The sequence below is a fragment of the Erythranthe guttata genome, chromosome 14 (assembly GCF_056151865.1).
Source record: "Erythranthe guttata isolate IM_541 chromosome 14, IM_541, whole genome shotgun sequence".
Lineage (NCBI taxonomy): Eukaryota > Viridiplantae > Streptophyta > Magnoliopsida > Lamiales > Phrymaceae > Erythranthe > Erythranthe guttata.
In genome coordinates this window covers 17,970,089-18,042,177 of record NC_142546.1, presented here as the reverse complement: position 1 = coordinate 18,042,177, position 72,089 = coordinate 17,970,089, and the positions used below count along the sequence as shown (strand labels likewise).

Here is a 72,089-nt window from a genome sequence, read left to right as displayed (position 1 = left end):
TGGCACATCTTCTTCTTCACTAAGTACTCAACACACACACACACAGACACACATATATATACACATATATATTGAAAACTGTTGGAAGTTAGTTGGAGTTTTGAATAAAAAGAAGTTCATAATTCCCATCAAAAAAATTAGCATGGGTGACAAGAAATCAAAATACGAAGAGATGGAAGGAGAAAGCATGAAGAAGAAGACGATGAAAGGAATTGTGGTTCTAATGAAGAAGAATTTGCTAGAAGTGAACGATATTGCAGCATCCATTGTGGATAGTGTAGACGAAATCCTGGGAAGGAAGGTGGCCCTCCAGCTCATCACCACTGCTTCCCTCGATCACGATTCTGGTATGTATGCGCGTGCGTGTCTTCGCTTATTATTGGCTGAAAGTTCATTAGTCAAAATCCCGATTAGAATCCCGAAATCCTATGATTTTACGATTTTACTACCATCTACATTCAAATCTTTTAGTCTATTTTTTTCCCTAATTTTTCATCTAAATCACTTGACCTTGTGTTTGACCTAGGTCACTGAACAAAAAATTTGATTTACTTCATGGTTACACCCACCCTTTTACCTATTATTATAGAAGAAAGCAAACAGAGCCTTAAAATCTACGATTAATCAACCACCAAAAACACATGTTCTGTTTATATTGTGCATACTTTATTTATGTCACGAAAATACGAAATGTTTCATATATGTTAAGAGATACAGAATATGGCATGCTATATAAATTACAAGAAATGTAAAATCCTACAATTTTACGATTACGATTTTACAGCCCCTTTTTTGATTCAACTTAAAATCCTGATCAAAGGACATCTCAACCGTTGGATTAGTACGGTCTCGTGTATCGAAACTGATGATTCAACGGCTAAGATATCATGATTACCATTTTATACCCAAATCAATAATAATACAAGATAATAATAGACTCCAGTTTGTTTTTGCAGAAGAAAATTTGAAGGGAAAACCCGGGAAGATAGCGTACCTGGAAGACTGGATTACCAAAATCGGCCCTTTGACAGCAGGGGATGCAACATACACCGTCACGTTCGAGTGGACAAAGGAGATGGGGATTCCAGGGGCATTTACGGTAACAAATTTTCACCACAGTGAGTTCTACCTCAAGACACTCACTCTCGAAGATATACCTGGGCATGGCCGAGTACATTTCGTCTGCAACTCTTGGGTTTATCCTGCTCAATATTACAAGACCGACCGTGTGTTTTTTGCTAATCAGGTAATGTTTCAGTGCCTTGGTAAATTTTCATGAGAAACAAAAAACCGAGACCAACACAAGAAGATAAAAGTGTACATATAATACTAACATAACAGATTCAAGGACGGCTCGAAAAGTTGTTTAGAAAACAGCTTCAAATTTTATAGTGATGAATAATTAAACATGTGATAAAAGACAGTTTCGTGCCTGCTACTTTTTAGTGGTCGATGAAATGCCGTTTATTAAGAAATATAATGACTTCATTGCACAGACATATCTTCCCAACCAAACACCTGCACGGCTACGTCGTTACAGAGAGGAAGAATTGCAGAACCTGAGAGGAAACGGAACTGGAAAGCTTGAGGAATGGGATAGGGTTTACGACTATGATATCTACAATGATTTAGGGGATCCAGATAAAAGTCCAAAGCACGTACGGTCTATTCTAGGCGGTTCGACTGAATATCCATACCCTCGTAGAGGAAGAACAGGTCGACCTCTGGCTTCATCAGGTAACAAACAGGATTCTTACCGACAAACTTATTACATGATTTTTAAGGTTTTATACAAACCAGAAGAATCTCATTATAAACATTTGGCAGATCCTAATAGCGAAAGCAGGATACCGCTGTATCAGAGCTTGAGTATATATGTTCCAAGGGATGAAAGGTTTAGTCACCTGAAGATGTCGGATTTTGTGGCGTATGCTCTAAAGTCGATATTTCAGTTCCTTGCACCTGAGTTTGAGGCTCTCTTCGACAAAACTCCCGAAGAATTTGACTCACTTGAGGACGTGCTGCAGCTCTATGAAGGCGGAATCAAGGTACCGAACGGATCTTTACTGGAAAAAATTAGCGAACACATCCCCTTCGAAACGATTAAGGAGTTGATTCGATCTGATGGAGAAAAATCCTTTAAATTTCCACTGCCACAGGTTATTAAAGGTAATGTTAGACAAATTGTTGCGTTGAATTCATACAAAATGATATGTATATTATGAGAGTAGAATGAAGAGATATATATGTGCTTCTTCGGCTTTAACCTTGTTACCCGTTTGATGCAGCAGAGGATAAAACTGCTTGGAGAAGTGATGAAGAATTTGGTAGAGAAATGCTGGCTGGACTCAATCCTGTTGTTATACGTCGCCTCCAGGTAAATAACGCTTTCTACTATGAATATATGTTTTCCAGCAATACGAATTCAAAATTTCTGAAGCACAAATATCACTTGTTCTCTACTACAGGAGTTTCCCCCAGCAAGCACGTTAGATCCCGAGCTATATGGAAAGCAATCCAGCACAATCTCTGAAGAACATATAGTAAACAGCCTAGACGGCTTCACCATACCCGAGGTAAAAATAAATATATCTTCTTAAATTTTTCGGAACTGTGTAGTCAGTATATAGCTTAACTTAAGTAATTATGGTGATGAATACAGGCGATTGAGAAAAATAAGCTGTTCATATTAGACCACCACGATAACCTGATGCCCTACCTGAGAAGGATAAACACTACAGCAGCAAAGACTTACGCAACAAGAACGGTTCTCTTCTTGAAAAGCGATGGAACTCTGAAGCCATTGGCAATTGAGCTGAGCTTGCCGCATCCAAACGGGGATAAATTCGGAGCAGTAAGTTCAGTGTACACTCCAGCTGAAGATGGGATTGAAGGCACCGTTTGGCAGTTGGCCAAGGCTTATGTTGCAGTGAATGATTCTGGCTATCATCAGCTCATATGTCACTGGTAATAAAAGCTGTAAAAACAGAGCAGCAAATGTCTTTAGGCACAGAATGTAAGCTATTCTTCTTTCTGAAGTTGGTAAAAAAATTCGTCGTGTCTTGTTTGGATTGCAGGTTGTACACTCATGCAGCAATTGAGCCATTCATTATTGCCACCAATCGGCAGCTGAGCGTACTTCACCCGATTCATAAGCTTTTGCAGCCTCATTTCCGAGATACGATGAATGTAAACGCAATGGCTAGGCAAACCCTCATAAATGCTGGAGGGTTTCTTGAAATTACTGTTTTTCCAGGAAAATATGCCTTGGAAATGTCGTCTAGCATTTACAAAAACTGGGCTTTCCCAGATCAGGGACTCCCTGCAGATCTCGTTAAGAGGTACATAGGTCTACCACTTTACTCCTCGATTTTGTTTCGGAAAAATTGGTTAAAAAATAAAAAAATAAACACCAGATATGAGTTCCATTTAAATAGCTTTCTCAGAAGTAATGGACATCAGATCTTACTAACTGAAAATGACAACGTCTACCTTGTTTTAGAGGGGTAGCAATTGAAGACTCGAGCTCCCCACACGGAGTTCGCCTACTAATTGAGGACTACCCCTTTGCTGTTGATGGACTCGAGATCTGGACAGCGATCAAAACATGGGTTGAGGACTACTGCAGCATTTACTACAAGACAGATGACATGGTCCAGAAAGACACCGAGCTTCAGTCATGGTGGAAAGAAGTACGAGAAAAGGGACATGGAGACATGAAAGACGAACCATGGTGGCCAAAGATGCAGACAAGGAAAGAACTGATAGACTCGTGCACAATCATCGTATGGGTGGCATCTGCCCTTCATGCAGCAGTGAATTTCGGACAGTACCCTTACGGAGGCTATCTGCCAAACCGACCATCTACGAGCCGACATTTCATTCCAGACAAGGGCACACCTGAGTACGACGAACTAAAAACGGATCCCGAAAAGGCTTTCTTGAAGACCATCACTTCCCAACTGCAGAGCGTGCTCGGCATTTCCCTGATTGAAATACTGTCGAGGCATTCTGCCGATGAGGTTTATCTTGGACAGCGAGATTCTCCTGAGTGGACAACCGATACAGAAGCAATTAAAGCATTTGAAATGTTTGGCGAAAGGCTAGTACAAATAGAAAACAGAATCATCGAGATGAACAAGGATGGGAGATGGAAGAACAGGTCAGGGCCAGTCAAGATGCCTTACACATTGCTCTGCCCCAGCAGTGATATTGGACTTACTGGCAGAGGAATTCCCAACAGCATTTCGATGTAGAGAAAATTACTACTATTTAGTTTCCTTATTTTTCTACTTGATCTTATAAGGATTTGTCAATAAAATTATAGTCGTATTGCAATAAATGTTCCAAAGCAGCAAGCCAGCAAGTATATGATACAAGATGATATGTATTTGGGCTATGTAATAATAGTTGCACTAGTAGACTAGCGTCATTTTCAATAAGCATGCTTTGTAGAAATTGTCTTCATTTTCATGTTAAAAGATTCAGCATTCTTGTCTTTTAATTTGTAACAGAATATCATATTTTTTGGTAGCTACATTTTCCTCTACAATTTTCACTTTATTTCAGCTCTGAGCATACATTAAGCCAATACTAAGCTACTGAGATTATTCTGCCATTAATCATCCATAAATGAAGCCAAAACTTTCATACGGAAGGGTTGCGAAGATACAACAAAATTGGCAATAAACATGGTTACCATGAGCGGATATATGAAGAAACCGATCCATGAGGAGGTCTAAATAGAAGAAGAAAGAGAAATTTTACAAGTAAGGTCCATCAGAAAAATTTTATGGCAAAATCAAGAAATTTGCAACGGGTTACTCTTTCAATGTTTTCAGAAAGACCAACAAATTTTGGTGCAAGAAAAAGATCTCACGGTGAGAAAACATGGTAGTTTCGGTCAAAAGTCAAAACCAGAAACGCTGTTGCAAATTCAATCTTCACAATTATAATGAGAGCTGATAAATCAAAACAAACATGGGATATCTTTTGAACAGAACAGAGTTTGAATAAAGAAGTTAAGTGTTATTAAACTTTGGATTTCTATTGAACAAAATTGATTGATGTGCATTTTGGTAAAAAGTAAATTTGAATCATCACCGAGTGCTAAACATATAGAAGACAACTATTTAGAAGTGGAAGATTCGGTAAACGGACCTCGAAAAGGTAGAAATATAAATAAGTCAACAAAAGTGTACACAATGCAGAAAACAAGCTTAGTAAGAACCTATATGTCAAAATTGCAACAGGTTGGTCATATTAAAAATGAGTGTTTTGAAGTAGTCAAGTAGATGACTATGATAGACAAGCTAACTGATAGAGGGAGCATGAATTGGTATGGTAGTCAAATTGCAACGGAACAAAATAATGATATTATATATGGTGGTTTACTAACCACTATATATAATAGGGCAAGTATTTTGTACCAACACAATTAATAGGGCAAATTACGGCCATCCCCCTGAGGTAAGCTCAAATTAGGAAAAAAAACCCTCTTGTTTCGATAATTACAACTACCTCCTCAACTATGTATTGTCTTACGAAAAAACCCCTCATATTTAGTAGGTAAATTTGACATCGTAAGGATGGACGTGTAAGACAATACATAGTTGAGGGGTGGTTGTAATTACCCAAACATGAGGGTTTTTTCGTAATTTGAGCTTACCTCAGGGGTGGCCGTAATTTGCCCTAATTAATATAATAGAAAAAACTGTGGTGGCTTCACTGCAGATTTTGATGCACATTTATACTTAGGCCACAAAAATAAAAAGGCAAAAATATTTGGAGTATAGGATCCTTACCAGGACTCAATCAACTCCATTTCCTAAGGTCACAAGATTGATTTGTCCACCATTAATGTGCTTTCAGGCAGTGGAGTAGTACTGCTCCCTGCAAATTATACTCTATCCTCTCATCTTTCAACTGCAATGACACCAAGTATGTTTTATGTCTTCAAATATCAGGTGACTTATATAGCTCTTTGATCTGTTTGTCGAGGTGATTCAATATGCTAAAAATGCTTCTCCTATCTGGGTGAGAATAATCTCCAGCTACAAATATGTTTTTACTACTTCCCACTTCGATCCAACTACAACCAGCTGGCTTTTTCAGGTCTCTCGTCTTCATCAACCTCCGCATCTCCAATACACCATCCCACTTAGCATCTGCAGCATATAGATTCGACAAAACTACGTAGTTTCCAATGTCGTTCGTTTGTATTTTCAAAAGGTGATCGGCCACAACACGACCCATATCCACATCGTGGTGAGTCTTGCAAGCACCGAGAAGTGAACCCCATATATTAGCATTAGCTGCGATAGGCATTCGATTTAGAAAAGAAAACGCTTCTTTAATTCGGCCTCCTCGACCAAGGAGATCTACCAGACAAGCATACTGCTCCATGCTCGGTTTCATATGATGCACTTGTTCTATTGAATTAAAAATCACCAATCCTTCATTAATAAGACCAGCATGGCGGCAAGCAGATAAAACGGCAGTTATTACAACATGGTCTGGTTCGATACCACACTCGAGCATATGGTCGAAGACCCTAATAGCTTCTTCGCCCATTCCATGCATAGCAAACCCTCCAACCATAGCAGTGAACACAACAAGATCTTTCTTTGGAGTTGATTTGTAGAGCTTGTGTGCACTTTTTACGCTTCCACATTTTGAATACACGTCTAAAAGAGCTGCCTTTAAATGAGCATCCTCAAAACAAGCCCGAACAATATATCCATGACACTGTTTCAGCAAATGAATCGAAGCCATTTGACCACAAACAGGAAGGACACTCATTATAGTCATGGCGTCAGGCCTGATTCCATTGTACTGCAGCTCGTGAAACAAATTGATAGCTTCGTTAGGACATTCGTTTTGAGCGTAGCCTCGTACCATGAGATTCCAAGTAGTGAGATCCCTCTCAGACATTTTCTCGAATATAATATGTGCTTCGTCGTGTGAACCGTGGCTCAAATATCCCGAAATCATTGAATTGCATGTCACTACGTTCCTCTTTCCGGATAAGTTGTCGAACAATTTCGATGCATAATCCATATTTCCACATTTGGCATATGCATCAAGCAATGCGTTTCCAAGAGTCAGTTCGCTATCTCTAAGTAAAACGCTGGATCTCAATGAAAACCCATGAGTTTCTTTAACATTTTTTATTCTTGAAAAGCTCGCACAGAACTGCACCACGGTTAACATAGTAACCGCATCAGGTTTTATTCCATCCATAAACATCCAATATAACAGGTCAGCAAACTGAGTTTCGAGTTGATTTACTCCAAAAGCATCGAGCATGGTATTCCACGATATCAAATCCTTTCGAGGAATAAGCAAAAATAAACTGAAAGCTGACTCTGCGCAGCAACATTTTGCATACAAGTTAATCAACGCATTCCCAATTGATATATCCTCGTGTAGTGTTCGACGCCGCAAAACATACCCATGTATTTCCTTTCCCAATTGCAGATTAAATAACTGTACACAAACAGGAAGAATGCTAATCACAGTGACGGAATCCAGCCGAATCATCTTCATATTAACCAACTCACGAAAAGCGTCCAACGCTTTCAACCATTGACCATTTGAAGCACACCCAGCTATAAATGAGTTCCACGAAACCAAGTCTCTAAATTTCATCCTTCCAAACAAAGATTGCGCTTCTCTTCTTCGGCCAATCCTCAGATAAAAGCTTAAAAGAGCGTTAATTACAACAGTTTCATGTTCCAACTCAGCACGTCGCAAAACATAACAATGCATCTCCTTTCCCAGTATATCACCGACAGCATTAGGCAAAGCAGCACACAAAGGCAATATATTTGTGAAGGTGGCGTAATTAGGCATTACCGGACCTTTAATCATCTCATAAAAGAGCCGAAACGCATCATCCACGAGGTTATTCTCGGCTAAACCTGCAATAGCTGCATTATACGAAACAACATCTTTGTCAGCAATTCCATCGAACACAACAGATGCATCTAAAACAAGTCCGGATTTTGCATACATTGACACTAATGCGTTTCCTACCAGTGTCTGCGATTCCATTCCAGACTTTATTACATATCCATGCATACTCTTTTTAGCAACCTCAGCACCAGAGCGCGTGCAGACAGGAATAACAATAGCAATAGTCACAGGGCTCGGTTTATTATCCCGATCAGAGTGCCGCATCGTATTAAACAACCCCATCACCTTATGATCATGAAACCTCGAACCAGCAAAACCCGACAAGAGAATGTTCCAAGTAACAGTATCGCGAACAGTAATTTCATCGAACAGTTTGTGGGCGTCTTCAAGAAGTTTGCATTTGGCGTACATATTCAGCAAACCCTTCGAAACGAACGAGCACGAACTATGCCCTTGTTTAATAACAAGACTATGCAAAGATTTGCCCAAGGTGGTATCTGATGTTGCGCCACATGATTTAAGAACATCGGCGAAAACCTGATAGCTGGATTTATAACCTGTCAGATAATGCGTCCTTTGAAGTAAGAGAGAGAGTGCTTCGTTCATTGTAAGAGTCCAATTTAGTGTTGGCCTGAGAAAATGTCAGCACATACGCCGGTTAAATCCTCTGTAGCGGCGGCGGAGCCATTCAGCTTTTTTTCCGGGCTACCGCCAAGTTATTTGATTAAGAAATCAGTAGCCAGCAACTCTACTTTTAGCAAGGAACGCCTCGAATTACTTGTTAATTATGGTTCCATATTTACGAACATCGTTCACTAAAGGGTGTCAACGAGCTGAGCTCGCCGTGTGGAGTTTTTGTCGATTCATCGAGTTCACAAGCTGACTCAAAATCATTTAGTACCTCTAGTTCACTCTCTACCCTCTATTTATTTCACTAGAATAAAAGCTTCTCAAGCCAAAAAAATCTTACATTATCCAAAACCTTGTGTTATACAAGTGATTTACAAACAAAAATGAGTGCAACGGATGAGGATCGAGATACACATTATAATGAAGTAAACATTATTTATTTCGTTGTAAAATTTCAAAAAGATGTCTTACAACAAAAACGGACGCTCGAAGTGTACTTTCACACCAGATTTGAACACCCGGAATATGATCCACGCACAATTTCGGCGTGCGCAGTCCATTCGATGCTCAATTTGGGCGTGTGCGTTGCTTTTGGATGCGCAGTTTGGTTTTTTTTTTATATATATAACTTTGTTTTGTTTCATTACTTTTCAAGAGCAACAAAATTCTTTACATTTGTTGATCATAGTAGGTATTTTGTAGTAACGCAATTATTCAACTCGAGAGATGAGTTGATAAATTTGGCGAGAGCGACCGTTAAGAGTCTTGGTGTTGAAGTTGGTGAAGAAAATAGTCCTAAGAATGGACTATATCGGACTTGTGAACTGTTTGTGCCGAAGCAAATAACTGCAACAAACAAAAATATGGAAAGTATGAGATGTCACAGTACAAAAAATATCATTGTGTTTTTCAGTTAGTGGGAGCCGAACACTACGGGGATAGATGAAAACTTAGAACATTATACAAGAAACATAATCATGATTCAGTATATATGTGGGGAAATGGGTCGAGTAAAATGACACATGAAGAGGTGGCCATAACTCATATGTTGTCAAAAAGTTATGTGTCGCCGAAAAAGATTTTAGCACACTTGAAAGAGCAGAACTTGGCAAAGGATGTGCATTTGAAACAAATATACAATGAAAGGCGAAAATTAAAAAAAAAAAAAAAAAAAAAAAAAAAAACAGGCTAAGGGTGGGCATGCAATTCTGCAACATTTGGTTGGTTGGCTTGCTTGAGGAACATAACTATTAGGTAAATAACATTAAACTACCTGAAATTTTTAAGTTTTTTGCGGATCACCCCTGAACAATTTTTTTTTTTTTTTGCACGAGTTCACATGTATTTAGTTAATTTTGTCACTTGACCCTTTTGGGCCCGTTTTCAGGTTAAAATGACCGGTTCTGAACACACACGCGTTGCAAGTGCAAAAGCCAAGGCTATTGTTTTCTTTTCCATTCCTAAAATATCAAGCCCTAGTAGTCGTTTACATTCAAACATTCCCCCTTCAAACATTATAATTCATCAACCCCCTTTTCTCGTTTTCCAGGTTTAGGATTCATCTTCAATTTTGTGATACAGAAGATCTTCACACTTAATAATGACTTGGAAAGTGAGAGAGGGTAACAGTGCCGCTGATTTTGGAATAAATGTTGTAGATTACGGTATGTTCTGCTATTTTATGTCTTACTTTTTTCTTGAGTTTTAAAAATATTTGTCTGATGTATCAAATGCGATGGCAGTTGAGTGTTTTTATGTCAAATGTTATTTTATTACTTTGTTGTATTCAATAGTATTTATGGTGTAAAGACAAGACCACAATTCAGTGTTTTTTTTTTGCCTAGATTCCACTACACGTTGACCACATTTTTGTCTCCTACATGTTCTTTGTTGTATTTTTTATGTTTTGTCCTCATTGCTATATTACAATTTTTTTCTTCTTAAAATGTATTTTATGCTTTGACAAGCCCAAATTGTGAGAATTCCACAATAATGACGTTTCATTCTAGAAAAACTACGGATTTGGGTGGGCCGTGCTATGCTCGTGAAATATAACCTACTTTGACAATTGTTGTATAGATGAGATGTCAATGACTGAGATAACTGAAATGGCTAGGGAGATACATTTGGATGATTGGATTTCTCTCATGATAGAAGTGGACTGCATGACTATAGTATTATGTATTTAATGCAAAATGATAATGATCCCTTAGATTTGGTGAATTACCTTCATGAACAAAGGGTTGCTGCAATTTGTGTGAAGCATTATTAACACGTAGAACAGTCTGATCAAAGTCAGAGTGAAACAGTAGGGGAATTTGAATATGAAGATGATTTTCCAGAAGTAGATGACCTGTTGGTGATGTTGATGAATCAATAGGTAATGTTGATGAACCACACTTTGGTGATGAGATTTATATCTCTATTGATGTGCCTATCAATGATAATTTTCATGATGATAGAACAATTGATGAATTATTAGAGGATCTGATAGATTGTGATGACAATGGGGTAGTGATGGGAAATCAGTAGGGGATGATTCAGTGCATTCTAATTTTTTGGTTGATAGTGAATTTTTTGAGTATGAAATTTCTTTCAGTATCATGAAAATGTTTATTATGGGGTGCTATAAGGTCAGACAATGAAAGTGAAAATCCTAAAGGATCTAAGAGATTGAATAAAGAGGTAGAGACTCGGGTTGTGGATATCCCCAAGAAAGATCAATTCACGCACCACAATTACCCAATGTTCAATCCAAACATAGACATGAGAATCCACAGTTTTAGCTTGGCATTTGCTTCCCCGGTGCACCTTCTTTTAGGAAAGTTGTAAGGCAGCATGGAAGAGTCAATGGCAGGAATATAAAACTGAAGTTGAATGGAAAATATAAGGTCCAAGCAGTCTGCAAGCATGAAACTTGTCTATGATTTGTTTTTACTTCTCAAATGAGAAGTGAGGAAACCTTTCCAATCATGACAATCAATGAAGTTCATGAATGTCTAAGAAAAGAAAGGGTTGGTTGTGTAAAGTCTGGGTGGGGGGAGGGGGGGGGTTGGGGGTTTATTGTTGTGTGCAGGTGAGATAGATGCAAATAATGACATGATTCCATTTGCTTATGTTGTTGTTGAAAAAGAAAGGAGAGATACTTGGTGGTTTATGAAGCTCTTGAAAGAGAACCTGCAAATTGAGAACTATGGAGAGTGGACAATCATGAGTGACAAGCAAAAGGGGCTTATTGATGCAATACAGGTTTTATGTAATGCATTTGTATAGTAATTTTAATCTAGTACATGGGTTTAGCATTAAATAACATTTTGTGGCAAGCTGGAAGAACTACAAGGGTTGCGAATTTTAACATAATCATGAGAGATTTGAGTGGAAAGGATAAAGTTGTCTTTCAATGGCTTGCAGAAAGACTAGCTGCACATTGGTCTAGATGCTTTTTTAGAACAAATGCAAAGTGTGATACACTCTTGAATAACATGTGTAAAAGTTTCAATTCAATGATTATGAGGCCTAGAAATATGGGAATCGTTGATATGCTTGAGGTTGTCAGAAAGATTTTGATGAAGAGGATACATGTGAAGAGGGATGAAATGGAAAAGTTTAACGAAAACATATGTCATAATATTCAGAAGCAAATAGAAGAGTGGAAGAAGAAGTTAATTGATTCCATTATTTTTTTTAAGCTAGCTTGATTGATAACTTTTGAGAGTTGGTTGGATTTGGTTATTTTGTCCACTCATGCATTTTGTTATGTGCAGTGAATGATCATTTTACTTCCTGCATTGTATTTGTTGACACTCTTACACACTTTGATTAACAATAGCAAGTATTGATCGACGAAAATTCATTACTTACATCATTATGTAAGTCACTGCATAGATTCGTTATAACAACAAAATTCAATGAATTAACATAAGACATTACAGATTCTGCAACATACATAGATTGAGCAAATGTCTAAAAATGAAATCATGAAACGACCAACTAATTACATTTTTTCCCTTCAAACAACCACAATGACCCTAGTACAATTTTAAAGATCTAGATAACAATATAAATCAATAACAGTGCAATTATCAAGGCCATCCACAACCACTTTTCCCTTGATCCCTTTTTCCTTAACAGTTCTCTAATCTCTTCTTCAACACCTTTTCATTTGTGTTAATTTTTTGAAGTAAGTCAGAATTATTTGACAAGATTTTTCACACATTGGGGGATCAACCCACGCGAGTAATTACAACCTCCAATTTCCTAATAACAAATAACATTTTGGCAAGTGCAGGACTTTCTGCCCTGTTCTCTCTCTCTCTCTCTCTCTCTCTCTCTCTCTCTCTCTCCCCTGCAAAATTCAACATAAAAATGAATCAAATTAACTGAAAAGGTTTCATAAAAGAGGGAAGCAAAAAGTCAAAAAAGGAAAAATGGAGAGTTCTCAACCCAAATTATTTAGCATCAGAATCGTTTCAATCGACTATTACATGGCGCCTCTTGTTCATGACCTTGACATTTCTTACATTACTTTCCATGGTATTTTCAATCAAATTGTTTGGAATAATTATGGACATTTGATTTTTTATTTCTTTCGGATTTTCATTTGAAAGCCCTGTGTTTTTAATACCTTCCTCCAAGTATAGGATGATCATCTCGTGCGATAGTTGTGAAACACCCTCAGAGGAGAGAAGTGGCAAATAAGTCTTTTCCCAAACTGGAAGTCGACAACACCAAAGCATTGTAATATGTTGCTATGACCCTCCCAAATCCGTAATAGTCATCCATTTATTTAATGGTGCTGCTAGATTTTGCCAATGAGCAAATCTTGCCATCACTTGATATATGTAACTCCCACCACCATAGTAGTCTTTGAAAAAACTCCTCATTATTTCAAAAAAAAATTATAAACATCCATTCTAACCTCATACAAATTATCATCGTCGCCCTTGACTTCACATGCAACAAATATGTTGCCACAGTTACTATCACCTAACACGTTCGTCCACGTCACGACATCCGGTACAAGTGCAAAATGTAGATTCCGGATAAACTTAGGCTGGACAATTCGTTCAGGTTCGAGTGCACTCACAGTAGATGAACGGCCTCGACTAAGATATATGCTAGATGAATTGGAAGGTGTTCCACGTCCTCCATGGCCTCTACTGCCTCGAACTCGACCTTGTTCTTCAGATGTGAAATTATGCTAAATCATCAGTATCATCCACATACTCTTCTTCGTTTGCACCTTCACGTGGCTCCATACTTAAGTGTTTCTAATGTTTGTCGATGCATTGAAGTGGAATGGGAATGCACTTCATATTAATCTCGTGGATGTCATGTGCACACGGTAATCCGCGAGTTGTTTGGAGATTGCAACTGCAAGGCACTTTAACTTGAGCGGACAACTCACGTGATTTGTCCACCTCAATTTTGATCAACTCAAGGGCGTGCATCGACACAAAACCTAAATGTTCACTGTAAAGTCCTATCTTGAAGCCGTGTTGGTATGTATTTCTGCTAATCTCAAAGGAAGCCTTGATTTTAGTTTGTTGTAACATCAAGACGTTGTCAATATGGTTGAACAAAGTAACGAAGTTCCCCAATGAATTCATCATATTTTTCTTAATCTTTGAATGTGCACCCTCCACCCTATCATATATTACAAGATGTATATATTATTAGTTATTATATAATAAAAACGTGTATGTCAAGTCATATAATAAAAATATTACTTGTTAGAAGTGTATTTTCCGAGGTGCATACATTTGTCTATCCATGCCGATACAATCCTCTGTTTGTACGGGTTCAACCACAAGTCAGCTATGTAAGATAGAGCCTTCGAAAAATCAACGAAGTTTCGTTTCATTAAATCCCATTCCACATAAAACAACTCCTTCGATTCTTGCACAACAAGATTTTCCCAACTTGTCTCAAACCACTTCCATTTTTCTTTCTCCTTTTTGAATATTTTTTTACATTTAGCAAGAATATTCTTGCTAACATGCCACCTACATAGCAAATGATGAATGGTTGGATACACAAGAGCTATAGCTTTCATCAAAGCCAAACCTCGGTCATTGACGATACAATTAGGACTATGACTTCCTCCCATCTTCTCCACCAAGGTCCTCAATGCCCATTCGTAGTTGTCTGCCTTCTCACATTGCAAATATGCAAAGGCAATGGAGAATGTTTTGTTCGTAGAAGTAACGCCCACCATCTCAAGTAATGGGAATCCGTATCGGTTAGTTTTGTACGTGCAATCCATAAGTAACACGTAGGGAAAGCTACGCTAAGGCCAAGCAAGTAGGGGTTGCTCCAAAACAAATCAGTGACTTCACCATCTTCGTTCGATCTATGATCCTCAAGGTAATTATGTTCGGACAATTTCGTCATCAAAAGTTGCATTTGAAATCTACCGGCTTTCTCTATCGCATGAAGCCTATGACGAGCATTGTAAATTGTCTTTATTTCAGCTACATTTGTCTCATTCCTCTTCTTCAATGTTGTAAGTATTGCATTTGGTTGCACCAACGCATTTGACATTTCTTCTACAATTTTCATCTCTTCGCTTGTTAGTCTTGCCGCATATGCGTGGCCCTCCAAATTTGGAAAACATGGGTGATTATGAACGCCAAAAAGAACTTCGAGCTCCCATCCAACATTTTCATCATCCATGCCTAGGGGTGAAAGTCGGATGGATCGGATCGGAATAAGCCTTTTCGGAAAATTTCCAAAAAAAATTCGGAAGTACAAAATCAATTCCAATTCCAATTCCAAAATTTTTGGAATCTAAAAACTCATTCTAATTCCAAAAGTCCCGCAATTTCGGAAAAAAATCGGAAATCGCACGAGCTTAAAAATTTCAAAACTTAGCGGATGTTTTTTTAAATGTTCATAATTTTCCAAAAATAAGAACATCCACGTCGATAAAAGTAAAACTAATAACTACTAAATTTCAGTTCAAAAAATAAATAAACATAAACACAACATAATATCTAATAAAACTTCTGACAACAATTCATTATGTCAAAATCCTAAAACAAAACTTAAAGGTGTATTTTTCGGAAAAATAAGTATTATATAATATTTATTATTTATAGGTGTATTTTTCGGAAAAAACATCGGAATTTTTCGGAATCAAATCGGATCGGAAATCGGAAATTCCAAATTTATTTTATATAATTCCAATTCCAATCCAATAAAATCGGAAAAATTCGGAAATCGGAATTTCGGAAGTCGGAATGAATAAAGTTGTTCCAAAATCGGAACTTTTCGGATCGAAACCGGCGGAAATTGGAATTTCCGTTCCAACTTGCGCCCCTATCCATGCCCAATTTAGTGCCTTTTAATTTAAAAAGGCAATTACATTTTTTTGACCTCGTACATCTTTTTCGTTTTGCAGTTTCAAATTTACCAGGTACCTTAGTGCCACAATACTCACCCGCACGCTCACACACCATATAAGGTCTTCTACGTCTATTGAGTCCAGGATTTGATCACTTGATTGTAAAGACCATTCCGAGCCATCTACCCACTTATCTCACTCATTTCAGCAATTCATCCCTTGTTGCAAATGTATCGTGGTTGATGAATTCACTAGAGTAGTCAATTGTTAATTCCTCATTTTGTTCAACCTTACAAAAAGAAGAAAAACAAATTAAATTTGAATCTGGAAAAAATCAACACCAAGGTGTCGAAAAACTGTATCACAAATCGACACTTAAACGTCGAATTTTATGAGTAAAAATCGACATTAACATGTCGAAATTATTGCACAAATTCGACATTGCCAAATGTCGAAATTTATGCCTCAAAATCGACATCTGAATGTCGATTTTTACCCATAAAATTCGACCTGTACATGTCGAATTCGTTTGCGCGGGATTTTTTTTTTGGAAAAACGATATTCTAGCTAAAAACACCTAAATGTATACTTTCTTGGGTTCTTCCACCGTTGAATCTTCTACTTTGATGTCTTATGACTCCATACTTGCCATCTTTGTAAGATTTGTTGAATTTTGAGATTTTGAATGTTTAGGTTTTGTGGGTTTATGAAGGAGGAAGGAGAAAAGTTTTGTGGATTTTAGAAGATGGAGAAGATGAGAGTTGGTCTTGTGGTTTTGTGGTCTTGTGATAGGGTTTTTTGTGTTTTCTATTTTTTGGTCTTGCACATTTTGAATTTTCTATTTTTTTAACAAGTAAGGGTATTATAGTATTTATACATTGAAAATTTTAATTTGGTCTTGCACAAGTGGTTTTAGTCTTGCATATAGCCGCAACCATATATTAAATTGTAATGGTTCTGGTATTACCCTTGTTCGACGGTACCGGCTCCGTTGCTATCCCTACACATCTTCTACCAAGTTTTGTTCTTTCAAATATATTAAAATCTTCTTCGGCGGCACATGACTATTTGCCAACATTCGAGTAATGTCCATCTCATCTTGAGTCATTTTACTAGACCCATGCCCCAACAAATATACGAGATCATGATTATGCTTCTAATATAATATTTTAAGTTCCCATCTATCCCTGTAGTATTCGACTCCCACCAAGTAAAATTTACAATGACATTTTTTTATGCCATGCTATCTCTTATTTTTCATATCTATGTTAGTTGAAGTTACTCGTTTTTCCTTAATAGATCGGAAGTAAGATATATTATATTTTTAGGACTACTACGCTTCTCCAATTCCACCCCTAGGTCCTTGGCGCCGCCATCGCCCAATCTATCAACTCATTCTTCGAGTTAAATAGTTCCGTTACTACAAAATACTCCCTATAATCAATTTCAAATGTAGATGAATTTTATTGCTCAACCTGAAAAAGTTAAAGTAGTATAATAATAAATAAATAAAAAAGAAAAAAAAGAAACTGGACAGAGGTTGTTGGTGCCTAACTTGGACGTGAATCGGACTTGTACGCGCCCATTTTGGGTACCCGTTTTGGTCGTGAGCTACCTTTTCCAGATTTATAAAACAAAAACGAATAAGATTTTGTATTGTGTATCTCCATCCTTATCCGATGTACTCATTTTTCTTTATAAATCGCCTCAACAAGATGCATTTCAGGACGATTTCTAATATAAAAACTTTAGAGTTCTTTTTTCTAGAAAAATGTAGGAAGAATGAAAAGTGAATTATTGCAAACCGTATTCGTAAAAATAGTACCCAGTTTAGCAAGTCCCAAAAATCAATCCCCATATTGAAAAAAACTTTTTGCTAATTGCCGCTAAACAAAAAGAGAAAAAAAGAAAAAAAAAAATCAATTAGTATATGTTAGTTACTTTGACCATGAATGCAAAGCTTTCAAGCTACGGTTCCCTTCTTTTCCATCTCCGGCGAATACAGTATAAAACCTACGTCGCTGTTCGGCGCCAAATTGAACTCTCTCTCTCTCTCATCTGTGCAATTCCGGTGCCGCTTACCAGACAAGTGCAGCACCGTCTGCCCCCTTCTCTCTCCCCCCACAGAATTCAACATAAAAATGAATGAAATTAACTGAAAAGGGTTTCAGAAAAGAGGGAATCGAAAATCAAAAAGGAAAAAAAAATGGAGAGTTCTCAACCCAAATTCTTTAGCGTCCGAATAGTTTCAATCGACTACTACATGGCGCCTCCTGTTCATGAACTTGACATTTCTTACAGTACTTTCCATGGTATTTTCAATCGAATTGTTTGGAATTATTCTGGACATTTCAAATTTTTTTTTTTTTCGGATTTTCAATTGAAATCCTTCTGTTTGTAAATACTTTCCCCCTTATTTTTTTTTTGCGACTGTTTAAATTTTTTGAAATTCTCAGTGGGTCTGAGTTTGGTGTGGAATTACTGTACTCAGGTGGGAAGGTGAGCGAGGTACCAGTGATAAGAATATACGGTTCGACTCCGGCTGGCCAGAAGACTTGCTTGCACGTTCATCGAGTATGACTCTGCTGCTCAAACTTTTGTTTAATTTTTTGTTTGAATTTTTTTAATCCCTTTAAGACGTATATATATGACTCTTTCACTGGGAAAATAGAACACAACTTTTAAAAATTTCCCTTACATGGTTTTCTAAACAATGCAAAATATCATGGTGCTGGCTGCACTCGTAATTTAATTGAAATTGAGGTCAGTTGAGGTCATTAATTGGAGATTCTCCGGGAATTCTTGCTACCATTTGCTCTTTACATCTTGAAGGTCTTACAAGTTAAACAGGAAGATGGGTACAAAGTTCTTCAATGAAGAACATAAGAATCTAGTTCTCAGATAATTAAGGAATATCTGTATTGGAATTTCCATGGTTTGTGACTTGGGAAGGATGCTGATTTTGATAATCGATCCTTACTTAAAACCAAGGAGAATAACTTATGCATGGGACTTCAGTTATTATTCATTTCTGCAAAATCTAATTTCATGCATTATTAGTTGACAGTGTAAAAAAAATGTACTATAGACTGTTTCACATACTGGGCCAAGTGCAAAATGAGCTGCCAGCCAAAACTAATAGTATACACCTTAACCTATTTCCGTCACATCCCTCATCACAGTTATCATATATTGATACTCTTTCTGCTGTCTTCTTCAATTGTTTGTACTATATTAATTATATTTATTGATGGTTAAAGCTATAAGTGGGTTTCTCCAAACCCGTGAATCGTTTGTACCATAATTTTTTAGCTTCATGGACTGGATTTTTTATGCTGATGAAGTTTGCATTTCATGGCCTAGATTTTAAACTACCTTTTTTGTATGCAGGCTCTACCTTATCTTTACATTCCCTGCTCTGATGTGGGCCCTGTAACAAATGATGAAGGTAATTCTTCGCTGGACCTTCAATGGTAGTATGGAAGCATCATCTATGTCTTTATATCTATGAAAACTTAATCTCAGTATTGTGAGTCAGATGTGCTACTCACTTTTAGTGTGTCAGATGTGCTTCTCATGTGTAGGTTGAAATTGGTTAACGGAAGTTTTCTCTGTACATCTCATATGTCACGACGCAAGATTGGTTGAATATAGTAAGTAATTAGGGAAATGCTCCTTTTTTTTTTTGCAAAACTATGTATTCATTAAGACTGAGAGAAAAGATCGGTCAGGTACGATTGTGAATTAGCTATATGGTCATAGGTAAACATCTAGTTATTTTTTCTGTTTTCTAAAATTTTTAGTCAGTAAGAATCCACATTGATTGCAACGAGAAAATATGGGTCAAGTAAACAACTGAATATATTTGAAGTAATAATTATTTCTAGAAATCCAAATGGATATGTATATACAAGTATTATTTTACATATTTCTAGCACTCAAAACACTCGGGCCATATATTTCTTAAGCTTGCGGGCAAGCGAAAGGCCTCCCAAGAATGGGGCTTGACGTAATAGAGAAGGACCGGTACAGTACAAGAAACTCTTCATTTCCCAAAATAATAACTTTAGCGGAGCAGCACATTTCATCAGAAAGGACACTCGGCTATGTGAGATCTGAGATTAGGAATTTGAATCTGCCTTGACTAGAAATTTGCAACGATTCAAAGAGACCTTTTGAAGCTTACAATTCCTTTCCTGGGTATGCATGTGTTATTTGGTTTTTATCCGATGATCAACTTTGTGTGTGGTTAGATCCCCTTCTCCATCTCCAACCCAACCTGCACCTTGCATATACAAGAAAATTTATATCTTGAGCCTTCGTTGCCTTAAAATATATGTATTTCTATCCTTTGAATCACCTTTGTATGCCATGTTAAATACTTGTTAACTGCATAAGTTGTCTACTTTTCTTTGAAAATATTAATTTACAACTGTAGGGGTCATTGTTATGAATTTCGTAATATGCTCGATAACCTGGTAATTGTTAGTTCTGTAGTTCTGTTTTATTTGTCCCCTCCGGCCATTTTTAAAAAAATGGTTGAAGTAAGTTTAGTATTGTACTTTTTGTTTGGACTTATATTTCTTTTTTCCTTTCTTGTAATTGAGCAGTTGATTCGCAAACACATACTATATTTCTTGCCCTTGAGAAGGCTTTGAAGGTACCTCACTGATTTTTGCTTGCCATTTCCCATTCTACGGCTTACCCCACACTAACATACCATGAAAATTTGGATTTAACTTTTGACAGCTCAAAGGTAATGTTGGCTCAAAACGTCAACATGTGCACGGTTGCGATCTTGTTCGGGCAAAGAAGTTTTATGGTTACCATTCTTCAGAGGATCTGTTTCTGAAGATTTATTTGTATCCTAATTCTTGATATTTTCGTTTTCTACCTGCCTAAGTTGCTGTTGTAGATTATCCTTTATTATATAAATAGAACATCCTAGGGGCTCTGGAACTTGTCTTCCAATTTCCAAAATTTGCAACTTCATATAGTTACCAGAAGTAATGATTTTTAACCCTTTAACGTCTAATAGTGCACTGACTGAAGTAATTATGCACATTCCTTTTCTATTTCCTCTTCTCATCCAATAGGCGAGGGTGTAATACACTATGCTGATTGATTTTCTGAGTACTACGTTAGGGGTGACATAGTATGTGAGTGTTACACTTTTGTGATAATATTTATCAAGTATGTGAGAGTATAAAGCACCACAAAAATAATGTTACGGGGAACAATTAGTATTTCTACTGCTAGAGTTCGGTGGCATTCTATACTTCCTTCCCATTTGAACTCTTGAATCTTGATAAGATTATCACCATCAATAGAGTCCTCTATGTTTCAAGTTGTTGTCGATAGCCATTCTTATGATTTCTACTTACATTGACATATAATTATTGCATATCCTGATTTTTATAGTTCTCCTCACATCATTGAATTTACGATTCACTATCCTTTTTTTCTTTCTATCTACTGCCAATTGACTTTTTCAACGAACACCTTGACATAAAGATCAGCTATCATCCACAGGATGTTTCTCGTGCTGCAAATCTTCTTCTGGTAATATTTGAGCTTCTTAATTTTCAGTAGTTTGTATTATTCAAACTTGTAGTTTCTGGCACCTTTGTAATTTATGTATTTCATTGTGTGCAAGTGCTAAATATGACTTGAGCTGTTTAAGTGCTTTATCTACCAAGTTTTGATGTGATACACTCTACAATGTTTGGGCCATCATTCCTTTCGGCATTTTTTTTTGGGTTTCTCGATGCGTTCCCCCTGCCCTCTCTTCTCTCTCTATGTATGTATATGTGTCTGTTTGTGTATACATGTGTGTTTGTGAATATGCACATGTATTTAAGTGATAGGCTTCTCCTAAATGCAATACTTTTAGATTTCTTGCAACTTTTTTTTTCTATTGCCACATGCCAAGTGATTGTGAACCCAAAACCTTTATTGGTTATCTAAGGTAAATTTTGTCTGTGTTGGAGTTTTTCTTCCTAACAATTTGCAAGATTAGAGGTATCTAACCGTTCACTTTTGATTTTTTGGTGTAGACAGGTGCAATATTGGATAAAGTTTTACAGCCTTATGAATCGCATATACCTTTTCTTCTCCAGTTCTTGGTATGTACATCTTAAAAACAAAGTTGGCCTTATAATTTATGTGTGACCATTACATCACATGCATTCAAATGGATTCGAGCCCTTGACCTCTCTCCAGAATAAGAGAAGCCCTGCATAGCTCATCATCGTTCTTGATGTTATGGCACTTGCGAGCTAACTTCTAACTGTAAAGGATAATAGTGATTTATTACAAGGATTATGTTCTTATCTTTTTAGCTGAAAATGACACGTCAGTGTAACAAATTCTGAAGGCAATTTTAGTGGCAATTTGTTCATGGTAGTGGGATTCTAGAAATTGTGTACAAGTCGCCAGTCTAGTATGTTAATAAAGTATTTTCTCAGAAGTAAATCAAAGTTATTCTTCAGAATTTTAACATCTACCAAGAAACTGCTCCCCGTGCCTTATGAAACATACACGAATCATTAGTTATGGTATTTAATGTCCTGGTGTTCTTATACTTTAGTTGGTTCCTCCATTCACCACATGATATTTGGTTTTCTATAACAAACGAAGTGGATTTGATGTTTCAATGTCGAATTTCTTAGGGGGTTTTACACCCTATATGTAGCTCATACGACTTGATATCTACTTCACAATTTCCAGATCGACTACAATTTGTATGGGATGGGTCATTTACATGTTTCAAAGATAAAGTTTCGGTATCCTGTTCCAGATGTTTTCTTTCAGCCGAAAGTTCAGTGCAACGGCAAAACGAGACCATTGACGGATGAATCCGCTTCCATGGAATCTCAGGTATTTGTGATGTTCTTTTTGCAGGTTCTAGTGGGTCGATTTTTCGGTTCAGAATTTTATTAATTCTATTCTATGTTATTTCATTTCTAGGCAGATTTAGGTGGTGATTTGAATGTGAATACCCCAATATGGACATCTTCTACAATTCCGGATGGGTGGATCTGGCAAGATAATTCTCACTTCAGACGTCAGAGTACCTCTGAGCTGGAAGTAGATGCCATAGCACACGGTTTGTTTGTTATTATAATTGCCTTGAAGTTGATGCTGTCCTCTCCTTTGTCCATTTTAGCTAATATTTTTTATTTATCATACGTTGATGTCCAGATATCATAAATCAGCAGTCGACATCTTATGCACCTCTTTCTCAAACCCGTTCCGATATTAAAATGGTTCAGTCACTAATACCAATGTGGGAGGTTTGCTTCCAATCCACACATTCTCTACTGAATGGATATTTGAATTGAATGTTCTGTAATGACGAGTTGTTTCTTTTTACGCTAGGAAGAATATGAAAGGAACGGTGTGCCTGAGGCCATACCTCCTTACTCTGACAAACCAAGTCCGCGAGATGTATTGAGGATTCTGTCAGATGAAGTTGAGTTTGAAAATTTTATGGAAGTGAAAAATGATGCAGAAAGCTGGTCGCATTTGACTCCAGAATCAATCAAATCGTCTGTAGGTTGTGCAGATTTGGTTGACGCTGGGATTGCTAACCTCGAGAATAGCAATCCTTTGCCTTCCAAATATTTCAAAGCAAGTGACACAATTGGATCTTCATTATTGTTGGATTCACCATTTCAGAAAGTTAATGCCTCAGAAACTAATGAGATTGATGCAGCTGATCAACTGCAAATATCTGGCACCATGGGACCATCGAATGCAAAGGTAATACTTAGTTTTTCCGACTCAAATAAGAGTGATAAGGGAGAGTATGGAGAAGATATTCCTTTATACTAGACTTAGTTCATGCTTAGAGTCCTAATTTGTATAGACTGTGACCCCAAACAAAGTTCTTTCACTGTTCTTCTTTATGAATTAGTGACATAGATAACCCTGCACTTTGATGCTCCCCTTGCATCTCGTAGGTAGTCCTTGTATATTCAGATTTTCCTTAATCTCTTGTGCCATATGCTAATGCTTAATACACTACTTTTTCCTTGAATATTAAAATTGAATTATGCCATGGAATTAACAGTCTGAACGGAGTTGATGAATACAAAATAGAATATCAATCAAATTAATAGGGGTACTAAGTGCTTGGTATAAGTGCAAATATTAATCAAATCAAATTAATAAAATAGAATTAACTATCTAGTAGTGGGTCTTCAATGTTTTGTGTCGCAGATTTTAGGTCAAGTAGTGAAATGATGTGGTTTTAACATTCCTGGGAAGCAGGGTAGTTGCTTTTATTTCAAACAACTTTAATTGTATGATTTGTCTTCATTATGTTAACGTTAACTTAGTTGTATGATTTGTCTTTATAATATCGACTGGCTTGGTCTTATTTATATGGTGTCACACTGTATTTTAGGGGTTACCTTTTTTTTTTTTTTTTTTTCCATCTTAATCCTTTGGTGTACAAGTGTATCTAATTTTAGTATTAATGAAACATATTCATTAGGACACAGATGACGATGCATTAAGGCTTTTGAAGTGGCTTGCATCTTCTCAAGCCGAAGGGGATATCAATTCTGATGATGAACTCGCTCGGGAGACACTCTTAAGTCCCTTAGTACCTTCAAAAGACATCAACAAGGTCTTAGAGAGAGCCAATGGGGACTATGAGAGTGAATCCCAGAAAGAATGTCAAGACATTCTTGATTCTATAGATATGTTAAACTTTGACGAGTTGAACGGTGAGCACAATAATTCTCGAAAAGTTATGTCGAATAACTTAATACCTCAAGTGGATGGCTCCAGTGACGATCCTCAGTCAACTCCCTGCTCCAGTAAGTCGATCAAAACAGATAATAGTGAAGCAAACCCGTCTGTGGGAGTTCAATCATGGCCTGAATTAGATTCAAACTTAACCTGTAAGCACAGAAGGAAAAGACCTCGATGGGGTTCTTTACCTATTTCTTCTCAGAAAGCGAGCGATGTTTCACATCCCAACACATTTTCCATTTTAAGTGGATGTGACAATGAGAAAAAAGAAGGTTTAGGAACTTCTTGGATTGGGAAGGAAGCAGAAGAAATTCCACCAGTAATGCTTGAATGCTCTACACGAGATTTGATGAGGAGAAAGCGGTCTCATCGAGCTGAACTATCTGAGTTTGGGAGCCTAGTGGAAGATTATAAAGCAGAATCATACTGTGATGCTGAGTGCGAGAAAGGAGATATACATCTTGACACAAATTTTTTGATTGACATCGGAGAGAAAAAGGATCTTTTTTCACCCATCGATAAACCTCCTTTAAAAGATGAGGGGACGACGTGTAATACAAGGAACATGAGATCTACCGTTGATGTGTGCGAGGCTCTTCTCAATAAATCAACCAGTTCTCGTCTTCCGATTTATAGAGAATTGCCTCTATCCTCTAGCAAGGATAGCACTGAAGTGTTAAATAAGTTAATGAATGGGAATCTGGAGCATGTCAAACGAGTTGATTCTGGAGAAAGCTATCGTGGTGAATATTCACAGAGCTCTATGGATTATGATACAAACCTTCATGTCAGTTCTTGCAAGCTTGCAAATCTTCACGTTCGGCAAAAAGGTGCTTTGGATTCTTCTACTGTGCCTTCAAATATAGGTCCAAGTGACCTTGTATCCAGAACTGACTATACAAGTGAAAGTGGATGTCAGACCTCAATCTCTATGTGTAAGTTGGCTGAAATTCCAGCTGAGGATTTGAAGGGCATGGGAATGCAAACAACACTTCCGCAGTTCGAAAATCCACCACATCACGGAAGAAGTTTCGACTTATCCAAGTCTTGTGAAACGTCAAAAGATATAAACAATGAAGCTGGAACTGTAAACCTAATTGGTATGACCTTCTCGAAAAAACCTCCAATTATAGACTGGACATATGAGCCTGAGAGTGAAGGTTCTGTGTTGCCTGGGAATGGGGGCAGTAAAGCAGGAGCATCTCTTGAGGGAAGATTTGAAGATGGTTGCGTTCCTTTTTTCTCGACGAACTCCCTAGAAGAGGAAGAAGATCTTCAGGGTGTTAGCCCTAGAAACTGCGAGCATATTGATAGCCATGAACTAGTAATGGGTGTTCCTGTCATGCATCAGAATGACGGGTCATATTTATACATGCTGACCCCTGCAGTGTCACCTCCATCTCGGGAATCTGTTGATAGGTGGTTGTCATTTGATTGCTATAATACTTCGGAGCAAAAGCTAGATGCACCGATTCTCCCGATATCTAAGGGATTCCCTGGTGATATAGTGGATTCACAGGGTTCTCGGGCTGATGACAGTAATTCCCCTTTGACTAGTTCTGCTTCGTATGAAGAAAAGTCTGATTTTAATCAACTACACGAGCTTAATCAAGATAACTGCCATACGGAAGTTAAAATTCGTAACGAGGCTAAGAAAAAAATATCAACTGGCTTCTCGCAAGATATCTCTCAGATATCTGGTCCTGATAAAATGGTGAGGCTGACTCCATTGAGTCAAATTGGTTTTCGGGATCCAGCAAGTGTTGGTCAAGGGCAGCAACTAACGCTGATCAGTATAGAGGTACTGGCTGAATCTAGAGGAGATTTAAGACCCGACCCTCGATTTGATGCCGTCAACGTCATTGTTCTTGTTATTCAAGAGGATGAAGAATCTGCACTCGACACTCGCATTCTTCTGCGTTATGATTCTGTTAATGTTGAAAAGGACCTTGATGCTGTTTCAGAGTCCAAGCTGTTTGTTTTTACCGAAGAGCTACAATTGTTTAACCATTTTACAAAGGTCATTCATGCATCTGACCCAGATGTTCTGATGGGCTGGGATGTTCAAAGTGGCTCCCTTGGATTTCTGGCCGAAAGGGCTGCACACCTTGGCATTGGTTTGCTAAATAATATATCAAGGACACCATCAAAAATAAAAGTAGCTTCTGGAGATTCCGGAACTTCTGAAAAAGAGATGATGAAAGGCATATTTTCTGAATCAGTAACAACTGAAGCAGTCCCTTTGGAGAACATTATTGACGATGAGTGGGGAAGAACACATGCCAGTGGTCTTCATGTAGGTGGAAGAATTGTGCTTAATATTTGGAGACTGATGAGGAATGAAGTTAAGCTTAATATGTACACTGTTGAAGCTGTAACTGAAGCAGTTTTGAGGCGAACAATTCCTTATATCCCTTGGGAAGTTCTGACAGAATGGTTTTCTAGTGGTCCTGGAAGAGCAAGGTACAAGTCTATTGATTATATATTAGAGAGAGCAAAGTTGAATTTGCAAATCATGGATCAGCTTGATATGATAAACCGAACATCAGAACTTGCTCGAGTATTTGGCATTGACTTTTTTTCAGTACTATCTCGAGGTTCACAGTATCGTGTTGAATCAATGTTTCTGCGGTTAGCACATACACAGAACTATCTTGCCATTTCTCCTGGAAGCCACCAAGTTGCCAACCAACCAGCTATGGAATGCATACCTCTTGTTATGGAGCCGGAATCTAATTTTTATGCAGATCCTGTCATTGTTTTGGATTTTCAGTCACTTTATCCATCGATGGTAATTGCATATAACCTTTGCTTTTGTACATGCCTAGGAAAGATTGCACCTCCGAAGGAAAATACTCTTGGTGTCAGTTCGTACATACCAGATATTAATAATTTACACAATTTGAAAAATGAACTACTGATTACTCCCAATGGTGTTGTCTATGTTCCTTCAAAAGTTCGGAAAGGGATACTACCTAGGCTATTAGACGAGATATTATCAACCAGAATTATGGTGAAACAAGCAATGAAAAAATTGGATGCTTCTCAGCTGGTTCTTCACAGGATATTTAATGCTCGACAGCTTGCTTTAAAGCTTATAGCAAATGTTACTTATGGATACACAGCTGCTGGATTTAGTGGACGCATGCCTTGTGCTGAGCTTGCCGACAGTATTGTGCAATGTGGCCGTAGAACGCTGGAAGCTGCAATTTCTTTTGTAAACTCAAATGATAAGTGGAAAGCTAGAGTGATATACGGTGACACAGACAGGTGTGTATTTTATCTATCAGTTTATTTTGAGAAGATATGATCTTTAATTCTGTAATGAGTGGATTCAAAATTGAAGAAAATTGAATTGAATAAATCATTTGTGCATGGTTGCATGGGCCCACATCATCTTAGTTGAATCGTATTTGTTGGACATTTATCTAGTTTTATAGGACTAAGAAATTATTTTTCTCTGTCTGGTACAGCATGTTTGTACTCCTTAAAGGGCGTTCTCTTAAAGAAGCTTTCACAATTGGACGAGAAATTGCATCAGCAATAACTGAAATGAATCCAACTCCCGTCACATTAAAAATGGAAAAAGTTTACTACCCGTGTTTCCTCCTCACGAAAAAACGATATGTTGGATATAGTTATGAAAGTCCTGAGCAGAGCAAGCCAGTCTTTGATGCTAAGGGTATTGAGACAGTGCGAAGAGATACATGTGAAGCTGTATCTAAAACTATGGAGCAGTCATTAAGAACCTATTTTGAAAGTCATGATATTGACAAGGTAAGGAGTCTTCTCTCTCTCTCTCTCTCTCTCTCTCTCTCTCTCTCTCTCTGGAGTCTTGTCTGAATTCTGGATGTATTAATGTGTTTTGCCTGTACTTTGAAACGTATGCCTCGTCAACGGATTTTTTTACAAGTGCGACAAACCTAAAGTTCATAGTGGCACTTATTTGATAGACGTACGTACTTTTGATAGTTACTAAAAACATATTGAAACTTGATTCCTTTGGTTGATTTTTTGACTCAACGACGTTTTCTCTGTTTTCCTTTGGTCAGGTCAAAGCATATTTGCTGCGTCAGTGGACAAGGATATTATCTGGCAGGGTGTCTCTTCAGGATTTTATTTTCGCTAAGGAGGTTCGCCTCGGTACTTACAGTACACGCACTAGTTCACTCCCTCCAGCTGCAATTGTGGCCACTAAAAAATTGAAAGCCGATCCCAGGGCGGAACCTCGTTATGCTGAGCGAATACCTTATGTAGTGGTCCATGGTGAACCCGGGGCTCGTTTGGTTGATATGGTTGTGGACCCACTTGAACTACTTGCCATCAATTCCCCTTTCAGATTAAACGATGTTTATTACATCAGCAAACAGATAATCCCAGCTTTACAGAGAGTGTTTGGCCTTGTTGGAGCTGATCTGAACCAGTGGTTTGTAGAGATGCCTCGTCCGGCACGTGAAGCAGTTGGAAAACGCCACTCTCTTGTGACAAATCCGCAGAGGACAAGAATTGATTATTACTACGTATCGAAACATTGTATCCTATGTGGCGAGTTAGTTCAGGGAAGATCAAATCAACTCTGTCCAAACTGTTCCAAGGACGAATCAATTGTTGCTACAGCTTTGATAGGAAGAACTTGGAAACTCGAAAAGGATATCCAACACCTTGCTGCTGTAAGTATTACATTAGTTAATTTGAATGTCGTAAAATGTCTTAAAATGGAAAAAAGGATCTTTATAGTGGAATTTAGAATGGTTAATTTTTTATTCCTTTTATTATCACGTATTTCTGCAGATATGTCGTCACTGTGGGGGTGGAGATTGGCGTATTGAAAGTGGAGTGAAATGCATTTCATTGGCATGTTCGGTTTTCTATGAAAGAAGGAAAGTTCAGAAAGAGTTGCAGTCGGTCTCGGAAGTTGCTACAAGAACCGGTTTCTACCCAAAATGTACGGTGGAGTGGTTTTAACTCTATCTTATGTGCCTTATATAGACTATACTTGTTAGATATGTAACTACATACATAAATACCTCTTTTGGAGATGTCCTCCTTGTTGTTGCACTATTCTCCTTGAACCAAACGGAGCATAAGTGATCGCGTTGCTTGCAGTATATATGTTGTATAAAATTATTTTGATTTTGGGTGCTTATAATTATTTGTGGAACTGTAATTATTTCTGAAATAATAAAACGATCGAAGGATTGAGTGATGTTTGTTTGCACAGTGAAGTGTATGCTTTTTGGGTGAAAAAGGAGGAAATCATTTGGCTGGTAATGTTATACAATAATAAAGTATTCAATTGCAATTACAAAAATATATTTTGGGAATTAAAAGTTGCATAAAATAAAACAGTAAAAATTCGGTAGTTGGTAGTTTATGCGGGTAAATTTTTACTACAAATTTTGAACATTTAGTTGTAATTACAGAAATATATTTTGAGTCACTCGGAGTTTATAAGAGCATCTCCGACCGGTTTTACCATTTTTTCACCAAATCCCATTTTTGGTGGAAAAATGATGTTTTTGGTCTCCAATGGGTTTCACCAGAATTTAGACCAAATATTAAAATAATAATATTTCACCATTTCACCACTTATAGGAAATGAGATTTGGTTTGGTCTCCCATGGCAGCTCACCGTATATGCCCCAAAATTATAAATCTAATGTTAATCGTAATTTTATTATATTTTATTTCATAAATATTAATTATAGATCCAATGTTAAGTAATAATTTTTTTAAACTATATAATTTAAAAATTATGTCATCAATTTTAAAAATTATGTTTTCAATTTAAATGTCTCATCATGTATTTCATCAATTAAAGTGTGTTTCGTTAATTATTCTATTGTTGCTTATTATATTTTATTAATAGCAATTAGCGTATTAGTCAAGTAAAGAAATGAACTAATAAACATGATACCAACAAAATATACAAATTAATTAAAAATAAGCATATTTATATTATTATAATTAATGTTTTGTTAATAATAACAAATGTATTTATATTTTAAAAACTAATTTAATAATTAATACCAATGTATTTACGATAAATATGCTAATAAGTTGGTAATCGGGTGCAATTAGTTAAAATCGTCATTTTATATGGTACTTAATAAAATGATGTTAATTACGGCAAATCCTATTTTGACCTCTATATTTGGTAGGAAAAATAGGATTTGGTGGAAAAAATAGGAAAATGGTGGACCGGTGGGAGATGAAAATTCCTTCACCAAAACATTTGGTGGAAAAATAGGATTTGAGTATTTGGTGATATGGGGGTTGACCACGGTGGGAGGCTAAAACCAAATCTCTATAATTTTAGATGTAATGGTGATATATGAATTTCGGGTGGGAGGCTAAAAACACCTAAATTAGAAGAAAAAATGGCGTTATGGCGTCCGGTCGGAGATGCCCTAACTCCCGCCACACCATTAGAGATTCTCAATTTTCTCATTATCCTCGTAATTCATTCCATGGTGTATGTAGGTTATAACTTCCATGTAACTTTTATGTAACCTTGTTGTACCTTCTGGTAGTTTACATCTATAACAACCATAATTAAGGGAGAATGTCCCCTCCCTTAATAACAACCATAATTATCTTTCTACGAATTGTCTCTCTTGTGTTGTTACTTTCTCTGTATTTCTATTCTTGTATTTATGATCTTATGTATTTCCACAATCACCAAACAAAAGAGCTAGATTAGATACGTCATTTTACAACAAGTTATCAACACGAGATGCTCGCGGTGATTGTAGAAAGCTAATCGTTTGTGGGACGTGGATGTTTGAAGAATTTGTGATTCGAGTTCGTTCGTGAAACTGTGATCTCGTTCGAAAGCTCACCAGTAGATAAGAATTGAAGACAATAAGGATTGAAGAGAGGGGACTTCAACAATTGTTCGAATGATATATTTTCACTTTTCATACATTATTATTATTTCTTAATTCACCGTTCATTATTATGATTAAAAGACCGCAACTATTTGCAATATTAATTCTATTAAGTGCAAGACCAATTCAAAATTTTCAATATACAAATACTATAATACTTTTACTAATTAAAAAAAAAAGGATAAATGAAAATGATGCAATACCATTAATTCAAAAACCACAAAAATTCACAAGACCACAAGATCAAACCATCTTCTCCGTCTTCCAAAACTCACAAAAACCTTTCTTCTTCCTCCTCCATAAACCCACAAAACCTAAACATTCAAAACCCTCAAAACAACAAACCTTACAAATAGGGCAAGTATGGAATCAAAAGACATTAAAATGGAAGATTTTATGGTAGAAATCGTTTTTAAAAGAAAAAAAAATAGCGCATACCCGTTCAACATTTACAGGTCGAAATTGGTAGCTAACAATCGACACTAAGATGTCGCTTTTTTGGCACCAAAATCGACATAACCAACATGTGATTTGGTTGCCAAAATATCGACACCAAGGTGTCGATTTGCACCATATATTTTCGACATCTTGGTAGCGATTTTCTGGCACCAAACTCGACATAACCAACATGTCGATTTGGTTGCCAATAAATTGACACCAAGGTGTCTATTTGTACCATATATTTTCGACATCTCGATGTCGATTTTCTGGCACCAAACTCGACATAACCAACATGTCGATTTGGTTTTCAAAAAATCGACACTAAGGTCTCGATTTGCAACATATTTTCGACATCATGATTTTGATTATAAACAATTTCAATTAAATTTTTTTTTCTTATTTTTTAAGGTGGCTCATGGCAGCGGTGGTCGAGCGACAAGCTTGCGGTGCCGGCGGCGGACTGACATGGGCGACGAGGAAGGGGAAGAAGGGTTTCAGTGGAGCGTTTATTTTTTATTTTATTTTTGTTTTGCAAAATACTTGATCTATTATTTGGTCTTCCATGAACAAATAAAAGGTAATTTTACTATATGACATATTTGTCATTTCTTAATAAAATAGAATTTTTAACTTATTGAACTAGTATCGCGACTAGCCGTGGCCTTATTAAAAACTTCAACATAATGATATTTTTTATGGATTTTGAGCTTTTTTCGTTTAATTTCCGTTGTCTTGAGCTGAACACTTGTTTCGAACTCTTTATTATTTTTTGTACTAATATATTTTATTTTTCCTTTTTTAAATAGTTATGTGGAGAAATTTAAAAAGAAAAGCACCTCCTCTTCAAGAAGGTGATGGATCTCCATCGAATAAACCACTCCAAGAGATTAATTTAGAAGATCTTCCCGGAGATCCTGGACAAAGGTCTTGTATTTTGCAATATAATGTTAATCATCGAGATCGAGTTCGTAGAGCAATTTGCAAAAAGGTCATTGCCATCCGCATAACGACGCATTTTCTCTCACATTCTATGGCCACCAAAATAGACGATTTAATAACGTTTGTTTCACCAAATATAGTACTTGGTTGGAGTATATTGTATCCAAATATGCTGCATAAAAAATATGTTTCACCAGATATCGGAGGTCAATCGGGTGTGATCATTTTGTTACTGAAGGATTTAGTAATTGGAAGGAAAAAAAATCTACTTACATAGGAGATCCTAACAGTGCACATAATGGAGTTGGGGAAAATGTGCAGCTTTATGATGAATCAAAATCAACATATTGAGACAGGTATTCACAAGCAGTCAAATGAAGAAAATGCTAAATATAAAATGCGTTTGAATACTTCAATTGAGGTGGCTCGATATTTCTCAGCACAAGGACTAACATTTCGTGGCCACGATGAAGGTGAAAGTTCGACTAATCCATAAAATTTTATTCAACTTGTGAAAACCTTTGGCCAAATTAATTTGGATATTAAAGAAGTTACTCTGAACAATGCTCCATTAAACCACAAGATGACATCTTCAGGTATTCAAAAGGAGATTGTAAATCCATTTGGAATGGAAATTCTGAAAGATATTATAAGTGGTATTGGTGATTCCACGTTTTGTCTAATGATGGATGAAGCAAGGGATATATCAATGAATGAGAAAATGACCTTAATAGTAAGGTATGTCGACAAATCTGATAGTCTGATTGAGCGATTTTTAGGAGTTGAACATGTTAGTGATACTAGTAATTTCACTCTTAAAGCAACTATTGATATTTTTTTTGCTTGATATGGATTGAGTGTCTCTAAATTACGTGGTCAAGGTTACAATGGAGCTTGTAATATGAGAGGTCAATTAATGGCCTAAAAACACTCATCTTGAATGAGAACCCTTGTGCATATTATATTCATTGGCTTGCTCACCAGCTCCAATTAACTTTAGTAGCAGTTACTAAGAAGCACAGTCATATTTCTTCACTTTTTGATTTTACTACAAGAGTGTTGAATGTTGTTGGTTCTTCATGTAAGCGTCGTGATTTGCTTAGAGAAAATCAATATGAAAAGATAACAGATGACTCAAGCGAGCAGGTTATATTATTTTTAGGCTTTAATATTTTTTTACCATTTTTAGGAATGTCTCATAACTTCTCCTTTTAATTTTTTTTAAATACACAGGTGATATACGTTGGAGCTCTCATTACAACACTTTGTTGAGTTTGATCAATATGTTTGATGTGGTAATTGATGTACTTGAAGTTATTGGTCGCGATGCTTCAAGTACAAGTCATCGAACAAAAGCACAAGACATTGTTGATAGACTTTTGTCATTTGATGAAAATGGTATTGGTGATTACAAATGACCTATCTCAAGCACTTCAAAGGAAATATCAAGATATATGTGAATGGAAGGAGATTAGTTCAACTGTCAGAGATTCAAATTCAATCCTTTAGAGAAAGCGGGTGGTATTTTTTGTTTGAAAGTGTAATCGGAGTTTGTAAGAAACACAAAAGTGACGTTCCTCAAATGGATGCTAAATATGTTGCTCGAGGACGAAGAAGACAAAATGAAAAAGAAATGACATACATTATTATAAGTGATACAAACCCTGTAAAACTTGTTACGAGACCCAATACCTTACGCAGAAGCAAGATCGAAACATCCAAAAACAAGAAATCAAAGGGGTGGAACCGCGACCCGTTGCGTATAATGAGACAAGAACCTTGGTATGTGAAGACGCCCCAATACTTTCTACCAAATATGCAATTTATATGCTATTTGGTACTCTCTTGTGCTCCAAATACCACAATTAAGTCCCCATTGATTCCAAAAATATTTCAAACATGTTTAAAATCCATTAGAGGGTTAATGATTGGTTAGAAAATAAAAAATAAAATAAAATAAAATAATTAAAGCATTAACTTGCAAGACAATATAGATCAACGCATGCGGTTGGAGCCTATAATGTATGTACGCGTTTGCCTTATGGTATGCCGGTTGTAACTATTATGTATGTGTTAACATGGAAAATGCATTACCGCGATTTGGGTATTTTGACCCTTATATGATCATATTATGAGTACATGAGTCGTAATCTGTACAAACATGTACATTGGGTACATCGAAATGCATGCTCGATCGAAATATGCACAACTTCTATCTACAATATCACTCCTACATCAACACTTAATACTCTTAGCGGTAGTACATGCTATTTGACACCCTTTCGTGCTCCAAATGCCGCAATTAAGTTACCATTGATTCCGAAAATGTTCCAAATATGTTGAAGATCCATTAGAGTGTTAATGATTAGCTAGAAAATTAAAATTGAATTAATTAAAATAATTAAAGCATTAATGTACGAGATAATACATATGAACGTATGTGATTGTTACAGACAAAGTATGTGCACATTTTAAGGTATGAAAATTGTACCACATATGTATGCATCACCATGGGTAAACGTATTACCGTGAATCGGGTTTTCGGGCCCTTGAATCATAATATTCTGACATATTATGAGTCATGGGTCGTAATATCTATAGAAATACGTACATTTGTTACATGCACCGAAATGCATGCTCGGTCGATATATGCACAACCTCTCTCCGTAATGTCACTCCTACATCAAAACATTCTACTCAATATGAGTAGGATATGCTATTTGATACTCTCTTGTGCTCCAAACGCCGCACTTAAGTTCCCATTGATTTCGAAATGTTCCAGACATGTTTAATACCCATTAGAGGATTAATGGATAGTTAGAGAATTAAAAACTGAATTAATTAAAATAATTAAAACATTAAGATGCGATCAATACAGATGAACGTATGTGATTGTTACATACAAAGTATTTGCACGTTTTCCTTAAGGTATGACAGTTGTTCCACATATGTATGCGTCACCATGGGTGAACGTATTACCTTGGATCAGGTTTTTGGACACTTAAATCGTCATATTCTGACATATTATGAGTCCATGGGCCGTTATATGTTCAAATACGTATATTAGGCATATGGAATTGCCTGATCGACCGATATATGCGCAACTTCTATCCGTAATGTCACTTTTACATCAACACATTCTACTCAATATGAGTAGGACATGCTATTTGGTACTATTTTGTGCTCCAAATGCCGCAATTTACTTCCCACTTATTCCGAAAATGTTCCAAACATGTTTAAGACCCATTAGAGGGTTAATTATTAGTTCAAAAATTAAAAATTAAATTAACTAAAAATAATTGTAACATTAACGTGCGAGACAATACAGATGAACGTATGTGATTTTTCCATACAAAGTTTGTGTACGTTTTCCTTAAGGTATGACAATTATACCACATATGTACGTGTCACCATGGGTAAACGTATTACCGTGAATCGGGTTTTTGGACTCTTGAATCATTATAGTTTGACATATTATGAGTCTATGGGTCGTAAATGTACAAATACGTATATTTGGCACATCGAATTGCATGATCGGTTGAGATATGCGTAACTTCTATCCGTAATGTCACTCCTAGAACAAAAGGTTTTATTAAATATGAGCAGGACGTTTTATTTGGCACCCTCTTGTATTCCAAATGCCGTATTTAAATTTTCACTTATATTCCCGAACATGCTAATTGTCTTGCAAGTTTTAATATTCATCTACCCTTCTAAACTCACGTAGACGTTGGGCTGTGCACGTGCATGCACTTCAAGCTGGATTAAGACATTGTGCCGCTTTGAATCTATCTCTCCGCTCAAAACATGACAGTTGTAGAACTCTCAGTTGGATTTGATTTCCTCAGCAATTTGAATCATATTAATCGGACACCATATGAGAGAGTTATAACTGTAATGGTAAAACTGCCAGAGATAGGCGAGAATCTCGGATGCATGGAATTCGACTTTTCCAACAAATTATTTGCTCTTTTTTTTTTTTTTTTCCAATTCCACATCAATGAGTCTTCAAATATCTGATTCAAGCCTTTATTGTTCAAGGACAACACAAATAAATTCTTTAAAATCGTACACTTTAGCTTCTTCCGATCCAATTCTTCACCCTGGAGTAGCTTGTCAGGATTGTATCAATAAGGTTGAGACATTTTACACTATTTTGGATATGCAACTTGGAGAGCTAAATGCTCGATTCTCTGATTCGACCATGGAATTTTTTGTGTGCATTGCTTGCCTTGATCCATCTAATGCATTTCTCACTTTGACAAGGACAAGTTACTTCGTCTTGTTGATTTTTATCCACAAGACTTCACCGAACTCAACAAATGTGAGCTCAATGATCAGTTGGATACTTACATTGTTGATATGCGCTTAAGTAGTGAATTTCATGGATTGAATGAAATTAGTGATCTTGCTCGCAAAATGGTAGAAACTGGGAGAAACAAGGTGTATCCTGATTTACTTGATTTTAACTTTGTCATTAACGTTGTCGGTTGCTGTTGCTAAATTCGAAACGACATCTTCAGCCATAGTATCATAACAAAGAGTAGATTGCACAACCGAATGAATGATGAATGGTTGAGTGATGCTTTGCTTGTTTTTATTGAAAGAGACATTTGCGCGGGAATTGACAATAACACAATTATGAATAATTTTCAAAACATGAAAACTCGAAAGGGCCCATTGTAATTGGTGAAAAGATTGCATGATTATATTTTAAAATGCAACTTTTAAGAGTTTGATTTATGTTATTTGGTTAAATTATATATTTAGTCACTTGTTTTGTGCTACTTAATGCAAAAAAAAGTTCAAAAAATAAAAAAAAAAATTCGGTAAACCCCCAATATATTTAAGTTCACCCTCACAAAAATTTCTGGCCTCGCCACCAATGATTAGTGTTACTCATCAACATTTTAACCCAACATTAACTATCCAATCCCATCCAAAAAAGCCCCCTAGTGCATAGGGATCTATGTCTAAAAAATTTTCAAAATTAGGGTGTGGGGAGAGCCACTTTATTTCAATGGGGACCGAACTGTTAAGTAAACTATGGTTTAGGGATTTAATGTCTTCCCCTAAAAAGTTGAAGGGTGAAAGGGCAAAATGTAGTAATTTATAATTTATTGAAAAAGATTTTGCACCTTCGCAGGGGTTTATGCACACTCTCGCAGACTCTGCTCTTTCTTCATCAGTCTCTCCTCCCATGGCGGGGTTTTAGTTTTTTTTAATTCCTTCTCCTTTCAAAGAAAAATGGCACTCTCAAATCTTCTTCTGCGGCGCCTCAAATGTTCAGAAATCTTCTCCCTTCGTCTCCTCTCCCAATTTCCAAACAGAGCGAACTTCTCTTCGCTCTCCAACTCGGCCGAGTCGACTCACCAGCCCCCTCCCACCCCCAAACCCACCTCACTCTCCGCTCGCATGAGCTTCATTTTCGAACAAATCGACGAAATTGATAAAAAACACGAAGAAAAAGACGAAACCCTCCAGCGAATCCGCGCTTGGCGTGAATCCAAGAAACAAACCAACAGCCCCAATTCCGGCCCGGCCCCGAACCGGCCTGAACCGGACGCGATGGAGGATTTGAAGTCGGAATTGGTTAAGAGTGAATCTTTTTTGGGGAGTGGTGATGTGAAGAAGGAGGTGGAGTTGGTGCACCCGTGGGCGGAGTGGATAGAGTTGATGGAGAGGCTGGTGCAGCAGAATTACTTCGATCATAGGAGGAAGGATGAGGATGGTATGATGGAAGGTCTCGGCATCGATTTTTCGGAGGGTTCGAAGATGGAGGATAAAAGGCTCGACTTTGCTCGGGATTTTCGAACCGTGCAGGATGCCGTCATCAACTTCGGCCGCGATCGATTCGATATATTGAGGTTTCTCTCGCTTCAATTTGATTGTATGTATAGTATAGTTTTCATGCATTTCATATATGTATTGGGTGAGCGCATGGTGCTTGATGAAATGTCTCTGAGAAATATGAGAAGTCATCAACTTCGGCTGCGATCGATTCGATATATTGAGGTTTTGTTTGCTTCAATTTGATTGTGTGCATAGTTTTCATGCATTTCTTATATGTATTTGGTGAGCGCATTGTGTTTGATGAAATGTCTCTGAGAAATATGAGAATGTTTTTTGTTTTGGTATGTTTTAGTTCTGTAGTTTGTGCTTTTAACAAATTTGAAACATGTCAGAATTTTATCTAATTATTTGGCTACATGTTGTTAATCGTTAAGTTCTGTCAAGACAATCTATAGCAGGAAAAAAAAGGATAAGTACGATTGTCATCTCAACGTTACTGTTACGACTGAAAATGTTTGAATCACCTGTTTAGGCAAGGCACCATGTCTGGATATTTTTGTTTTCTTACCGATAGCGTGGATTTGTCTTTAAATTCTATATACTCAAGAAACGTTTCTGACGGGGGGTTGTAAACTTGTGAAGTTACTTCATTTGTCTAACTTAATATGAGTATAGAGATTGTGGAGATGCTTTTAAACAAACTATGCCTACTGGCAGCTACTGCCATTTATAATATTATAACCAAAAAATAACAAATTATGCTTAGAGCCACTTTGATGTTGTGGGAACAATTTCGTTTGTCTGATTTGTGTATGCTATCTTAAATAATATGGTTCTTCTCCGACTTCTGACTTTAAAAAGAATAAGAGAGGAACATTGTGAATTTGTATCTTGTGCTACAAAGCTAAATCGGTACAGATCAACTGCGGCAGCATCTTTTTAACTGTAACAAGCAATGAAACTGAACATCAAGTATTTTATGCATTCACATTCATTTCCTAGAAGTTACGTGTATATATATATATATATATATATATATATATATATATATATATATATATATATATATATATATATATATATATATATATATATATATATATATATATATATATATATATGTCCTCTCTCTCTCTCTCTCTCTCTCTCGCTTTAGGGTGGGGTAGGTTTTCATATCTTTAGGTGCTACTTTTTCTTGCTCTGTGGTGCATTTTTATTGGGTTTTTTTTAAACAATTCTCAAGTTTGTTTCTGGTTTGTGACTTGTGGTATATGTATTTCAGGTCATTGTCGAGACAAGATCTTCAAATATTGGTAGGTTATGGATGCCCTACTGCAGACAAGAGGGTGGTCTTTTCATCCAAATTGCTAAGGAAGCATGTACATCTGGATGAAGGAGATGTAAGCTTAAAGTTCCATACATTTATTTGTATAGTAATTTTTATTTATTGTATAATAGACAGATCTTGGTTTAGGACAGCATTTTTCGAATATAAGTTGTGGTAATTATGATAGACAACAGCTCCATGATATCTTCAATTTTCACGTATCAGGTTTGTAGTTCGTGCCGTCTGAGGAGCTCTTGCGAAAAGGCGTATCTGCTCACAAATAAAGAGGATGAAGCTCGAACAATTGACGTAATGCGAATCCTACTTGAGTATGGTTTTGATCCAACTGAGGGATCAGTTGCAAATAAATCCCTTTTAAAAATGAAATCTGTCAAAACCGTTGTTCGAAAATTGCTCCATGAGGTAGTCAAGCTAAGTGCAGTTCCGATAGATCCGAATCTCCCGCCTCCCGTAATTAAGAAGCCTCCGCCAAAGGTTAAGCAACCACCTCCCACTCCTAAAAGAAGAGTCGGGCGCGACGATGTTGAAATGAAAAAGGGTGATTGGCTCTGTGCAAAGTAAGTTTCACGACTTTTTATTATTCGGACACAATAATTATTTATTATTATAAGTTCTGAATTTATTATTGTGATTTTATTTGTGAATTTTTCATCATTTGTCGAAGTCCTTAGGGTCTTTTGGTAATATATCTGTAGAACATATTTTATATATGACCTAAAATAAGGAGCTCAAATAGGGATCCTACTTGACCCTAATCCTCTAAGGCCTCGTTTGGTTGGTAAGATTACGCCATGATAAATTAAATAATTGGATCTTATTGGATGTTTGATTAGTCCAATAACTTTTTGGACCGGCTCTCAATTGTGGAAAAAAAATGGCTCTGATCTTTTTCATTGGGACATTATTTATTAGACTTCCTGTGGTCCAACGAGGCCCAATATTACATCGACAGTTAAGTTCTGAATCTATAGATAATTTTAGGTGAAGTTATCTATGGTGTAATTCAGTTATGTTGGGGTCCTGGAAATTAAATAGCATAAGAAAAGCTAGGCTCACCATTTGGTACAGAACTACTTGATACTCTTTTTATTGCATTTTGTGCTGATGTTATTACGTAAATGACTCTGGTTTTTGCTTACGCTTATCATTTTATCAGGTGCGACTTCATGAACTTTGCCAAAAATACTGTGTGCCTCCAATGCGATGCCAAGCGTCCTAAGAGACAGTTGCTTCCAGGCGAATGGGAATGCCCCGAGTACGTTACCATCTCTCTCTCTCTCTCTCTCTCTCTCTCTCTCTCTCTCTCTCTCTCTCTCTCTCTCTCTCTCTCTCTCCTCTCTCTCTCTCTCTCTCTCTCCTCTCCTCTCTCTCTCTCTCTCTCTCTCTCTCTCTCTCTCTCTCTCTCTCTCTCTCTCTCTCTCTCTCTCTCTCTCTCTCTCTCTCTCTCTCTCTCTCTCTCTCTCTCTCTCTCTCCTCTCTCTCTCTCTCTCTCTCTCTCTCTCTCTCTCTCTCTCTCTCTCTCTCTCTCTCTCTCTCTCTCTCTCTCTCTCTCTCTCTCTCTCTCTCTCTCTCTCTCTCTCTCTCTCTCTCTCTCTCTCTCTCTCTCTCTCTCTCTCTCTCTCTCTCTCTCTCTCTCTCTCTCTCTCTCTCTCTCTCTCTCTCTCTCTCTCTCTCTCTCTCTCTCTCTCTCTCTCTCTCTCTCTCTCTCTCTCTCTCTCTCTCTCTCTCTCTCTCTCTCTCTCTCTCTCTCTCTCTCTCTCTCTCTCTCTCTCTCTCTCTCTCTCTCTCTCTCTCTCTCTCTCTCTCTCTCTCTCTCTCTCTCTCTCTCTCTCTCTCTCTCTCTCTCTCTCTCTCTCTCTCTCTCTCTCTCTCTCTCTCTCTCTCTCTCTCTCTCTCTCTCTCTCTCTCTCTCTCTCTCTCTCTCTCTCTCTCTCTCTCTCTCTCTCTCTCTCTCTCTCTCTCTCTCTCTCTCTCCTCTCTCTCTCTCTCTCTCTCTCTCTCTCTCTCTCTCTCTCTCTCTCTCTCTCTCTCTCTCTCTCTCTCTCTCTCTCTCTCTCTCTCTCTCTCTCTCTCTCTCTCTCTCTCTCTCTCTCTCTCTCTCTCTCTCTCTCTCTCTCTCTCTCTCTCTCTCTCCTCTCTCTCTCTCTCTCTCTCTCTCTCTCTCTCTCTCTCTCTCTCTCTCTCTCTCTCTCTCTCTCTCTCTCTCTCTCTCTCTCTCTCTCTCTCTCTCTCTCTCTCTCTCTCTCTCTCTCTCTCTCTCTCTCTCTCTCTCTCTCTCTCTCTCTCTCTCTCTCTCTCTCTCTCTCTCTCTCTCTCTCTCTCTCTCTCTCTCCCTTTGTGTGTGTGTGTGTGTGTGCGCGCGTTTGTGTGATTAAAAGTGCGAATAAAAAGAAGATAAAAACAAAATTTTTTGTGATTAACAAAATTATATAATTCTACAGTTTAATGTAATAATTGATTAACTTGAGGATGGTTGTACAGGTGCAATTTCCTAAACTATAGGAGAAACACAGCATGTTTCCACTGCGAGCACAAGCGCCCGCCCGACACATACGGTGAAAGTCAATTCTCAAACAATCATCAACAACAACAACGTGGTGGTCCAAGAACGAACACAGACAAGTTATCCGAAAGAACTGGCGCTTGGAATTTCGATTTTGACGACAACGAATCTGATGGAGCAGATGTTGCTCAGTTCGAGTTCGCAGATTCTCAGCACAAGTTCGATGGCCGTGAAAATAATTCTCGATATGAAGATGGTTTCGAAAGGGGCAGTAATAGTAATAGAACTTCAAAGTACTCCGATTCTGGTCCGACGAGACCCAGTGTAGTAGGCTTCAATGACTTTGACGAAGAAGACGACGATGATGACGTGGACAATTACGAAGTGGTTGCCCATAACGAAGCGCCTAATACTCCTCGAGTGGATTTCTCGGAGCTCGAAGCTGACTCCGAATCCGAAGATTTTGATACTACGAAAGATAGTTCGCGCAATAATCCTCGTGCCAATAATAATGATAATTTTAAAAATAATAAAGCCACAACACGAAGCAAGAACCGAAAGGCGTTTTCCGATTCGGATGTGGACTTCGATACCGATGATGACCTTCCGGTTCACCCCAAGTGGAAATCGAGTCATGTTGCTAATGAAAAACAGCATAGTAGAAATAGAGGGGCTAGAGATTTTGGTTCAGATGATGATTCAGATGAGGAGATTGGGTATAATAGATCGAAAAAGAATGAGAAGAGAGGAGTATCTAAAAGAGGAGGAAGATCCAGTTTTAGAGAAGAGTCTTTCTCTGAAACAGATTCCGATGATGGTGATAGGCAAAGAGGTAATAATGCATATGGGGGCCGGGGGCAGGGGCGGGGGAGGGGGCGGGGGCGAGGGAGTGGGGGCCGTGGGGGTGAGAGGATGGACGATCGGAGAAGCTCTATGAATAGAGGATTTGATAGGTCGTCTGGAAAGAGAAACGATGGAGATTTTCGAGAGAGTTCATATAATGGCAGAGATGGTAAATTTTCAAAGCCTAGAGGAGGAGATAGAAAACAAGGCAGAGGAGGAGGGTCGTTTGGGAAACGAGGAGGAGGAAGAGGAGGAGGGAGGTCGAACAGGTTTGATGATGGAGATAGTTACGAGCATGAAGAGAGTAATTTGAGACCCAGGGCGAATGTGCGATGATTTTTCTAAAAAATACTCATGAAAGTTTTCTCGGTTTTCGAATTTTGAATAATTTACTGTCTTTGTGTAAGGATATAGAAACCATCAGAAGGAAGTGCCGGATATTTTCTCGATGAGAACTGGCAAAAATAGTCTTGTTGACGATTTCATTTTTTTGGTCTTTTATGGGTATTTATCTATCTATGGTTTATGAGATCCACTTAGGCACATATATATGAATGTGTGCGTTATTCTGTGTAGATTAATGGTGTAAGACTGCAAAACCCCTATCTATATATATATATATATATATATATATATATATATATATATATATATATATTCTACCTCTATATATTAGTGCGAATTGTAGGGATGGTTGGTTTCCATTTTATGTATGGACAAAAATGTCCCTCATATTGGTGGTTCTCCATTTTCTTCTTTTGGATCCTTTGTGGAAGAATATTTAATTACTTCTCTTTCCTTTACTTCGTGTATCTTTTCTTTTGTTAGACGGACTGAGAATCTATTGGCCCATGTCTTTGATTCAATGGCAGATTCATCTTGTAATGAAGGAGATTGGGTTATTTACTTATTTATATATAATGAAATCCATTTTTTCCTAAAAAAGAAAAAGTTAAAATGTTGTTTATTACTACATATTGTATTGTGCATAATAATTTCTAGACTCATTGAATCATTAGAATTGTTTGACCAAAAAGGTGGTAGCCAATTCCGATATAACGTGTGTAGTATTTTAGCATAAGAGCACATTAAATTCATGAATTATTTATTACCTAGTACAAATAGAAGGAGAACTTCTATAACTTTCAATTTTTTGAAACCCAGATCAGACCGGCCGGTTCCACCGGTCAACCGCTAACCGGTGCTTTGTCTTGTCCGGTTAATAAACCTGAAAGTTATAAAAAGCGTGTTAATTGTTAAAAACCAATTTTTTGACCGGTTAGACCGTTAATTTGGAAACTGGCTGAAAATGGTCTTTTTGACTGAACTTAAAAATTTTCAATTAATAAACAAGGGGCCATAATGACTTCGTTCTAATACACAAATTTATGAGAGAGAGAGATAGAGAGTTCTGTTGCGGGCTGCCGCTCTCACTCCAAATCCACCATACCCAGCCGTCGTCCCGAACTTGCAGCTAAACCTTTTTTTTTTCAGATTATAAATTTATAATTTCAATATTGGAATATTGATCTAATTACATAGAGTTTACGTAGAATTGGTATTTGAAGTACACAAACAGTTACTTGTTTGTTTCAGTTAGTTGGTTCACGTATACATGAGTAGTTGCTCTAGACTTTATAATTTGTAGTTTTATACGTATTTTTGCATGCACATACAATCAAACATAATGAAAACTAAATACATGATGAAGAGGACACGGAGGCGGAAAAACGCGGGGCTAAGAGTTTCCCAATCCGAACGACGGAGGCGGCGATAGATTTTGACGTTTCGAGGTCGTTTAGGCCATTAAAACGATGTTTTTGCAGTTTTAGGAAAAAAATAAATAATTTATAATTAATTATACAAAATTTGGATTTGAAATCCGCAAATTGGGTTGTTTCCTATTTGTAGAATTCTATTAGATTTAGGAGTATTTTATTTGTCTTTTTTGGTAAATTTTTCGTTTTCCTAGTTTGATTAGGGTGTTCGGCTTTTATTAGTAGAAATAGTTGCTATAGGACTAATTTTTCAGACCATCATTTATTATCAATAAAATCTGAGATTTCTCTCAATTTTCTGGTGGATTCCAAGGCTTTTGTGTTATGTCAGATTAATTCGTTGTAATTAATTCTTTGTTGTGCTTCTGCATCAAGACAATTAAGGCTTACTTTGTTCGTTTTCTCTTATTTTATTAGAAAACTATGGTTGAGAACAAAGCAATGTCTCGGGGGACACAAGCTTCAGCAGCTCATTCGATTAGACAAAAAAAAGGACCCAACATGGAAATACGTTACTCAAAGTACAAATGCGAAAAGGAAGAAGATATGGATTTGTGGATTTAATAGGATGAAGGTATTAATAGGATGAAGCAACACCTTTCTGGAACAAAAGGAAGTATGAGTACATACCAAAAAGTTAGTTTAGAGGTTCAACTTGAAATCAAAGATTTGTTGGATGCTCATGTGCACTAAAGTAAGGCCAAGAGAGTGATGATTGGAGATCGAGAGGCTTGCGAAGAAGATGCAATTCCTTCTCAAACAGATGTTTCGAATGGAAAAAGAAAACTTCGCATGCTATTAACTCATTTTTGTAAAAAAGGTGCAAGTCTTTCTTCCCAACTAGTATTAAAACATGCATGCGAAATAAAGACAAATGGAAAGATACGGAATTGACCATTGCATTATGGTTTTATGATGCTTGTATTCCATTTAATTCTTGCACTTTACCTTACTTTCAAGCTACTATCAATAAAATAGCTAGCATGAGTTATGTTCTTATCATGCTTTGCGTGTCAATTTATTGGGTGATGCTAAGACACATGTTACGTTGATGATTGACTCTATTATAAATACTTGGGTTGACACTGGTTGTACCATAATGGGGATGGTTGGACTGGCATTAGACAAAGGAGAATATTGTGGGATTTGGATGATTTTTGATATATTGAGAATTTTTATTTCTATATATCTTATTCAGGGACTTTTTGATATAACCCCTCAATACTTCTTTTAATAAGGAGAGACCGAAACTATTTTGCACAATTTGAGAGAAATCCTTTTCTAATTTTAGCCACCTATTTTTCTAATTATGGCCCTGCCACCTCATGGACAATATCCCCAATTATGTCCATGCCACCTCATCAGCCGTTTTTTAAAAAAAAAAATTTCTTCGTTTTTTAACTTTTTTTTCTTTATCAGGTATATTAATCGACTACGAGATATAAGCATAGTCGATTAAGAAACCGAACACTAAAAATAGAGAAAACAAAACTATGTAAAAACTAAAATTGATACTATTTTTACAAAAATAAAAAATATACAAACATTATAATTGATTTATACAATTGGAATCAATAAACAAAAAATCTAAAAAATAAAATAAAAAATTGGAGTCGATTAACGTTACTCGACCACCAGAGCATAGTCGACTAAACTTAATCGACTATTGAACATGTACGTAGTCGATTAAGGTTCCAGCCTGCTCGAATTTCTCTATCCCCGTCGTCCTTCGCCTTATCTACCAAAAACACTCTAAATCTGCCTCTCCACGCCGTCACAACATCACACCATCCCATAATCCTCGCAACTTCATCCCATTCCAATCCCACACCTTGCGACTTCATCCCACCCACAATCCTTGAACCCAAACAAACCTTTTTTCATTTACCAACTAGATTTAGATTGAAACAAAAAACAGAATATAGATCTAGAATGAAACCAACTAGATCAGAGAAACAAATTTAGAGCTACTCAAAAGACATGGTTTTCTGGCGCCGATAACTTGAGACATGATTTTCACTCTCCATCGCCGCATCCATCGTCTCGGTCTCCGTCGCCGCTGCAATCGTCTCCGCCGCTGCCATGGTCTTCACGTCTCCGTTGCTGATGACTTGAGACATGGTCCTCCTCTGCCGCTGTTGTTTCTATGAATGAAGAGAATGGAAGAGAGAATGGAAGAGAGAATGAAGAACGATGAATGGGTATCTATGGGCTTTATAAGGGTAGTTTGGGGATTATTAAAAATTAATTTTGTTGGAAATATACCTAAGGGGGTTTTCTCTAATTATTTTTGGGATGGTGTGTTTCCTTAATTACATTTCCTAGCTGATGGGGTTCTTGTTAATTTTCCCATCTTATTAAGAGTATTTCTTGCCAAAATAAGAACAATGAACTTAATAAAAAGAATGGGAAAGTTGGCTAGACACCTCTTATTTTGGACATATATAAATAGAGATCTATTTTATTAGATGAATATAGGTATAAGTCCGTTAATTAAAATAATAATATGAATGAGAAAATTATTAATATACAGACATAAATACTCTCAATAATATTTATATAAAAATAGTTATTTATTTAAATAAGGAAACAAATCCAATATATCACTCTAACTATTCCACATATGTATGTTTCTTTCTTTCACACACACACTCATCTTTCTCTCACCCAAGATATCTTTACTTACCCCCCCTCTCTCTCTCTCTCTCTCTCTCTCTCTCTCTCTCTCTCCTCTCTTGTATTTATTTATAGTTGAATTATAATTTTTATTTGCATTTTTTAATGGGGACATTATAAATAAGCCTATTTTTAGACAAAAAACTCTTTTACAAAAAAAACCAAATATCATCCAGAGGTGTGTAAAAGACTAAAATACCCTCTGACATTTTAATATACTCCAGTTTCATCATTTAATTCAATTTAACCTAAATTTGGTACCAAATTTCACGAATTATTGAATTGTGAGCCAAAATTCAATTTTTAGTACAATTTCGCCCGTCGCCGCCGCTGACTGCCGATCTCCAGCATTGATTTTTTTCTCCTTGTTTTCTGCCGGTTTCCGACGTTGTCTTTTTTGATTTTTTTTACTTCTTTCGGCGGTCAATGCCGGTCTCCTGCGGCATTGACCTTTTTTTTCGTTAACATCTTTTTGCTTGTTTAAAAAGTAATATTTTTGTGGTTGACCGTCATATTAACTATACGACTGTTTAACACAATAATATTGCTATAATATTACTCTCTAGCACAATAATATTAATACAACAAAAATCACTATTATTGTGTAATGGAGTAATATTAATATGTTGACCGTTTAACAAAGGCAAACCTAATAAAAAGCCAAAATAATTAATATTGATGTGGTTGACAGTAAAATTACTGTTATCCACAGTAATATTATTGTAACGACAGTTATACTACCGTCCACCATAGTAATATTATTGTATTTAAAGTAATATTACAATAGTAGACAATAACATTATCAATGTTCTAAAAATAAGTTGGGATTTTAATTAGAAATCAGTTTATACTTTGTTTTTTTTGTTAATGTTATTTTTTATTTTTAACTGACCTAATAATACATGCTTGTAAAGTTTAAATATAATTTTACAAGATTTTCGTTTTATTTTTATTTTGTACAGGATTGTATTATATAATGATCTAATTATTATTATTATTCGATTATGATGTATAAATGATGGGGGTAAAATTATGTTTAATATGTTTATATATATATATAAATATATATATATATATATATATAAATATATATATATATATATATATATATATATATATATATATATATATTTATATTTATATATTTTAAGTATTTATAAATAATATCTAAAATTATATTAAAAAAACTGAATTTATTCTAATTTATTGTGAGGGCGGTGCCTAACGGACTTGGGTCCGATTCCCAGCTTTTACAACCTGGGGTAAAATTGATGGTTTTATGCAAATTCAAAATAAAATTGGTTGGAGGGTCCTTTATTTTACCCATTCTCTTACACTTGAAACTAGCTAAAGAAAAAAAAACCCGGTTGCTTATTTTCAAGAGAAGGAAGGGAGGGGGTTTGATAAATATCCGTTGCCGCTCCCATGGCATACTTACTCACCGTCACCTCGCTCTCGCCCTTCTGCTACCGCCTACACCAATTGCAGGTAACCGCACTATTTTCTGAACTCTCTCTCTCTTTTTTTTTTCTTGCCTCTGAATAAAAAAAGAAGTGTTCAATAACAGTAACAATAAATGGAAAGGGAATGAGAAAAAGTTTGAATATCTTGCTTCTTCTGTTTATAATTTGGGCATTGTTTATTTAGTGTAATGAACAAACTATTTGGGGGCAAATATTGGCTAGGTCATGCTTCTTTGGGTAATTGCTCTCATATGTGTGTAGATTTTTTTCGAATTCAATTGTTTTAAGTGCAAATTGTAAATCACCCCTGTAAATTTCTAATTTTCGCACTTTACCTCTTCAATTTTTTAAAGTGAATGCCCCCCCTTCAAAATATTATTCTTGTTGCACCTTGCCGCGATAGCAAAACTCCGATGGATTATCCATCGGAATTGAGTATTTTTGTTGCACGTTGCCACTTTAAAATGTTATTTTTGTTGCACTATGCCCTCAAAATATTGATTTCTGGGCAAAGTGCAACCAAAATAATATTTCGAATGGGGAGTATCCTTTTTTTGAATTTTTAGGGGGAAAAGTGCGAAAATGGTAAATTTGTAGGGGGTGAAGTGCATTTTGTCCTTGTTTGTTTTATTCTCAAATGTGAATGACGAAATAATAGCAATGTATTTAGTATTCTTTGCTTGTCTAATTTGTGTTTTTAGTCTAATTTGATTTTGGTAGCCTACGGTGAAAGATTAATTCTCTCGTCTACGAAAATTATTTTGTGAACTTCGTTTTATTTTGGTTCGTACTAATGTTTAGTTTCATTGTGCTCCGTGTAACCTGTGAAAGTTGTAAAGGAAAAGTTTCTTACGGCATGACTTTTACAGCAAGATTCTTTGTAGTGAAGTTAGAATTACAATTTATGTAGTTTTCTCTTCGGTTCGTCTAATTTTTTTATATATTGGAAAGCAAAGCTGAATTTCATTCTTCTTACTACTAGAGCATCACGTGTAATCAGAAATATACAGAGATATTTGTTTTATTCGGTTTATTTTGCTTCTTTACATCATCGTTCGGTCAAAAGCATATTAAATTTCGACAAGTTCGAGGGGGTTATGCTAACTTTACACTGGCTCAACTTAATCTCTATTTAGTTCTTTTTTAGTTATCATCAAAACTTACAGATCAAGTTATCGATTATTCAATATGTGATTTTTTATGTACATAGTAATCCCAAAATTGAGATACAATACTTGATTAGGTCGGCATATCTCACCACTCGTAATTTTATGGTACTTGATATAGGGAACTCATTCAAGAAGATCAACTCGTACAAGCCTTATAAATCCCATAACCAACAGAACAGGTTCTTTTTTCGTTTTACTTGACGATACTTTAGTTTACGCAGAAAATTGTCGCCTTTGTCCTATGCGTATTATTTTCTAAGGTTCCTATAATACTGAATACTGCATCGATCTATAATAAGGCATTACGTCATTATACTATTATAGTATGCAGTTCATAACTGACTACCCGAGCAAAGAACTTTAGAACTCTTCATTACGTGTGAGAAATAAAAGGTACCTCAAATTTTTTTATCTGTTAAAATATTTGCTTATGATTCTAATTTCCCCGAGAAAAAAAAAATCCCCGATCTTTCAATGCAGTAGTTAAACCATTATTCAGTTTTCCAATTCAAAATGGGATCTTCAGATTGTAAACCGAGTGAGTATAAGTGATTCATGTAAGCCTTAATATTAATTAGTGCATATATATATATATATAAAATTCAAATAAAACCTGTCTCGACTTACGAAAGTGATTTTTGGAAGCACTTGAAATAGTTTTTGGGACTCATTTGCCCCTTCGAAATTGGAAATAAGTGGTGAAAAGGTTATGGGGGAAAAAGGAAAAAGGAAAAAAATTAATAGATACACGCGTTTGAACGATTTGAATTTGCAGGTAAACGGCCTATGTTGCGCAACTACAGTGACGGAGGGATGATTTCTTCGAATAAAAGCTGCGATTTGAGTATATACGCTCCCGCAAAACAATGTCTTGAGCGTATTGTATTTTGTCGTAGTGACCAAGTACTAATTTCAGGATTTTGGATAGGGCCAGATATAGAAGATGGATGGGGTTTTGTAGAAGCATCTTTATGTCGAATATATTGATCCTCGTAATTTTTATTTTTTACCTATTTGATTATTTTAACCGCGGTATAATGCAATTATAAATGGTGCATGAGGCACTTTCAACTTAAATGAATGTGCCGTACTTTCAACGTAAGTAATGGTTTATTGTTTTGCTGCTAATTGGTGAGATTTTTTGGAAACACATAATATCGGTCAATTGAAGAACTACGAAATCCCCGGTTGAACCATCAGACCAGAGTGCTTCAAAAACTGGTTCAAATTTAAGATAATTGATCGGAATATGGTTCGAAGTGTGATTTGTACACCATTTTCCCAAGGGGCTTGATATCGAGTATTTTTTCTAAGTAGCACGGATTTTTCCAATATAATTTTAAAAACATTTACGTCTGAACAGATTCTCTCCTTCTGGATTTTTAAAATTTTACAAATTGTTCATATTTTTCAATAATATCAACTACGTCGAAGCAACAATTATCCAAGTAGTTTTTTTTTTTTTTTTTTTCTTGTGAAACAACAAAGTGATGAATGAGGTTCATTTGGAGAGGTTCGAATTAGAGGATTGTAGCCATTTCTTCGATGTTACGAGTGTGTTGTAGTAGAAATGAATTAGTTGGGTGGACGAGAAACATTGTCATTAGTCATGGTCAACGTTTGATACGTCGGTCTAGAAACGATGATTTACAATATTTGACGGCGATAGCTATAGGTCTTAACGAAAAAAAGAATATTGACGTGGAGAAGTCCTCGAAATACTGGGACAATGAAATGTAAGTGTCCTTTCGCGTTATATAGTAAGCAGAATCGACATGATGAATTATGGCGGGTGAAGATGAAAATGGCAATCATAGTCCTACATTATTTCCTCTCATTTTTTACTCAAGAGCAGTACGAAGTAATGGAAGTACTGACAAAAAGTCGCGTGAAGCTGCATAAATGATCATTTAAGAAGTGAGAATCCGGAGACTATATGAGATGTAATACATGGGCGAAGATAAACGCAACAAAAATGTTGTGTTGGGAGGACGGTTGTACAACTGATGCATAACTTCAAACAAAATGAATATCGGCACTAACATCGAGAAATAAAGTGGGAGACACACTGATCGATTTTATGTTTATGTTTGTGCACTCTGGTTCATTTAAGCCTTTTGCGTTTATTTTCCCACATTATATTAATAGATTGCACTTAAAAAACCAACATGGAATAATTATTTAGTTAACTGACATATTGTAATTTGTTTCATAGCTGATAATTGGTAATTTTGTCTGATTCAGGTATTAAATTCCTCTAATGAAAATAATTGTAATTACTCCTGTTAGAAAGAGCTTTACGATTGTTGCTTCTGTCACGTTGCATGAAACCAAGAACACATATGCATGGGTTTTGACATGTCTGAGATAAATATTCGATGGTGTAGAACCGATTGATGGTTTTCAATAGATCGGTAGTTCGGTCTCATAAAACCACTGCATTGTGTGTTCCACAGGCGTATCGTAATATTGAGGCAAATGCGATGAAGTTTATGGGAGGCAACAAGAAGCACAATACATTCTCCCGAAGGATAAAATGAGAGGATCTAATGAATTGGAAGACCGTTGTGGACTAATAATGAAGCGTGATTGATTTACAAGGAGAAATAATCTGTAGGACAAGTTCCGTAACATGACGACTAACATGTACACCTTAGTTCAACTATGTGTATGATCAACTTCTGTAATATTTGGTTTCTGACTACATCTTGATTGTTGATGTATTGTAATAGGGTGAAGAGTACGTATGCACTGTCGGAAGGTTGGTTCGGTTCTTTAACTAATTAAGATAAAATCAGATCATATCCTTATTTTCAACGTTTGATGTAGTGCGCATGTCCACGATGCGGAGTCCTGATAGTTACGTTGTACCCACTATCTTAGGCGTATAGGTGGACTCCTTTATGCATGTGAAATTGCACAAAATATTTGAGACGTAGATACTTATACTGCCATAGACGACGTTCATTGATTATGGAGTACCATGACTGTTAAAGAATCGGAACGACCAAAATCACAACCTAACCGTAACAAATTAGTTAAAAAGCAATTCCGGTATATGGTATAAATAGTTAGGGGCATTGAAATTGAAGATTCTAGTTGAATCTGGAGTAAATAATTGATAGATCTAGCACTTAGCACCAAGAGTGTTTCTTGTACTTATGGTTTGATAGATGCAATTATAATTAATTACTCATCGATCACTTCTTTTTTGGAGTTGTGATGATTTGACTAGTGATAATCTTTAACATAATATATAGAGGTTACACCAATATTCATATGATCATATATTCAAGTGCATTTTGGACTATTTGAAAATAGAAGATTACAACAAAATTTTGATATAATAAAATACGTGCGGATGGACATGGAAAGATTAGTGATAATCTTTATATAATCTCTATAGTAAAAAACGAGCATCGCAACCGGCAATTTGTTATCCCAGCTGAACACCCTCAGGTCCGAGATCCTTTGGAATGCCTTCACACTCTCCACCAGCCTCTCGTTGGTAGCACAATGAGTTAATTGCAAATACCACCCCTGTGTAATCTCTAATTGCCAAATACCCCCTTAAAAAAAATAGTAGCTTATGCTCCCATGTGTTAATATTTTCGAAGCACACTGCACCTTTTTTTTAATTTTAGGCTTTGAATAAAGTTAAAAATACTGAAATGTCCTTGGGTTTTTTCAGCAACTAGTACATGATAATTAATTTTAATTACTCCAAATTTATATTATAATAATTGGCGGAGACATCTCCAGTGAGGTAGGGGAAAAAAAAGTCAACGCCGGAGACCGGCGGCGGAAAAAACAAACCAGAAAAAAAAAGTCAACGCCGGAAACCGGCGGCAAAAATTTAATTTCAAAAGAAAAGAAAATTAAAAAAAAAGGTCAAAATTGAATTTTTATTGGTCAAAATTAAAAAAAAAAGTCAAAATTAAAAAAAAAAGTCAACAGGGGACTTAAATGTATATTGGTCCATGTAAAAAACAGTATTTCAAATAAACCCATTATCATGTCTTTAGATAAAAATACTCTCCATAATATATTTTTGGGTAAATTACACACACCCCCCTGAGGTAAGCTTAAATAACTGTAAGGTCCCTGTGGTATCAATAATTACACTCAGCCCCCTGAAACATAGTCAGAAACTCTAATGGGATAATGAATTGGATACGTTATTCCGATAGGGTTCTAACGGGCTATTGGTTTCAGAAAGTGGTGGAGACAACAAAGAGCTATGGGTGATTTAAGAAATGTTCGGGAATGTTCGGGGAGCCATGTCACCACATAGCTCTTTGTTGTCTTCACTACTTTCTGAAACCAATAGTCCGTTAGAACCCTATCGGAATAACGTATCCAATTCATTATCCCATTACAGTTTCTTACTACGTTTCAGGGGGCTAAGTGTAATTATTGATACCACAGGGACCTTACAGTTATTTAAGCTTACCTCAGGGGTGTGTGTGTAATTTACCCTATATTTTTTATCAATTCCATCCATTATACTCTAACTTCATCAATATTACACATTGACCCCGGATTTAAATAAATATATCACATTAATACCCATTTAATAATTTTTTTCTGAATTTTTTTAGGCCAGATTCGAGTGTTGACTTTTTTTTAAAGTTTTTTTTTCCTATTTTTTTTCTAGTCAGTCAACCGCTGTTGACCACCGGTCTCTGGCGTTGACTTTTTTTTTTTTTTTGATTTTTTTCCTTTTTTATTAATTTTTTTTATTTTAATTAATATTACTATCTTGGCTACTAATTTACTGTCTCAGACAGTAATATTACTGTTTGGGACAATGATATTATGAATATTACTTTTCCGAACAGTAATATTACTAATATTACTGTCCCAAACAGTAATATTATTGCATGAGACAGTAATATTACGGTTGGAGACAATAATATTACGGCCGAGCACAACAAAATTGCAAGCCAAGACGATAAAATTAATTAATACAATAAAATTACTGTCTCATATAATTAAATTACTGTTTCAGACAGTTAAATTACTGTTGAAGATAGTAATTTAGTAGCAAAGACAATAATATTAATTAAAATATTTTTTTTAAGAAAAACCAAAATTTCAAAAAAAAAAAGTCAATTAACAGTTAAATTACTGTCTCCGACAGTTAAATTACTGTTGGAGGCAGTAATTTAGCAGCCAAGACAGTAATATTAATTAAAATATTTTTGCAAGAAAAAAATTCAATGAAAAGTCACGTTACTCTCTCCGACATGTAAATTACTGCTGGAGACAGTAATTTAGCAGCCAAGACAGTAATATTAATTAAAATAATGTTTTTTAAGAAAAAAAGTCAATTATCAGTTAAATTACTCTCTCCGATACTTAAATTACTGCAAGAGATAGTAATTTAGCAGCCAAGACATTAATATTAATTAAAATATCTAAGAAAAAAATAAATAAAGTCAATGCCAGAGACTCAACGGTTAACGGCGGTTGACTTACCGAAAAAAGAGTTTTCAAAAAAAAAAAAAAAAAAGTCAACGCCGGAGACCAGCGGTGTCTGGCGGCTGACCGACGATCTCCGGGCGTGGCGGGTCAAAATTGGAATTATGGTCAAAATTTGTTAATTGGTGAAACTGGTCTAAATTGAGGTGTGAATCATGAATTTGGAGTTGAATTGGGTTTCAAGAAATTAGGGGTAATTTCGGTATATATAAAAATATTTTCCTTATTTGCAAATAAGTTTTAATTAGCTAGAAATATTTGAAAGACAAAAAATTTGGATGTCCCTTTTTTAATTAAGTGTCATTGGCATGGGCATCTTTGCCATGAACCCTATATGGAATATATAAAGAAATTTAGAAAATTATTAGATAATGTTTGTATTTGTTATTTTCGGCGATCAGATGTCGTTTATGCCCTCAAAACGACGTTTTTGCTATTTAGAAAATATTTAAATAATTAGTATAAAATCCTAGAAACTTTGAATCGAAAATCCGTAAATTGAGTTGTTTCCTTAATTAAGAATTCTATTAGAATTGGGGCTCTTTTATAGGGAAATGCCTATTCCTAATTTCAGTCATCCATTTTTTTTCTATTATGTCCTTGTCACCTCATTAGCACTATCACAACACTATAAATGCCCATCAGCCGTTTTTTTTTTTCGTTTTTAAATTTTTTTCTCTTTCATGTATATTAATCGACTATGAAGCATAACCGATTATGACGAAGCATTGTCGATTAAGGAACAGATTACTAAAAATAAAAATAAACACAACTACATAAAAACGAAAATCAACATTTATATTTGCAAAACAGATAATATACATAAATTGTAATTGATTTATACAAATCGGAATCAATAAACAAAATTCCAAAAATGAAGTAGAAAACGAAATCGAGTAACCTTACTCGACTCATACTAAAAAAGTCGATTAACACTGTAATCGACTACTAGAGCATAGTCGATTAACTTAATCGACTACCAAAGCACGTAGTCGATTAATGGTACAACATGCACGGATTTCTCTACCTGCATCGTCGTCTGCCCAATCAACCCAAAAAATCCTAGTTCTGCTCCTTATCGTCACCACGCCGCCGCCACACAACACCATCACCACCCCACTTTCATATTCTTACGGTTTTTTATTACAAGTAAAGAAAATCACAGCCCGCACCACCAATCCACAGAACCACCACCATCAAAACCACCCAAACCCAATTTTCTTCATGACCACCGTCATATCCAAAAAGAGGCAACAAAATTAAATTAAAAACCCCTAACCTCCCCTCCATTAATTAGTCACTGATTAAAAATCGATGGTGGTCAATACAAGAAAAGTCAAGGACGCAACAACTGCAACGAAGAAGATATCTTCGCAAACTCGAGAAGCTGTGGGTAAGGGGAAAAATAATATTTTCAAACATAGCTATCTCATCAAGTTTCGTACTCTAAGTCGCATGTTGTAGTGAACAAACACTAACTTATGCAACTTTGCTAATACTAATACTAATATACTAATACTAATATACTAATATACTAATACTAATACTAGTACTAATACTAATACTAATACTAATACTAATACTAATACTAATACTAATACTAATACTAATACTAATACTAATACTAATACTAATACTAATACTAATACTAATACTAATACTAATACTAATACTAATACTAATACTAATACTAATACTAATACTAATACTAATACTAATACTAATACTAATATTAACACCAATACTAATACCAATACTGATACTGATACTCGTACTGATACTGATACTTATATTAATATTAATACTGATATTAATACTAATACACATACTAATACTAAGCCCGCATGGGTGTAGCTCAACTGGTTCCGGAGGTGGTAAGTTGGTACAAGGTCCTATGATCGAATCCTGGCAGCCGCAGTGTGGAAATTTCAACTTCAATGAGGGTTGGTTCCTTGTGGGTACCAATTCCGGGTCCGTTGCCTTTACGGGCCGTTGAGTTACCATGATTTACATTCCTCCATCAAATACTTGTTGGGCTAAGGGATGGGGACCCTGGGGGCGAGGGATTTCGCCTTTTAGTACAAATACTAATACTAATACTAATACTAATACTAATACTAATACTAATACTAATACTAATACTAATACTAATACTAATACTATACTAATACCAATACCAATACGAATACTAATACTAATACCAATACTATACTAATATCCTAATACTAATACTAATACTAATACTAATTATAAGTGTTATCGTAATAATATACAAATCCTTATCCTAGTATTTTGAATAAAAAATAATTATATTCAATCTCGCAACCTTTATATCAACTTAATTAGATGTGGTATCTAAACCATCCAAAAACACATTAAACTCATTAATATTTAATTATATTATCTAACCGATATTAAAATTATTTAAAATATTATAAGGGTATAAGCAAATGTTAAGACGTAAAAAGAACGATAATCGTTGTTAATAGGATAAATTATGAAAATCCTCTTGAACTTTGGCTAACTTACAGAAAACACCCCCATTTATCGGTAATTATCGAAATTCCCGTGATGTTTGTTTCTATCTGACACAACCCCTTTAAGATTTGATTTCTTACGGAATCTTTTTTATTCCATGTAATATCCCAAAAAAAAAATGTGGATTCTAACCATGTAAACATGACATTTCTTTTATCCTACTTTTTAAATACAAATATTACCCTTAGGGGAGGTAACGGTAATATTAAAAAGTTGTGAAGGTTTTATTTAAGAAGAATAAATTAAGATTCCGTGTAAAGTCCCCCTTAGGGTAAAATTTTGTCTTTAAAAAGTACCATAATAAATGTCGCGTGTGCTGGGTAGAATCAACATTTTTCGGGGAATATTCCAAGTAAGAAAAAAAATTCCGTGAAAAGTCATACTGTAAGGGGGGTCGATGTAAGACGTAAAGAAACATTAGGGAAATTTTGGTAATTACGAATATGTGAGGGTATTTTTCTTAAATTAGCCTAATTAGTTCAGGGGATTTTCGTAATTTATCTCTGTTAATATACAACTTAAATTGATTTACACGTATGACCATATGTTAGAAACTAACATAAGAGTTGATGCTAATGAAAATAGATCAAATTTCAAGTAAACAAAAGTCACTATAAAATGCTTATATAAATAATAAATGGAGAAATACAAATTAATTATTTTTTTGTGTAAATCAGTCGAATATATTGTTATTTCAAAAAAAATAAATAGAGATATAGAACCGATATTAGATTCTTATAAACATTATAAAATCAATAATTTTATTTTAAAAATGTAAATTAACAAAATAAATATATATGATTTTATATGATGGAGAAATAGAAATCTTAAGAATATTTCACTAATTTAGATACATAACTTGTAAGTTAGACAAAGAACTCATGTATTCTACTATCAAAATATAGTGAGATATATACGGTGTACAAATATTCAATAATCAATTATTTATGCTATAATACCTTACATTAATATTTTTATTTTCCTATGATTTAAAATTTTAATTTTAAAAATTAGTCAAAATATTTATAGCTAAACATTTTTTTTTTCATGATAGGATGTCCATATCTTTACCCACTTTATAATGGATTGTAGTAAATATCGTATAAGTTCAATATGGTACCAATATCGTACCAAATTAAATGGTAACCACTAATTTGATATTTGTTGGATATTTTTTTTTATTGGTATACTATGATACTTGAAATTTGATAACCTTTTCCATCCATAGCAAAAATACTGCATCAAACTTTCTCAATTTGGAAAGAGATAGACGTGATTTTGCAATTACTTCTTATATAATTGTAGCCTTTTTATATAATATATAAATTTCTTATTGCATTTGTAACTAAAAATGGATCTTAGAAACTACTGATTTGCCGATTGATATTGTATTTGTTAATTTAAACTATTTAAAGTAAAAATACATTGAGTGGGGTTATTAAATAGGTTATCAAAATCTTTAACCACGATTTTCATACTAAAAAATAGTAATTTTAATTCCAATAGAGTTATGAAATAAGGATTGTATTTTGATATTTCATCTTTCGGAATGTAAAAATACTTTATGCGGAATAAAATATCAAACATGAGTTATGAATTTAACCACCTCAGTGTCCATTTAGAAAATGACATGTGGCAATTAGATATATAATTTTATTTAATTATTTTTAATTAACAACCATTTAATACCTATGGTTGGATCATATTAAATATCATATAAATATTTGCAAAATCATATTGATACTTTTGAGTTGAAGTTGCTTTAGATATAGAGAAATACTTATTAGTGAAATATGATATATAGTATATACGATCATTATACATTTTAAACAAAACAATTGATATTCTTAAGTTCCGCAATATAGTAAATTCGACCACGTATCTTTCTTTTATATAGATAATGTTAATATATAATATTAAATTAGTAAAAAAATATATTCTCTCGTTATGTTCATGTAAATTGTATAATATATTAATATCAAATGATTTATTCTGCATATTTTTTTAATATAAATCCAAATTTATTAATTATAATACAAAATTTCGGTAACATCAACAATCATGCAACTATAATTATGGAAGTCTTTAAATTTAATTTAACTAAATTTAACTAAATTTAATTACTATTAAAATTAAATTTAAAAATAAATCTATTTACAGTTTCTAGTTTATATATTTAGAGATTTTATAAATGATAGTATATAAATATATTAATAAAATAATAAAATATATTTAATTACCTTTAATTTTGGAAACAATGACATGTTTTTTGATCATTTATTTTCACCAATCAATTTGGCACATGGGATGAAATTGAATACATGTCATTAATTGAGATTTCCAAATGTCAAGCAATTAAGGGTGGAATTCAACTTTTATATATTATTATATAGATTTATTAAAGATATCGGCAACAACATTAATATTTATATAAATTTAATAATACAAACTCATTCCGAAAAAATATACATAAACTTAATTGTCATAATATGAAATTGATTATTATATATATATATATATATATATATATATATATATATATATATATATATATATATATATATATATATATATATATATATATATATATATATGCGCCGTTAGAATTTCTTAGGCTATCCTAGCGTTTCTTTCTTTTATATATAAGATTATTTTAGAGCACATTACCAATAAGCACATCATGGGATACTTATTCATAAAGGGGTTCGGACAGAAAAACTCTTTTACCAAAAAGTCCAGACATTATCTATAGGTGTGTTAAATACTAAAATATTCCTTCACATGTTAATATGCTCCAATTTTATCCTTAAATTCAAGTTAACCTCAATTTAATCCAAAATTTAACAATTTTTTATAAATTTAACCCCAAACTCAATTTTGAGTACAATTTCGCCCGTCGCCGCCGTTGATTGCCGGTCTCCGGCTTTGATTTTTTTTATTTCTTGTTTTTTCCGCCCGTTTTTGGCATTGAGTTGTTCAAATTTTTTTCTCTCTCTCTGCTGTTTTTTCCCTTGGTCAACGCCGGTTTCCAGCGTTGACATTTTTTTGTTTTCTTCAACATATTTTTGCTAGTTTAAACAGTAATATTGCTATGGTTGACGGTCATATTAACTATATTATTGTTTAACATAGTAATATTAACTATACTACAGTTTAGCACAGTAATATTGCTATATTACTCTCTAGCACAATAATATTAACACAACAAAAATCATTATTATTGTGCAATAGAGTAATATTAATATATTGATCGTTCAACAAAGACAAACATAATAAAAAGCCAAAATAATTAATATTGATGTGGTTGACAATAATATTACTGTCATCCACAATAATATTTAGGGGTGGGTTTGGTAGGGCAACCGTACCAAACCCCTCGAATCACTAACATTATCGAAATTTCGGTATTACGAAATCCATTACCATTGCTCTACCAAAAACTTCGGTATACCAAAAGTTTGGTACGGTAGGGTATGGTAATGGTCAATTACCAATTTATGTTATCTACTATTTAAGTCTAAATTGAATATCATTTTTCAAAGCAATTCAAAGTATATTATGTTTAAAATGTGCAAAACTAGCTTTTAAAATACAAGTATTCTAAATATATGTTCTTAATTTACCTAATATAAAATATTTCTTAAATAAAATTATAACATAAAAACTTTTAACAACAATTATATCATTATTAATGAAAACAATTTAAAATATTTTTGACACCTAAATAATATAATTAATTTTAACTAATAGTAGTTAGTTAAGATACTATGTTCACTTTTTATAGATAATAGATGAATTATTAAAATAAAAATTTATTTATTAATAATATTTCGGTACGGTAGGGTAATACCATTATAATAAGAGTAAAAAGCAGTTTACCCCCTAAACAAATGCCCGTTTTGCACTTTGCCCCCCAAACAAAAAAAATTTGCACGTTCTTACCTAAACTCCGGTTTTTGTTGCACGGTGCCTCAAAATTGGAATTTTCAGGCCATTTTGACCGGAATCATACACACGTGCTTTTCACGTGAGTTTTAAAGGGGCAAAATAGTCTATTCACTTACCTTATTCATAAATTAAAAAAAAAAAAAAAAAAAAAACAAAGCAAAAAACAAAATACAAAAAGAAAAAACAAAAAGAAAAAGAAAGAAAAAGAAGGGCTGCCGACGCCATTTCTACACTCAAATCGGCCATTTCGAACTGGCTTCTTCTTCATCTAGATAAACCACGGCGGCACCGACGAGATCCCCTCTACCCTCATAATCGATTTCGTGGTGAATTTGAATATAACAACAGCAACATAAAGTGGTGGGCAAGGTTTCTTACAGGACGGTGGTAGTGGATACAGAGGAATTGGTGGTGGAAGTGGCTTCACATAAACCGGCGGCTTGGAGATCGGGATTAGCGGTGGAAGCGGCTTCACGTAAACCGGTGGCTTATAGATCGGGATTGGTGGTGGAAGTGGCTTCACGGAAACCGGCGGCTTCCGCTTAGGTTTGTGGACGGGTGGCTTGTATACTGGCGGCTCGGGTTAGGCGGCTTTACTATTGGTGGGCATGGTTTCTTAGGCGGCTTGTAAACCGGTGGCTTAGAAACGGGCGGCTTAATGGGGGGCTTATAAACCGGCGGCTTAGAAATGGGCGGCTTGTAAACTGGGGGTTTAGAAACGGGTGGGTTAGAGGTGGGTGTGTAAACGGGGATAGGCGGAGGAAGTGGCTTGACGAAAACGGGCGGCTTGTAGAGCGGCGGAAGGGGCGGCCATTGATGGTGGAAGAGCCTGAGGAACAGTTTCAACATTCTCGGTTTCCTCATTGCTCTGCTTCCTCTTCTGTATAAATTGCCCATTCCTTGTAAAGAGGCGGGCGGCGGCGGTGGTGGCGGCGGAGGGGATATAGGGTGGAGAGTGTGAAGAGGAGGAGCAAGCAGATGGAGCTTGTGGATTGGACTTTGTTTAGGAGGTGGTGGTTCGAATTGTTGCGCCTGAGTGGTGATGAATTTGGGAAAAGATTGAAATTGTTGGATTTTTTGTTGGTGGGGGTGGCGGCGGCGGTGGTAATGGCGGCGGTGGTGGTTTCTTGTTCTTGATTTTGGTGGTGTTCGTCCGGGAAGAAAATTAAGTGGAAACCCATTCCCATTCCCATTCCCAGCCAATTGCAGATTTTCCCACCTTTTCTTTTCTTTTTTTTTTTTTTTTTTTTTTTTTTTTTTAATTTATGAAGAAGATAAGTGAATAGACTATTTTGCCCCTTTAAAAACTCACGTGAAAAGCACGTGAGTAAGATTCCGGTCAAAATGGCCTGAAAATTCCAATTTTGAGGCACCGTGCAACAAAAACCAGAGTTTAGGTAAGAACGTGCAAATTTTTTTTGTTTAGGGGGCAAAGTGCAAAACGGGCATTTGTTTAGGGGGTAAACTGCTTTTTACTCTTATAATAATATTGAGTGTCGTTGCCCTACCAAAGCAGTTCGGTAGGGTACGGTAGGGTATAGTAATAATTCGGTAAAAGTATATCGGTAGAGAATCGATAGGGTTTGGTAGGGCAACGGGTTGGTATGATAAAAAAAAAACCACCCCTACTAATATTACTATAATGACAGTAGTACTAGTGTCAATCACAGTAATATTATTGTGTTTATAGTAATATTACAATAGTATATAGTAATATTATTACGTTAAATGGTCAACAAATCAAACAAAACAAAAAGGCCAAAAAAAAATATTGATGTGGTTGAAAGTAATATTATTGTGTTTTTACCGTCAACGACAGTAGTATAATTATGTTGACTTGTCAACAAATCAAACAAAATAAAAAAAAACTAAAAAAAATAATAATATTGTTGCTTGACAGTAATTGTACTGTCATTGACAATATAATTACGTAAATGTACTGTCAATGACAGTACAATTACGTAAATGTACTGCCAAAGACAGTACAATTAACGCCAGCGACAATATAATTATTGTTAGTGACAATACAATTACGGTCAACGTCAAAGGTGGACGTAAAAAAAAGGATAAAGTTTTAGGGAAAAAAAAAAGTCAACGCCGGAAACCGGCGGCGAAAATAAAAAAGTCAACGCCAGAAACTGACCGCAAAAAAAAATCAGAAAAAAATAAAGTTTTGAAAAATAAAAAGTTAAAATAGGATTTTTGTGGTTAAAATTGATTATATTGGGGTTACAATTACGAATTCGGTTTAAAGGGTTGGGTGTAATTTTGTCATATTCATTAATTTTCCCTTTATTTATAGAGTGGATTAGTAAGAACCCCCTCTTTTGTGCTTTTAATTAGAGTGGATCCATCCTGATTTTCAATATTAGTAGAAGACTTACTATTGTTTGTCATTCTTAAACTAGCCTTTAGCAAGCAACAAATGATTTAGGAAAAGAGGAATCCAAATCACGCTAATTGGAAAATACAATACAATCAGATCTGGAAAAATCCCAAAAATCTTGCAAAACCAATCCTTCCAAAACTCCCCTTTACATCTCCAAAGCTCCTGAAGGACTGTTTGCAACGATTCCTAGCTGGGCAAAAGAAGAAGCCAACGCCATTAAACGGTACAGTTGTTTTCAGAGCTCAAAAGAAGAAGCCGACACTGATGGAACGACAATACAAGTACCCGTTTTCTTATATTTTCTTAATTGTGGACATAACTTATGAAGACTTCCTTAGATTGGGGACATAACGCCGCTTGAGTGTTTTGGTTATGTGCTGCTAAACAATTGCTTAGCATTTGTCTTGTTTTGATGTTTCTATCTTGACATATGAAGTATTTTTTGATTGAGTTGTGTTCATGAAGATGGTTTTGGAGTTAGATTTTTTGCACAACGATACAATTTTTTTCGATAATAATTTTTTTGTTCAACAATATGAATATTTGTTTTGATGATAGCAAATTTTGGGTAATAGCTGTTTTCAGATAATAGTTGATGTTTAGAAATAGTTGTTTTTATGATAATAGCGGGTTTGCTAGAAATTGCATTTGGATAATAGTTTGTTGAGATTATAAGAAAGATTATTTCACAATTGTTATCAAAACGACTATTTTTAAAAGACTATTTCGAAAAGACCAATACGGATCCATCTATATCCAAATTACCATTTATAAAAAAGACTATTTTGGAAAAAAAACAACTATTTTGTAAACAACTATGTTTGAAAACATCTGCACCTCTAAAAATCAAGACAACATAAACCTGTATACAAACAAAATTATAATGACATGATTACATCATAACTTTTCAATTTATAGTACCAGAACAAAGTTAAGAAAAAATATTTGTATACAAAATATTATTCATATAATATTCTACATCAACACCCTAAATTGCAAGATCAACCAGCATATATGTCATAGTTGTGTTGGATGCACTCAGACATGGCCATTTCGAACAAGCAAAATCAATCAATGCTTGAAAACTTATGCCAGTAGATCGCTTCAAAGCAGCCAACCCTCTGTACTTCAAGAACGTGTTGAAACTGCTACCAATCTAAAAAAAATTAGGAATGAAAAGATGAACAATTAATAGAAAACAACTACGAACAGAAGATTAGTTAGTTTGCGTAAACTATAAAGTATTGCCTAATAGACTATAAATGTATGGCAAATTGACTATAAATTTTGGCCAAATCGACTATAAATAATATATAATTATAACTAAAAAATTGCATTCAGCTGCAAAAGCAGAAAATCGACACACAAACACTCACACAAATCACCAGAAAAAATACATATCAACGCATAAGAGACAATCGAAAAATACAATATGAATGTAGCTACAATGAAAATCGACTATAATGATTATGCAATGAAAATCGGCTATAATGACTCTGCAAAAATCAACACAAAATGACTCACATTCAAAACGACCTACATAACATCTAAATTTTTGCAGTTAGATTAGAGACTCCCCTTGCAAACAAATTCCAATTTAACGAAGCAATATTCGAGCCCACGCTCAAAAAATTATCTTACGCAAATACAAAAATAAAAAATTTACCTTCTTCGATTACAATATTGTCAATGAACGATGGTTAAATTCTTCTTAATTGAACCAAACAAAGCATGAATCAACGTTCAAATCTTTGAATCAATGACAAAATTAACTAGAGAGAGAGAGAGAGAGAGAGAGAGAGAGAGAGAGAGAGAGAGAGAGAGAGAGAGAGAGAGAGAGAGAGAGAGAGAGAGAGAGAGAGAGAGAGAGAGAGAGAGAGAGACGGTTATGGAATATTTGGATTTAGCGTGATCTCAGGATTGATTGAGCTTTTTACGTGAAACGTAATTACACATATTTAATTAGTTAGGGTTAAAATAGTCACTTCAAATACATTATTGATTAATACTTTTTTATTTTATTGGATGGAGGAGTGTCTCACTAATATTGGAAAATGTATTGCATCCACCTTAATATATGTAAATGTATTGAGCGGTTGTTGCTAATTATCCCTTATTATAATACATATTAAAGGGATAGACTTATTGACGAAAGAAAAATAATCCCTGAATCTAGAATAGTAAAGATGAGTTGTCAGAGACTCATAAAAACCCCTTTATTTAATGGCGTGTCGTATGTCATCATTTTTTAGTGAGTTTATTTATATCTTTTTTTTGTTAGTGTCAATTATTTTGAAGTTTTAAATTATTAGAAGGGGCGAGGTAAATTTACATATATATATATATATATATATATATATATATATATATATATATATATATATATATATATATATATATATATATATAACCCTTATCTCACAAATACGAAGGAATATTAATGTACCATGTTACGTTTGGAGAAGTTGTCCCAATTTTTTTGTCGAAAACCATAGATTTCAAGCTTTTAAAACGCTATTTGAATCCCTGTCTTTAGTTTATATCTGCATTTATAGAAGTTTGTAAAATATACTAACTATATAAATGTTTGTAAAATACTCTACCTTTCTTTTGTATTTGTATCTGATCTTATCGATCAAGTATGTACATCCTTACTATAAAACCAGGTTCACGGCTTACACAAACCCTAACACTTCCCCTCGTAAAGAAGATCCGGCCATAACAGTAACTCCTTTAAATATATAAATATATATATTAAATTAAAATACAACTTAATGTTGTATAGTCAATATATTTCCATGTATAAAGTATCTAAACATACAAGAGGGCTCAATGTAGCAAAAACAAATGAAAAATGGCCTTAAAAACTACTTTTCGATCGTTAAAGCCCCTTTTCCAGATATATGTTCAATAGGGGTTGGCTAAGGATGTTCTTCCTGTCTCTAGAATACCAAAGTCAAATGGAGTCGTGCTATCTCTAAAGTTTCTTTCATAGTCTTTCTCTTCACTACTACAGTTATTATTAGTCTTGTTCTTACTTTTGTTAACCCTTTCGCTCTCATGTTAATACTTGCAAGTACCTTAACATTGCGTCTGAATAGTTGTCGAATCTTAGTAAACTCAAAGCCCAGCATATGTCGTATTTGTTCACCGTCTTTCGATTTTCTCTGTTACATCGATCGGATGCTTCACCGGTCACAAAACATATGAACTCCGACACAAATTTGGATTCTCTCTTTTGCTTCTCTTGAATCTTTGCACTTTGTGGCATGATCTTCTTCATCATTTACCGTATGTTGGCCTCGTCACCAAGGGTGGAACTAAGCTTATTTGTTTGGGGCAAGAGTTCACGCAAAAAATAAACTATGATTTACGAGTTTTTTTTTTGGTATTTTGTTAAGAAACAATAGTTAAATATATATTTATTTTTCTAAATAATATGATCATTATACTGTTACTTAAACTTTCTAAACTCATAAATCATGTATTACAAGGGCTAATTTATTTTTTAGAGGGATAAATATACTTAATCTAAAAATACATAAATGAAAATCCATAAGAAATAGACAAAATAAAATTCTGCTCGGCTCCCCTACGCCCGGTCACTCATTGAGTCATTTCCATTATTAGAAATCTAAGTAAAATCTTTCTTTTTTATTCACACACATAAACTTCGCCTTTTTATATTAGACTACTTATTCATAAAGGGATTCAGATGAAAAAAATGTTTTAAAAACAACCCAACAATATCTAAAGGTGTGTACTAAAATACCCCCTCACATTTTAATATGCTCCAATTCCATCCTTTAATTTAATTAACCTTAATTTGACTCAAATTTCACCAATTAATCAATTTCGACCCCTAACCCAATTTTGACTATAATTTCGACCGTTGACCGCCGGTCACCGATGTTGACTATTTTTTTTCTTCCTTTTCTCTTTTCCCTTTTTTTTTTCTTTTTTCCGCCGCCGCTGACTGGCGGCCTACAGCGGCGTTGATTTTTTTTTTTATTATTTTTTTTTAAAACTTTTTTCTTTCTTGAATATTTTTTGGCTCGTTAAGCAGTAATATTACTGTGGTTGGCAGTAATATTAACTATACTACTTTTTAACGCATTAATACTGGTACAATACTCTCTAACACAGTAATAGTATAACAACAAATATCACTAATATTATTGTCTTTCTAGAAATTTTACTACCAACAACATGTAATATTATTACGTTGACTGGTTAACAAATCAAACAAAATAAAAAAACCAATAAAAAATTAATAATATTGATGTGGTTGACAGTAACTGTACTGTCAAAGATAGTACAATTACTGTCAGTTAATAGTACAATTACTGTAACCGACAATACAATTACAATCAACATTCAACAGCAGCTGTAGAAAAAAAGGAAAAAAAAAAACGGATACAAAATTTTAGAAAAAAAGAAAGAAAAAGTCAACACTGGAGACATGCGTTGACCGTCGGTCAACTCCGGAAACCGGTGACGTAAAAAACAGGAATACAAAAAACATCAAAGCTGGAAACTAGCGGCCAAAAAAAAAAATCATACAAAAAAATTGAGAAAAGAAAAAGTCAAATTTGGATTTTTTTTGTCAAAATTGATGAAATTGAAGTTAAAATGGAGTTACATTTAGGAATTGGATTTAAGGGTTGGGGTAAGTTTGTCATATACATTTTTTTTCCTTATTTATAATACATATTAAAGGGTTAAACTTATTGGCAATAGTATTATATGCCCAAAAAAGATGGTTAGTTAGGGACGTATGCATAAAAACCCCTTTTCTATCATATGGGTCATTTTTTATTCTCATCTCTGAATGTTCGTGGCTGGAGAAATATATTCATGTAAATTGATGATAAATAAAAACTCACCATTTGCACTGTCGGATATGAAAGATTGCGAAACCAATTAGGTTTATTTTCAATAGATTGTGAGCCAAATGAGATATCTTGACAACGATAAACACTAAAATATTATGAGGATGGAGCACAAATATATCCTTGTGAGGGAATAACACGGGTAGCTTCTTTCATTGGTTGTACATTTATAGACACTTATGACCACTGCGATCTTTTGGTTGCACTTTTTGTTACTCTCTAGCAAATTAGAAAAAAAAACTACGGAACTTCATGAAACCAAAATAAAAAGTATTGTAAAGATCTATTCAAAAAACTTGCTTGACGAATCTATATTTTGTTTTCCTATTTTTCTCTTTGAATCCCAATGACTTGACAATCGAGTATTATTGATTTCTCTTGACTTCACATAAAGAGGATTAAGCACCAACTCATCATTTATAACGTTAGGTTCTTCCACAACATCTAAACTTCTATTCTTGGAATCACGTGGTGCCATATCATTACTTTTTTTAATTACATGATCTAAACCCAACTTATCAAGTAAAGTATTTAGATTTGAAAAAAATACCCTCCAGCCCAGTTCTCACCAAATTTTTGCTTCGGGATTAACTTTACTTCGGACTGTAAGATTATAACAAAACCTCATAACATGATTCACATAAACTGTATGAGATTCATTGTAATCTGCACAAGAACTTTATTTATTGAAGCGAACTCTGTCCATCTAGCTTTTATTTACCTCGTAGGTATTTTGTGCACATTCATTTGTTTAAAAACTAACAATGAGTGCTGGTATAATGTACCAACATACTCGAATAATTGACACGTGCATTATATTTAATGTGAACTCGAATCAAATTCAACTTTTCGAACTCGATTTGAATTTCATTGAGATTTTACTTTAAACATGAATTAAGTGCCATTATTTGAAGCCTCTCCATCAAAATAAATGCCCAACGAGTTGATCAATTCTGACTGGAACATATTATACATCGTGTGAGTATAAACCGAAGAAGCATCTCTCAACAAATAATTATTTTTTACAGCAAGTGTAGGATCCCATGACTACATTTAAAATCATTTTCATTTTCATCTTGGCTCCATTCATTTTGAATCTTTTCAAGCCTCAGAACACAGTAGAACAATATATCGGTCTTCTTACCGTCGAGTTTCAAACTAGAATTTGTGGACCCACTTCTTGATGTAGCTTTAAGCCTGCACTGAATCTATGTTTACTGAAAGCAGTAGACCATTTATTTCTCAACTTGTACATATTGTTTAGCCAAGAATGGTCATAAAGATTATTCTCAACAATCATTTTACTCAAAATATTCTCAAACTCTTCGTCAGATTCACAAAATTCCATACACTTATGGAACATATTCTTAAAATCTAAATTATTATTCAAATTACCAAAGTGAAAAGGAGCATTATGATAGATATGACATTGACACAATCGATGACGTGAATTCAGAAATATAACTTCAATAGCATTTATCATTGCTTGAGATTGGTCCGTGAAAATAGTTTCTAGCTGCTTTCCACCCATAGACTCGAGAAATGTGTTGAATAATCACTGAAAAAATGACTCTGTTTTATGAGACATAAAAGCTAGTCCGAACATCACATTGTTCGTATGATGGTCAATGCCCGTAAAAGGTGCACAAATCAGATAATATTTATTTGTTTTATACGTGGTATCAAATGAAACAAAATCACCAAAAGCCTCATAATCGACCCGACTCCGACCATCTCTGAAAAGAAATTGCACATCCTGTTGTTTTATCAACTTGAAAATCCCTGTAGAACAATATATCAACTTAGCAGCATCACCATTTCAACTTGTCTGTGATCTTTTGCCATACGATTAATGTAATCGTATGCATTTTTTTTTAAGAAAACCGATATTTTCTCTCCCATGTATGTGATTCTTGTTGCAAGTAAGAATATGCATAAAATCCAGCATTGACCAATGTTTTTAGTGTATTTCCTTTATGATATGAAATACTACGAGCTGATTTCAACATATAACTTTAGTCGGGTGAGACTATATCATGATTATGCTGAATATAAAAAATAGTCGGTCTCCATTATGAATTCCTTTTTCTTCCAATCCTAAGTCTTGCTGCACAACCAAATCTGGTTTCAATCTTTAAGTATATTGGTTGTTTATTTTAGCAATACGCTTCTCATCCTTTGTTCCTTTCCAAGAACATTAAAATTCCTTCATCATGTAAAGTTCTTTACTATTATCATGAAAATAATCATGTTTTCCTTTTTTCATATGAACCCTTTGATACGTCCATATTCACAATATAACAAATATGCATCTTCAAGACTTTTCATTCGTTGACCCAC

At 35.2% G+C, this 72,089-nt stretch overlaps 4 protein-coding genes, 1 long non-coding RNA gene and 1 pseudogene across 8 annotated transcripts; 3 read left to right on the top strand and 3 right to left on the bottom strand.

Moving 5' to 3' along the window:
• The first annotated feature begins 24 nt into the window (after nucleotides 1-24).
• Nucleotides 25-4,504, top strand: LOX1 (lipoxygenase 1). 2 transcript variants are annotated; one of them, XM_088814646.1, is made up of 9 exons: nucleotides 25-347; nucleotides 957-1,246; nucleotides 1,497-1,737; nucleotides 1,828-2,169; nucleotides 2,292-2,377; nucleotides 2,469-2,576; nucleotides 2,663-2,967; nucleotides 3,078-3,341; nucleotides 3,503-4,504. In XM_088814646.1, exons 1-9 carry the CDS (start codon nucleotides 143-145, stop codon nucleotides 4,254-4,256), a joined length of 2,595 nt encoding a protein of 864 aa, XP_088670772.1. In that variant the 5' UTR covers nucleotides 25-142; the 3' UTR covers nucleotides 4,257-4,504. The 2 variants fall into 2 exon arrangements, with proteins under 2 accessions (XP_088670772.1, XP_088670773.1); XM_088814647.1 differs by lacking the exon at nucleotides 25-347 and adding an exon at nucleotides 409-526 and having other exon boundaries at nucleotides 710-1,246.
• A 1,350-nt stretch (nucleotides 4,505-5,854) lies between these two features.
• On the bottom strand, nucleotides 5,855-8,656 carry SLG1 (Tetratricopeptide repeat (TPR)-like superfamily protein). Its single transcript, XM_012976099.2, has one exon. It carries the CDS (start codon nucleotides 8,521-8,523, stop codon nucleotides 5,956-5,958), a length of 2,568 nt encoding a protein of 855 aa, XP_012831553.2. The 5' UTR covers nucleotides 8,524-8,656; the 3' UTR covers nucleotides 5,855-5,955.
• Nucleotides 8,657-17,848: 9,192 nt separating this feature from the next.
• Nucleotides 17,849-29,861, top strand: REV3 (recovery protein 3). 3 transcript variants are annotated; one of them, XM_012976098.2, is made up of 15 exons: nucleotides 17,849-18,204; nucleotides 18,384-18,466; nucleotides 19,283-19,340; nucleotides 20,503-20,552; nucleotides 20,642-20,754; nucleotides 21,412-21,454; nucleotides 21,949-22,017; nucleotides 22,622-22,771; nucleotides 22,862-23,000; nucleotides 23,096-23,187; nucleotides 23,273-23,656; nucleotides 24,393-27,925; nucleotides 28,129-28,432; nucleotides 28,708-29,325; nucleotides 29,447-29,861. In XM_012976098.2, the coding sequence occupies exons 1-15, from the start codon at nucleotides 18,099-18,101 to the stop codon at nucleotides 29,618-29,620; spliced, it is 5,916 nt and encodes a 1,971-aa protein (XP_012831552.2). In that variant the 5' UTR covers nucleotides 17,849-18,098; the 3' UTR covers nucleotides 29,621-29,861. The 3 variants fall into 3 exon arrangements, with proteins under 3 accessions (XP_012831552.2, XP_088668800.1, XP_088668801.1); XM_088812674.1 differs by having other exon boundaries at nucleotides 17,863-18,204; nucleotides 21,953-22,017; XM_088812675.1 differs by lacking the exons at nucleotides 17,849-18,204; nucleotides 18,384-18,466; nucleotides 19,283-19,340; ... (4 more) ...; nucleotides 22,622-22,771; nucleotides 22,862-23,000 and having other exon boundaries at nucleotides 23,098-23,187; nucleotides 23,277-23,656.
• An 8,195-nt stretch (nucleotides 29,862-38,056) lies between these two features.
• LOC105970232 (zinc finger (Ran-binding) family protein) lies at nucleotides 38,057-43,957 on the top strand. The gene is made up of 5 exons (XM_088812676.1): nucleotides 38,057-38,792; nucleotides 40,001-40,118; nucleotides 40,271-40,623; nucleotides 41,223-41,321; nucleotides 42,548-43,957. The coding sequence occupies exons 1-5, from the start codon at nucleotides 38,173-38,175 to the stop codon at nucleotides 43,746-43,748; spliced, it is 2,391 nt and encodes a 796-aa protein (XP_088668802.1). The 5' UTR covers nucleotides 38,057-38,172; the 3' UTR covers nucleotides 43,749-43,957.
• Nucleotides 43,958-65,697: 21,740 nt separating this feature from the next.
• LOC148765340 (uncharacterized) lies at nucleotides 65,698-66,653 on the bottom strand. Its single transcript, XR_016029816.1, has 2 exons — nucleotides 66,524-66,653; nucleotides 65,698-66,013 (listed from the first exon to the last, which is right to left on the bottom strand). It is a non-coding gene; the product is annotated as an uncharacterized LOC148765340 (long non-coding RNA).
• A 4,118-nt stretch (nucleotides 66,654-70,771) lies between these two features.
• The window catches only part of LOC148765339 (protein FAR1-RELATED SEQUENCE 5-like), a 6,082-nt pseudogene continuing 4,764 nt past the window's right edge, over nucleotides 70,772-72,089 (bottom strand).

Coding starts and splice junctions, on each gene's coding strand:
- LOX1 (XM_088814646.1), top strand. CDS start 143: ATGGGTGACAAGAAATCAAAATACGAAGAGATGGAAGGAGAAAGCATG. Junction 1,247..1,496: donor GTGTGTTTTTTGCTAATCAG/GTAATGTTTCAG, acceptor TTCATTGCACAG/ACATATCTTCCCAACCAAAC. Junction 2,170..2,291: donor ACTGCCACAGGTTATTAAAG/GTAATGTTAGAC, acceptor TTGATGCAGCAG/AGGATAAAACTGCTTGGAGA.
- LOC105970232 (XM_088812676.1), top strand. CDS start 38,173: ATGGCACTCTCAAATCTTCTTCTGCGGCGCCTCAAATGTTCAGAAATC. Junction 40,119..40,270: donor TACATCTGGATGAAGGAGAT/GTAAGCTTAAAG, acceptor TTCACGTATCAG/GTTTGTAGTTCGTGCCGTCT. Junction 40,624..41,222: donor GGTGATTGGCTCTGTGCAAA/GTAAGTTTCACG, acceptor TCATTTTATCAG/GTGCGACTTCATGAACTTTG.
- REV3 (XM_012976098.2), top strand. CDS start 18,099: ATGGAGAGTTCTCAACCCAAATTCTTTAGCGTCCGAATAGTTTCAATC. Junction 20,553..20,641: donor CCCTTGAGAAGGCTTTGAAG/GTACCTCACTGA, acceptor AACTTTTGACAG/CTCAAAGGTAATGTTGGCTC. Junction 27,926..28,128: donor ATATACGGTGACACAGACAG/GTGTGTATTTTA, acceptor TGTCTGGTACAG/CATGTTTGTACTCCTTAAAG.
- SLG1 (XM_012976099.2), bottom strand. CDS start 8,523: ATGAACGAAGCACTCTCTCTCTTACTTCAAAGGACGCATTATCTGACA.